The following is a 72,089-nucleotide window of genomic DNA, read 5'->3' as shown; positions in this document are numbered from 1 at the left end:
CCAAGAGAACTGGCTGTAGAAACTAAAAGGTCAAAAACTCATATTAACTGAGTGACCTAGAATGTACACAATTCAGACTGAAATGATTTTCTCAAAGAGTGATCTGAATGAAGAAAATTTTGCCAAGAGCAAAAATGAAAGAAAATAGTACATAGCATTCCCAAGGGTCACTGGAAACATTTTTTGAAGCCATAACATGGAACAATATGTCATTATTACTAAGCAGACAATTTTGAGTGAAATACAAGGGGAAAGAGCTGCATTGTTTCTGTTGTTGATATTTTTATGAGGTTTTTTTTTTTTGTACTTTGGTCACTATTTAGAAAGGGTGATCAGTTAGACACAGGCCAAATGTTTAAGGTGGTATTTCTGTGAAACATTTTCATCTTAATAATTATTTCATATTTATTATGATGAAAGGCATTTAACCCTAGAGTATGTACAAAGCTGAGTCGCAAGTCTCAGAAATAGTGTCCTAAAGTGATATATTGGCCTCAGAGGGAATTTGTATGTACTTATACACAAATTCAACATAATTAATGCACCAAATCATACTTTTAAATGCCCAAATAATTTATATTCATAAATTTTTCATTTTGAGCCCCTAGATATTTTTTAATCAAAACCCATACCACTATCCATTCATCTTCCATTCAATCAAATGGAAAAGAGCCATATTTTTTTCAAAAATAGGAAAATTATCTAATTTCCCTTCTACTTCTGATGTCCATAGGATAAGCAAAAGAAAAAAAATCTGAGACACTTGAGTTGGCACTTTAAAAATTTATCCCAGAAACATGAGATGGGATGGCCAGAGGTCATGCAGGTGGTGTCATGGGGACACCCTGCCTGTTTTCTTCTGTAGCTCATACCAGTCACGCCTTGTTGGTGCTAATGACTTCCCAGGTGCCTGGTACCAATTCTTCATTAGTTGCTGTTGTCCTAGAAATCATTAGTGATCTGTGTAGGTCATGGAACCAACTTTCTGGAAAACCATTTAATACTTATTTTAATTTCTGTAAATGTTGTCTGTGGAAAAGAACATTTCCACATTTTGCTTGCCATTGTCCTGAATCTGGCTAGCATATAACACACTTTGGCATCTGTAATGAAATTACATTAATCATCTGTCCTTAACTATCTTCCTGGTAAAAGGAATGGGAAATCTTTGTTCAGACATACAATAACACTATTTTAAAATTGTTCAAATTATATAGAATTCTTTGCAGATTATGGAGAGAGTTCATTACAATTGAAATTCATTTTATTATCAAAATTATTCTTTGTTTTTTGGTATTACATAGTGGTCCTCCTTATAATGGAGTGTTTTACTTCTATTTATAGAATATAGGAATGTTGTATAGGTTGCTGTTTTTTTTTAAAGAGTTATTTTTAACAAAACTTTGATTCAATGATATGTAATTGTATTTCCTGAACAAAATGTAAAGTAAAACATAATTTTTTAAAAAGCTTTCTGTTATTGAGTTGATAGTATTATATTTTAATCAAAAATTTGAATTTAAAAATAATTTTTTCTAAGATTGAGTTTCTCTTAATGCATAAAATATTTTACTGCCCCCAAATGAGCACCATAATTTTAATGTCACAATAAATTAGAAAAAAAATGGAGAAATTCCAGGTTACAAAGCCAGATCAGATACAAATTTTGCCTGATGCCTTTATTATTACCTTACATTTCCTCCTAGCCTATGTGCCTCAACAGGATAGACATGTGACATTTTTCTTTGGAAATTTGACTTATTCTTTTCAATGGTGTCCCTAGTTTAGCACAACATGGAGGTAAAATGTTTTCTGGAAGGATCTCAACTTACCCAGGGATGCATTTCTCTTTTGCTTCTCTGTTTGTTGGCATATGAATGACATAATGACCTTTTTAGAAAATAGATGTTTATTATAAAAATAGCATCTGGTGTCCTCTAATATTTTATTGCATAAAGATAAATTAGTTTAATTTTATATAATATATTTTAACTTCTTCCCAATGGTAATGGCCTTCTTCAATATTTAATAAGGTAAAATTGGCATAGTATTACAATAACAATTGAGAATAATCAAAATATGCCCTAAGCAGTACTTTTTCAATATCAGGGTTTTTTCTCTCTTCACTAAAAAAAAAAAAGGTGTCAACAGAAGTTTGGGGAAGGATTAAATTTGCATATAGACAGTAATATCTTAACAGTAGGATTAGATATTCCTAGTGATACCTGGTCTGAAAACCATATGTTCTACTGTAATAATAGCAGTCACCATTTATTGAGGCTTACCATGTGCTAGACATGTTCTAAGTACTGCACATGTTTTATCTCAACCTAACAGTAACTTGTTATTATCCTCATTTTATAGATGAAGAAATTGAGGTACAGTGTTAATTACATTGCTCAGGGACACGGAACTAGTAAATGGTAGAGCAGGGCTTCAGACCAAGGCAATCTAATTCCAGGATGCATGTACTTCACCACCATATCACTGCTTGTACACAAAATGTGCCCACCAGAATGCTTAATTAGTTCATAAGAGCAGCACTTGGCCTTGAGACTTCTGGTCAATGTGCTGTATGTACATGACAAATAAGGTCTCATATGGAAGTCAAAGTTATTACCCTGCTGCCCGTTCACATCAAATAATAAATCTTAAGACTGTCAAGGTTGTTACATTGCACATGTGGCTCTAAATGTCTATTCCATGTTTGTGTGCATTGTAGAGAATAAATAGGTGAAACAGAAAGAGAAAAAAAATTCTAGACCAAACAATATGGTTAGGAATGCTTGCCTGCTATTACATTGGGTATTCTTATCTCTTATATGACTGATTCTATCTGAAAAAAAAAAATTCTTGGACTTTAGTGTCATTGTGGTTTGCTCACAGGTCTGACCTTTGTCCACAGTAATAGAAATCATGGTAATGAAAACTCACTTTTTATACCTTATCCCCACCCCATGCCACCTCTTCTTTCCTAGAGCTGTCACCCAGGAACTTGAGCCACATTTTATTCACACAGGATTTCGAATGCAGCTCAGTAACTACTTCTTCTCAGAAGAAATTTACTGATGGCTGCTTTGATGTGACTTTTTACTCCTTTTCCTGGCCCCTTCACATCCTAACCCACTGTTTTGGGGTTTTTGGTTTTTTTCACTTTTTTTTTTTTTTTAGGAGATTGAGTCTTCCTCTGTGGCCCAAGCTGGAGTGCAGTGGTGTGATCTCGGCTTACTGCAAACTCCGCCTCCTGGGTTCAAGCGATTCTCCTGCCTCAGCCTCCCAAGCAGCTGGGATTATAGACATGCGCCACCAGACAAAGCTAATTTTTGTAGTTTTAGTAGAGACAGGGTTTCACCATGTTGGTCAGGCTGGTCTTGAACTCCTGACCTCAGGTGATCTGCCCGCCTCGGCCTTCCAGAGTGCTGGGATTAGGCATGAGCCACCGTGCCCGGCCCCATGTTTGTGTTTTAATAAAAGAATCTGGAAGATAAATAGTCTTGAAGAGAGCCAAAGGAAGGAAAATTTAAATCCTATCATTAGATTCAAGCAGTAGAATTCCATGTGGAGGGTTTGGGTTTTGTTATTGTTGTTGTTTTGGTTTTTTGTTTTGTTTTTTTGAGATGGAGTCTTGCTCTGTTGCCCAGACTGGAGTGCAGTGGCGCAATCTTGGCTCACTGCAAGCTCCGCCTCCTGGGTTCACGCCATTCTCCTGCCTCAGCCTCCTGAGTAACTGGGACTACAGGCGTCCATCACCACGCCCGGCTAATTTTGTGTGTGTGTGTGTGTGTATTTTTAGTAGAGACAGGGATTCACCGTGTTAACCAAGATGGTCTTGATCTCCTGACCTCATGATCCACCCGCCTCAGCCTCCCAAAGTGCTGGTATTACAGGCATGAGCCACCGCACCCGGCCGTGTTTTTTTTGGGGGGGGGGGTTTGTTTTGGATAGAGGAGTCCTGTCCTGTGAGCCCCTTACATTGTCACACAGTAAAACTATCTCCTCATATATCCCACACCTGCTTAGATTATAATAATTTCAGTAACACCTTCTAGATGATGATCATGATAAATATGTACTTGTTTCTTTTAATATGATTATTAGTAATAAAGTATAGCTTTGCAACATGGATTTTATTTAACTCCATATTTAGTTTTATTAATGATCTCCAGATTATAAAGTGTTTTATTCTGGGTGTTTTACAGTTTGTTTGTCTTAATTAAGCTTGTACAAAGCCAAAGCCCTGTCCTGACTCTGCTCCCGGTGGACTGGCCTCCCTAATGCCCCATGAGCAAGCCAGGACGCTCCCACCACAGGGTCTTTCACCGAGGCTCCCTCTGTCTGGAATACTCTTCCTGCACATGTCCCCATGGCTCAGTGCTTCTTCTTTTGGTCTTTGCTCAGATATCATTTTCTGGTGAGTTACTTCCTGAACCCGTGGCGAGAAAGTATATTACACATGTGCATATACACACACATACATGCGCATACACACACACACACACATTGACATGTTGGAACCCCTGTACCCCCTCCTTTGTTTTATTTTTTTTCTCTGTAATACTACCTAACAAACTATATAATTTGCAGTTTATTTTTTTGTTTCCCTCCCTTTAGAATGTAAGGTTTGTGAGGACAGAAACTTTGGTCTATTGTGTTCATGAATGTATCCCAGCACCAAAAACACTGCCTGGCATGTAATAGGTACTTAATTTGCTCAATGAACAAATGAATGAATGAATGATGACTTATGAAACATTAAAGTTTCAGCCCTTTGTCAAATAATGAAAGTTTCAGCCCTTTGTCAGATAATGTCGTTAGCTAATTAAATGCTGCTTTAGTTTTCTGTGACACCCTGATTTCTAAAGGTTTAGAAATGGCATTTTTTTGGAACTCAACTTACTCACAAATTCTGCTAGCAGGAGGAAAGGGTATTGTGGCTTTCCATTGTTAAAATGTGGAGGTGGAGTTGGAAAACAATCAAAAGAAATGTTCCTCTCATTTTTTGGACCAAATGAACAAATCTAGCATTTGTTTTTGAGAGAATAAATGCTCTTCAAAAAGAACATAAACTGTTCTCAAAATCTTTGAAGTATGTCACTGATCCTTTAACCAGTAGTTGGAGAAGCAAGTATCCTAGTGACAAACACAGGCTTTGTGGGGTTGAAAGCCGATCATAAGTTTACAAAGACTGATTGGGCCTTTGGCTTGTGACTAATGCCTGGCATTGACACAGAGGAGGCTCTTAATCGGCACAGCCACATATATTTTAAGTAAAAATGCTTGTTCTCAAAGAAATTATTTTTTTTGCCTAGTGCCCTCTTTCGGGTTAAAAGAATGCATTGCTCAGGATATAAATAACATTAATAATTCTGCCAAAGTGACATCATTTTCTGTAATGGTATAGGGAAACAGGTTATTTGGGGAGATGGATTCTCATTATTTGTTTCTTAGAGATTTTTCTTTTAATAATTAATCTGCTAGTTGTAAAAGCACAAGAGATCATATGAATAAGAACAATGTTCCTAATGGCCTTCCAATTACAGGGTCTGTGTTTTGTGGTACTAACATTAAATCTAACACGTTTCTTATTAATACAATAAAAACATCTATTCTCAAGACGTGATCCAGACCCGGCACTCATATTTCATTTCAGGGTATGAAGACCCCCTACAATCCCCCTCCCTCCAAAAACCATCCTGACCTGCTGGCTAATGCCTGAACTTCTCCTCCTAGGCTTGGTTTCCCTAATTGAGTTCTATATTTATTGAGTTGCTACTGCTTCAGTCACATATCAGACATGGGATTAGTGCTCTTATTCTTCCATGTGCCAGGGACTTTCTGCTCTGATCCCTGCTGAAATGAAACCTCTGAGGTCTCATCCATATGTAATACTTTAGTGGCTCTACTTCAGTCCTTTCCAGGCAAAGATATTAGGATATTGAATAGCTGAGGAGAGGGGGAAAGGCTAGTACCTGTGTAAGAAATTGTGCATGATTGGAAGAGACCACAGTTTTCCTAGCTTCACAATTACAGAGGCCCCGCTTTGTCCACTAGTTGTAGGGATAAAAGGATACCATTGCTTGAACACCTGTGGTTCTCTGAGTAGTTGGCATGCTTTCTCCACCCTTCTTAAGACTATGAAGTGTGTGAAAGTACTTCAGGCAGAAAGTGTCTGACTTCCATCTATAACCAAGTGAAACAAAGAATAGCCTTTGCTTCTTCCAGACACCCTCTGGGAACTCCACGCTAGCTCAAGTGCACTCCTTCAGCAAGAGCAGTGAAGCCCTTTTCAAATACAGTCATGTGCAGAACCACCCATATGCAAAGCAGAGGGAATTGGGGTTGCTCCAGAGTGCCTGTTCCTCACCACTCCTCTGTGCCCCGCAGAGGCTCTGGTCCATGATGCTGTGCTCTGGCTGAGGACACTGACCCCAGAGGTACTTTGGTGGTTGTCACAAATGCTGTTCTCCATTCACGAAGATGAACTGTTTCCATTGTTTTTATAAATGTGGACTCCGAAGTCAAATAACTTAGACAATGTGAGTCTCGGCTTTGCCGATAACAAGGAACATGAATGCTATGAGGTGAATGTTTGTGTCCCCTCAGAATTCATATGTTGAAGCCTAATCTCTGAAGTGATGGCATTAGGAGGTGGTGTCTTTGAAAGTTGATTGAGTCATGAGGTTAAGCCCTATTGGATGGGATTAGTGCCTTTAAGAAGAGGCCCCAGTAAGCTGTTTAGCCCTATTCTACTGTGGGTGGACACAGCAAGACAAGACATAGAAGTTATCTATGAACCAAAAAGCAGGTCCTCATCAGACATGGAATCTACCAGCACCTTGGCCTTGGATTTCCCAGCCTCCAGAATTGTGAGAAGTAAATTTCTGTTATGTTACCCTGTTTATGGTACTTTGTTATAATAGCCTGCATAGACTAAGAGAATGGAGAAGTAACTTAACTGCTATAACCCACACTTTACTCATCTATAGAACATTGGATATTAGAGAGCTGTAAAAAAGTTAACATACGAGAAGTACCTAGTACAGAGTGAGTCCTCTGTAAAGAGTAGTTGCCATTTTAAAATTAAATAAAACTCAATCCCAAATGGTACAGAATTCTTCCATTTTAGGGGAAAAATGTAAAATCAATAGATTTAAAGAGGGCTGCAAAATACTTGACAATCTCTTAATCATTTAATCACTTTTTCACCCACTCTTAACCCCTGTTATAATTAGTAGTTCTGTACCAAATCATATATATCATTGCTGTGCCCCTTTTTGCTATAGACAAAACGTTTTTCATGTGTGGTGATGCAAATGTGGACTTTAGGGATACTACTGTAATAATGAGCCAGAAGTTAATGAACAGGAAACTGAACAAGAATGGGGCAGACAACTTGGCACCAGAGATGGCTGCGGGGCAGGAAGTATAAGCTAAGCATGTCCAAAAAAGGGGAAGTGATTCGGAAGACCATAAGGGTGAGCTGGACAAGGGGCTGCTTCTGGACCCACTGAGAACAGACGAGACTGCATGCCAAAGGCAAACAAGTCCCTCTCCTCACACCACACAAATAGAGTTTGTGATGAAGTGCCCATTTTCCTTCCAAGTGCACAAGTAGTCTGTGTGCAATTTACCTAAGCCCTTGGATATGTCTATTTTGTTTATTCCTGATTCAAATGCATTCGTTCTATTACCTAGAAAATCACACATTCCTTCAAGGCAGGGACAATGTCATTTGCTTTATATCCCTTTTAATATCCTTGACTTCAATCTGTGTGCAAGGTAACAATCAGCAGGAAAATGGAAGCCACTTTAGGAATTTTGAACAAGGAAATATACTGGAAAAGCTGGAACTGCAACAGGGAGAAAGAGGGGTGTCGGAGGAACATAAAGGAAGAAGAGGTGATCCTCAGATCCGAAGCAGTTAGCCCTTCTGGGCTGGAGCCCATTAGCTTGTTTCTGAAGGTCCAAGTGGGTTGGTTGGACTTGAGTTTCACTGTGAGTTCACTCAAGAGCTGCTGTCTCAAAAACGGAAAAAAAAAAAAAAAAAAAACCCAGTAAAGAAAGTGCTGGCCTTTCCTGGGCTGCTGGAGCCTAAAATCACATCAACACATCAACCCTACTGTTCCTATAGCGATTGCCATCAACTGCCTCATTTTAAGATTCAGAACCAAGAATCTTTTGTCTTTATCCTGCTTTCTTATTGCTCACCAGTACCTCCAATTAGCAGAACCCTATGGAAAGACAACTAGTAAGTGTATGGGAAATTTAGGGTGCAAACTCCTGGCTCCAGTAGTATAAGGTATAGAGGAACAGGTGTGAGCTAAAAGACAACAGGTGAATTAATCAGCACACGTGTGATAGTCGAGAGAGCCCTGAGTTTAAAATTAGAAGACCTGAAATCAAGCCCATGTCTAACTCACAGTAATGATGTGATCTTGTACAAGTTACATAACCTCTCTGAGCCTAAATATCTCATTTGTAAAAAGAGAATAATAATAATAATATCTTACAGAGTTTGGGGACGACTAAATGGTATAATACATATGAAAACCTTTTAGAAATGGTAAAAATGTCTGTGAATTTTAGTTACTTTATACAGTCCTGTTGGCAGTTATCAAATTTACTGCTTAGGAGACAGTCATAAGAGTTTTAAAATAATCTACAAAAGATTTCTGCCAGTATCACAATGTACTGCCTGCACTTAGACTTCCTTTATGACATAGGAAAACATGACTAAATTAGGGGAGATGTGAGATCAGCATTGCTTGTCAATTTAGCAGATTTAAAAATGTTTTTTAGCAATTCTCTTCTGATGGGTCATATCCAAAGATAAGCAGCTGAGCCCTCTTAGCAGCAGGAAGGAAGGGCAGCTAGCCTTGGGTTACACAAATGAACTTATTAAGGCGATTTATAAAGCCATCTAGTTAATCAGAAAGGAGGGGAGTGAAAAGAGCCTTTCTTAGCCAAGCCATGATCACCCACTGGACAATTAGAAGCACAGTTTTCATTATACCGTTGTAGTCCTCAGTTGGGGTCAGGCCTATGAGCTAGGATACAGCTGGTGGGGTGGATGCAGTAAGGCTGTTAATTAATCACAAGGGGGTGGAAAGCAAGGATGAGGCATTCACACCTTTTGATTTTCCATTGCCCCCGTTCCACTGCATTGACCCCCGTTTTCTAGGTTGACCTCTGTTAGATTTCTATGAATTGTTGCATGTTAGGTCTTCATTCACAAGTTATCAGTGGAGTAACTTGTAAATGGATTTTAGGAAACCATTGATTTGGGCCTTCATTAGATAAAGATTGGGTTTAATGTCTTTTAAATATTTTACAATAAAATGCTAGCTCAACCAGAGTAAGAGATTTGCTGGATTTAGCTATTCATTTGTGCTTTTAACACTTCAGCTGTTTTATGCCAGTTAAAATAACAGCTAATTTTTTCCTAATGCGTTCTCTGTGTCAGCCACCATTCTAAGCACTTTCCACTGACTCACTTAAACTTCATAATAACCCTATGAGATAGGAGCCTTGATCCCCATTTTTACAGATGAGGAAATTGAGGCATACAGACCTTAAGTAACTTGCATAAGGTCAGTTAGTAAGTGAGGAGCTGGGCTTTGAATCAAGGTCAGACTGGTTCCAGTGTGTATTCTTGACCATGAGGAAGCATTGCCTCTCAAAAATTTAAACTGCTGTCTTTACTTGTTTGATGATTTTTTACTCAACTCTATATAACGTATTTAACAACGCAAACTTTTGTGGATAAAACATACTCCTGAATTAGCAAGCAAGTCTCTAAAACTTCAATTACATCCATGTTTTCAGGTTGTCCTTTCTGACTTTGATATTCAGTATTCTAACACTGGGAATTAAAACATCTAAACCGTTTTTTTCACAGGTAAAGAAATGTACTACATAAAAGGACCAGAATAAGCATCTAGTGCCAACAGAAACTTGGACATATTATTTTACCAATTAGGAAACAGTCCCAAAGGGACCAGAGCTACTTAGTAGCCATGCAAGGTCTAGACAGCATCTGGCCCTGGATGTATTTCTTACACCCGGAGTCCTGAAGTCACATAGCACTTTTAAATTAGTTGGTACCATTTTAAAAAACAGTTGATTTCATTTAAAAATTTGAATTTCTGGCTAAAAGAAAAATGAGGTGATCTGCAAAACTGGGTGTGTATTTCCCTGACCACTATCAGCTACAGCTGAGTAGCAGCCCCCTGCACTGTTTAAGCAGGGCCCCAGTGCCCCTTCCTCCACTGCACAGCTGTATTCTTTAGCTTTAACTGTTTGGCCCCCTTAGGCATTTGAGTTTGAGACCACTAATTGGGAACAAAGATTTTCTGAGTTCTGTCATGTTGTCTTTGTGTAACACCACAGTGTTCTTTCAGAAAATTGTGGCCTTTTAGGTTTCAGATCCTTTTTTAAAATGTTTTAGTTTAAGATTTTAGTTAGGTTGCAACTCCTCTTATGAAGTAATAAAATTGTGTCTCTTCCTCAATACTTTCTTTTCTCTTCTCTCTCTGTTGCTCTGTCTCTCTTTCTCTGTCTCTTCCTCTCCTGTTCTCTCTTACTTAGAGAATTTGTGGTGACATATTAGTTTCCGGCACGTTCAAAAGAAACATTGATCACTGTCTTCATTTAAATGCATTAAGTAGATACATACATAGCAAATATACTTAAAAACCAGTCAGTGATAACTATTGTTAGCCAGTCCTGACTCATGCTTACCTGTCAAGAAAGACACATTTGAGAAAGAACAAACTCTTTAAAATCAACTTGTCTTTTTCTTTGTTGTTATGCCAATCATTACACTGTATTAATCTCTGGTTTTCTAATTATATAGCATCAGGCATATGACCTCTAAGCATTTGCTTGTTCGCTGGCTATTTTTAATTCAAAAATAAATTGCATAATGAAACTAATTCTATTTCCCATTGAGATAATGCATTTTGAATTACTCAGAAGGGAGTCCAATTAAGTAGTATTTACCCAAAGTAAATGCAGGAGATAATAAAATATTTCCATGGCATGTTTAATTCAGAACATTCATGCTATGTAAATTAATTTGGTGTTGGATTGGGGTTATATGGAGGAAGGAGTTGCCCAGAAATGCAGCCCTTTTCTTTTGATCTTGTATATTTTATCTGCCAACAACTGAATGACTAGATTCTGGACTCACCGGTTTTCACATTGGAAATGTGACTAATCCCAGGTGGTTTTGTTCATGCTCTCTGAAAGATTTCCCTCTGAAAGTGCCCAGATGTGAGCACTGTAACTCCAGCTTTGTAATGCTGTTTATCTGGCAGCAGAAACCCTATTTGCAGAAGTTAACTATCTTTTTTACATTTGCCATGGTCCAGCAGTGTTGCAGAGCTTTGAGGCTACAGTAGCGAGTTGATGACAATCAGCAGATTCTAAAGCCTTTTCAGAACCCTGAAAGAATAGATAATGATAGTATACAATGCTGAAATGACAAAAGAAATAATGGATAGTCAAATGTTGATGCAATTTAGCTTCTAAAAAACGATTACAGTTCATTTTCTTTGATTATCTTTTTCAAGTTTTAACTTTAATTCTTTATTGTTTAAGTACTGTAAAATGGCATTCAGAAAAACATTACCACATGAAATCTGTCAGAAATGTTTAGACAGTTGTAATCACAAAGAGTAGAAATGCGTGCTTTGTACTGTACTGTTGACCCAGCTCTGTCCTTCTCTGAGAGTTGCTGATTCAACTTTTTAAGGATCTAAATGATTCCTTTTTAAATGTTTGAGGAAAATGGTGTTTAGCTTTTGTGTCAGATAGGAATGGTGTTCCCATCTGAATGAGTTAAACCAAGTACAGTTAGTAGTATGTTTGCCCAGAACAAAGAAGTCTGGTGGTCAGCAATGGGAAAATATGGACCCAAGACATCATTTTAAGGGCAGATGATCCTTTTAGCTTTCTGCTTCTCCCTCCTTAGTTTGTGTTCCTAGTCCTTATTCTTTCAATTTGACTACTGGTAATGCCCACATAGTATGCAAGAAGATTAGGAAGGGCAAAAAGGATGCACGTCTCATGACATTATTATTTTTCTAACTGACAAATTTATTGGATTTAGCTAACATCGAATGTTGACCTTTGTTGGCTTTGAGATGTAGCCTTTGAAATTTATGAGATTAATGTATAAGCCTAGTTATTATTTAACTTACCAAGTTAATAATTAGTAACACCATAGGCTTACTCCAAAAGTAACGAATAAATCTATTTCTCTTCATGGGCTTCTTTTTTGAAAAGAAGGAGACTCACAGTACCATTTTTTGTTATATTACAGTTGTTCTCAAACCTTAATGTGCATCAGAATCACCTGAAGGATTCATTGCAATGCATATTCTCGTCCCCAACCCCAAGGTTCCTATTCAGTGGGCTTGGGGTAGGTCCAAAGAATTTGCCTTTTTAGCAAGTTTTCGGTTGATGCTGATGCTGAGAGTCTGGAGACCTCATGTTCAGAACCCAGTGGGTTAGAAGAATTGTCTATTACAAGTCAAGATTCCTGCTAATGAGAAATCTAGATAAGGCTTTAAATAAAGCCTGAATTTCTGTGACTTAGGTATTGATGGCATTTAATTCAACAACCATTTCTTGAGTGCCTACCCTTTGTCCAACACGATGACTACACATAGTCTTGAAAAGAGAAAGATGAGTCAAAGATTCTGCCCTTAAAAAGCTTTAAACAGATGTTGGTCAAAATTTACAAAATTTTAGCTAGATGGGAGGAACAAGTTCAAGAGATCTGTTGTACAACATGGTGACTATAATAACAATATAGTTTCCTTGAAAAATACTAAGAGAATACATTTTAAGTATTTTCACCACACAGTGACAGCTATGTGAGATAATACATGTTAATTTGCTTGATTTAGCCATTCCACAATGAATATATATTTCAAAACATGTTGTACATGATAAATATATACAATTTTGTGTCAGTTTAAGGAAAAGGCTTACAAACATGCTTCAAGTACCTAAATGACTACACTTAAAGGCCGGAGAATTTATCTATATGTTTTCTATTTATACTGTTGGTAGTGTATAAAGGATTTTTAATGGAATACCAAATTTCTTTGATCATACTATTTCAACTCTTCCAATGGTTATTTTGCATTTCTATTTGCAACAGACAATTGTATCCTGTGATCGCTCCAAGTCCTAGATAACTTTTGTTTCAGGGAAGTTTTAGCCATATTCATTTCATGTGCTATTCCAATCAGGCTGATCTTCAACCCTCTACCCCGCCCCTCAGAAAAATAAAAATATAGAAAATACGTTGCAAGTAATAAAAGAGACCCAATGTCTAAATCATAACCGTTAGCCAAAGAAATGAATAATATCTCCTCCAAAGAAGGAAAATTATACCTGCTTCAAAAATAAAAATCACAAGCAAATTCAATAGTGATGATCTATATGGTTAGTTACCTGTTTTCTTTTTGGTGGAAGAAAACACTTTCCCTACTGGAAAGACTAATGGAGAACGCTCCCTGGCTCCTGCTAATTGTTAATGTATTCTAGGAAGCATTTAAATAGTGGAAATAGAAGTGGGACAGGTTCTTGTGTAATTTAAACTGTCTACCAACCTGAGAAAGGATTTGTGTCTCCAATAAAATATGCTGTTAAATAAAGATAGGGATATGCAATAATATATGAATTGATGAGAAGTGAGCTAAAAAATAAGTTTCTTATTAAATCTAAACTATTTGGCATATAAAGATGCATGTACATTAGTTTACTTACAGTTCTTAAAATACTATACTGATGTACATTTTCCATATACTTTTGAGTAGCCTTGCCAATATATGCAGTTGTTAAAAAAATTTTATTTTTATGGACTTAGGGGTACAAATGCAGTTGTGTTACATGGATATATTGCATAGTGGTAAAGTCTGGGCTTTTAATGTTACCCATCACCCCAATATTGAACATTGTACATTGTACCCAATAGGTAATTTTTCGTCCCTCATCCCCCTCCCACTCTCCCACCTCGTGGAGTCTTCAATGTCTGTTATTCCACTTTGTATATTCCTGTGTATCCATTGTTTAGCTCCTACTTGAAAGTAAGAACATGTGGCGTTTGACTTACTATTTTCTGAGTCATTTCACTAATGATAATGGCCTCTAGTTCAATCTATCCTGCTGCAAAAGGCATGATTTTATTCTTTTTTATGACTGAGTAGTATCCCATGGTATGTGTATATGTATGTGTGCATGTATATACACTACATTTTTTTAATCCAATCCATTGATGGACACTTAGGTTGATGTCATAACTTTGCTATTGTGAATAGTGCTGTGGTAAACATAGGAGTACAGGTGTCTTTTTGATAAAATGATCTTTTTCCTTTGAGTAGATATCTAGTAATGGGATTACAGGATCAATCCCACTACAGGTAGTGCTGTTTTTAGTTCCTTGCAAAATCTCCATACTGTTTTCCACAGAGGCTGTACTAATTTACATTCCCACGAACAGTGTATAAGCATTTCTTTTTTTCCACATCCTCACCAACATCTGTTGTTTTTTTACTTTTTAATAATAGCCATTCTGGCTGGGTGTTAGATGGTATGTCATTGTGGTTTTCATTTTAATTTTTGTGATTAGTGATGTTGAGCATTATTTTGTGTTTGTTGGCCACTCGTATGTCTTCTTTTGCAAAATGTCTATTCGTGTTCTTTCCCCACTTTTTAATGGGGTTATTTGTTTTTTCTTGATGAGTTGTTTGAGTTCCTCATAGATTCTGAATCAGTTTTTCCTTTGTTGGATGCATTGTTTACATATATTTTCTCCCATTTTGTAGGTTATCTGTTTACTCTGTTGATTATTTCTTTTGCTGTGCAGAAGCTTTTTAGTTTAATTAAGTCCCATATGTCTATTTTTGTTTTTGTTGTATTTCCTTTTGAGGACTTAGTCATAAATTCTTTGACTAGACCAATGTTCAGAAGAGTTTTTCTTAGCATTTTTATAGTTCTTCTAGCATTTTTGTAGCTTCTTCTAGCATTTGTATAGTTTCAGGTCTTACATTTAAGTCTTTAAACCATCTTGAGTTAATTTTTGTATATGGTAAAAAATAGGGGTCCAGTTTGATTCTTCTGCATATGGCTTTTCAATTTTCTGGCACTGTTTATTGAATAGAGTGTCCTTTCCCCAGTGTATATTTTTGTTGACTGTCAAAGATCAAGGGAGTGTACTTAGAAAAGCTTGAATGAACAAACCTCTTATATGTGTTTTATAAAAATTACCCGTTTAGGATTTCTTAAGACTTAAAAACTCAATGTACTGGAACCTCCCTATGTAAGATGTGCCTAAACATAATAAAAATATCATATCTGATTCTATAGACACTAAAGTGGAGTGGAAAAAGCGTGGACTATGGAGTAATGAGACCTGGCTTTGAATTATGGTTCCTCCATCTATGGCCATATGACCCTGAGTGCACCTGATCTTATCTGAATTATGGTTCTTCCACTTAATAGATGGGTCTGCAAAATGGGAGGAGGAATGCTTACTTCAGAGGATTTGGGAGGATTAAATAAAGTAAGGTACAGAAAATACTTAGAGGAATGGCTGATACGTGTTAATCATTCAATAAATACTTCCTTTTCCACATCAAATCTTTCTTTTTTTTCTTTTCTCCTTCTATTCCTTTTCTTCCATCTCCTTACCATTTGCCTCTTTCTTCTTCTCCTTCTGTTCTTCCTTGTTCTCCTTTTTATTTTTGTTTTATTTGTTTATTTCAGTGAGTATTGTTCTATATCAAGGAATCATTTCACTGAATCTCTATCATCATTTTCATTTATTGAGGATAAATTTGATTTCTGAAATGTTCATTCACAATGAACACCATGCTAGTGGATAAGGCTTATAAATATTGCTCTAAACAGTGGATTGCAAGCTGTTGCTACTGGCTACACCTGTCCCTCTGCCTGTTTTGAGCCATAAATTATTTTTATGTTTGTAAATGATTGAAAAAGAAAAAAAAAGAATAACATTTCATGATGTGAAAATTACATGAAATTCAAATTTCTGTGACCATAAATGAAGTTTTACTGGAACACAGCCATATACATTTGTGTAATCCTATGGCTGCCTTCATGTGGTAATGACAAAGCAGTTTCAACAGAAACTGTAAGGCTTACAAAGCCTACTGTAAGCCATACATATGCTGTATGACCCTTTCCAGAAACTATTTGCTGACTATTGTTCTGAAGGAATGAAACATATGTGCATTTTAATTTGTTTTTGAAGCTAGCTCTGAAAGGGGAGTTTCAAGCTGGAAGCTTTAGTAGCAGGGCTAGACTCCATATTGAGCTTCCTAAGGTGGCTATGTGGACGAGACCTTTCAAAGAGATAGATGGTGGAGTTTCTGATATAATTGTGTACACACACAGACAAAAATCCATCTCTCTGCTCTTCCCATCATGCCATTAACTCCTGACAAAATATAGTGAATGATAACTTTGTCCAAAGGAGTTGTGTGTTCCCAGCTTCCCAGTGTTTTTAGACAATTCTGTCTCTGAAGCAATCAAGGCACCGGTCTGGAGAGACCGGTCCAGTAAGGTTTCACTGAAACAAGCCCCATGAACAGTTTGGACCTGAATCCTTCCCCCTCCCCTAGTTTGTACATTATCCTTGGGAAATCCATTGTCTCATCTGAGCAAACTGGGAATTCTATTGTTTCTCTTTGGGACTAAGACTGACCAGATCAAATATCCATTTTGAAAACTATTGTAAAGCTTTTTTTCCAAACAGATTGAAACCAATCACATATTCCCTGATAGTACCCCCTGATAGAGTCAGTGCCTGTGTTTGTGAATAAATGCATATTGTTCTTCAATTAAATACAAACAGCTATTCCTGTGAGGATTAGTGGTATAGTATTTTGTGCTAAAGGAATGGAACTGAGTGAATAGGAAAGCATAGAAGGTCTTTTTTGTGTTGTTTTTGCAGGCATGTGGAAGACATGACACAATCTGGTATTCAGTGACTGAGACTGAGGGAGGAGACTGAGGAATAAAGCCATTGGGTGGACTTAGAGCTCAGATGGTTGAGGTAGACAAGCCAGTGGATTTAATAAGTTAGAGAACACTGTCCATCAATTGCATTTGGTGTTCCTGACTTTTCGTGATAGCATCTAATTCCTCTCCTCTCTCAAAGTCTCACCTGTCTGTTGTTCACATTGCTGCTTCAGTCATTCAAGGAGTAGATGAATGAGCCCTTCTACACACAACTCCGATTAGTCATTCATTTGCTGGAGTGCTAATTATGTGCCAGGAGCTGTGCTAAGTGCGTGCAGCACAAAGCAGAACAAGAAGTGTGTCCTGCGCTCCCCAGCGAGGTGCTTACAGGCTCCCAGTGGAGACAGACTTGTAAACCAGTGTAGTGAAATAGGGTGGGCTTCTAATGTATGTCTGTGTGAGTGAAAATCACTTCCTGGGGGCAGACAAGTAAACTAACAGTTGCAGTTCAGTATAAGCTATGAGTTGGGCACAAAGAAAGAACATCTGTCTCAGAGCAGGGAGTCTCAAAAAGTTTCCAGGGAGAAGATAGAGACTTAAAGAATGAGAAGGGGAAGGATGTGAGCCAGGCAGGAGAAACAATATTTAGGAAAGCCTAAAGACCTGGAAATAAATGGCATACTCTAGCAACTGTAGGTGGGTTGGGATAGCTAGAACCACAGGTGCAGGTGGGAGGGGATCACGTAGAAGTGAGCAAGTGTCAAATCATAAGGGACCTTAATGTGCTAAGTGGGAAGTCTGAACTTTAACTTGGGAACCTCAGGGCCCTGAGCAGAGGAGTCATGTGATTAAGGTTTTGTAAAGATGCTCTGGAAGCTGTGTGGAGAATTGACTGGAGGATATTGACACTGAAGGCAGGAAACCTTGTTAGAGCTATTTAGGGTATCTAAGTCTGGCCTGCAACACCTAAATAAAGAAAGTAAATTTAGAGATTGAGAACAGAGAATCACCTGAACTGGGTGACTTCCTAAGGTGGTCAGGGAGAATGAGAAGGAGAGAGGAGTGTGGATGACATAGGTTTCAGCTTGGAGTCCAAGCACCTGAGAGTAGTTCAAACATCAGATGTTTATAGTAGGAACAACAAAGACAAAGTAGGATAGAATTTTCGGACAAGAGACGTTTAAGAAATGTGATGGAATTTGGAAATGAGAGGCTAGGCATAGTGGCTCACACCTGTAATCCTAGCACTTTGGGAGGCTGAGGCGGGTGGATCACCTGAGGTCAGGAGTTTGAGACCAGCCTGGCCAACATTGTGAAACCCCGTCTCTACTAAAAAATAGAAAATATTAGCCAGGTGTGGTGGTGTGTGCCTGTAATCCCAGCTACTCAGGAGGCCAAGGCAAGATAATCACTTGAGCCAAAATCAGACCACTGCACTCCAGCCTGGGCGACAGAGTGAGACTCCATCTCAAAACAAAACAAAAACAAAACAAAACCAAAAAAACCCAAGAATTTGGAAATTACAGGATGAATGGAGTAAGATAAGTGTAAGAGGGGCTGGAAAAGGGACATTCAAGAGCTAAAACGTGAAGGAAGATTATGGAACCAAAGGGAGTGGAACACCAAAAGGAAGGTAGCAAGGGGTCAACAGTGCCACACACTGCAGAAAAGCCAAGTGAGACCACGATAGACAATGTCATTCTTTGTTCCAGGAGCCTCAGACTTAGACATTCAGGACCCTCCTGGAAGTGATCCAGCCTTTTCCAAACCCATCTCCTTTTACTCTCGGCATCTGTCGAATTGAACTGTTCTGTTTCCCACATGTGTCCCACATTCGCATCTCCTGCTCCTTTTCCTTTCCTGGAACAAGTGCTTCAAAGTCCACATCAGATGGCATCACCTTCAATTGTGACTAATCTGACATTCATCTTTCCCTTTCCTTGACAATCATAGCAATTTTTCTGTACATCTCTGTGACACAAATCACTTTCTACCAAATATTATGATCGCTCATGTAATTGTACTCTTTCTGCTCAGTTGCAAAGCACACAAATCATATTTGCAGAATACTTTGAAATTCAACTGTTAGGTCATACTAAAGACATGTATATGATAGTCTTTCACTAACAATCTGAAGAATTCTAAAACCAACTTCCCACCACCAAAATTTAGCTCTTAGAAATTTAATGATTTGTTATATGAAATCAATATAGCTGACTTTCTCACAACATTCTTATATTGTTTGTTCATTTTCATAGACAGTTTTAACTTTGATTACAAAAGGTCAGTAAGAGAGTAGACAACAGAGAGGCATTTTTAAACACTGGTTTTTAAAGTAGGCTGCACATTAGAATCATCTGGGGAGTTTTAGAAATCCTGGTGCCCAGGTGCCACCCCCAGAACTTCTGATTTAGTTGATGGGGCCTGTGGCCTAGGCAGTGGGAGTCTTCAGATCTCCCCAGGTGGCTCTAGTGTGCAGTAGAGTTTGACAACTACTGTTTTTCAAGTTCACTTGCATTTGAAGGTCACATCTTTTACTAGTGATGACCACTTGTTTCTACATTGAAATGTGTGTGTAATTATAAATTTTTTTTTAACTCTCATGTATTCTCTCTTTTTCTCCCTGTGCCCCAATTCATGAGAGAACAATCCGCAAAGGATGACTGACAGAGCTCTTATCTCTGCCAGGAGAGAAATACCAATTTATTTTATAAATGGGTTGCTTTGGCCAGTTGCCAGAAAATAACAAAACCTTGAACATATAAAAATGTCTAGCTTGATAGAAAATACATTTGATTTTACACTAAAATTTTGAAGTACATTAACATTGTTCCAAGTACCAAAAAATATATATATATTAACTTTATTCTTAGCAAGTTCCAGGTAAGCAAAAATTTCTTTTTAAAAAATAGGTAGGTAAGTGCTACTGTCCCAGTGTTATATGTTTCTAGTAATCATGTCTCCAGGAAAAAAAAATGTATATGGATTTCGTTCTTTAAAGATAAATGAAATAGAAAGAGAGATAGGCACTGAGATATCCATCAGCTCATCCCAGACATTAGTAAAGTGCTCCAACTTGTGTTTTATAGGAGAAATCCTAACAGTGGTTTCCTGCTTATGTTCTCTGTTGGAAATCTTAATTTTAGTCCTTTCATTAGAAATGTTATAATATCTTTTGTTCTTTATACTGTACTTTGTTATACTACTAAGTTTGTTTACTCTTTATAAAGAGATGGGTACATCCAGAAGAACTAAATAAGTGAGCATACATGGCTGCTTGCTATTTAAGCTATTTCCATATTTATGTAACTATTATGTCAAACAGGACTCACAGAGGGCAATGACATAGGAACTTTAATTTTTCCCACTGTTGCCCCTACACTTCTGTTCTGTGGGGCAGTTCTGCTCCTGGAAGAAATCTCAGACACTTAATTCACTCAATTATGTTTGATCAAAACTCTTCCAAACACTTGAATTCCTGAAACACTCCGAGTTTGGTTATTATTACATCCAGTTTCCCCATCTGTGTTCACAGCCAAGGCTTTGCCCCTTGCCCAGCTCAAGCCTGCTGCGTGGTCAGAGAAGCTCCAAGCTTGGCAGCCATCTCATGCTGATAGCTCTGAGTTCCCTAGAGACCCTCCTTTCCCCACGCCTCACCTCCCAACTGCCACTGGGGCTTTACCCTGCCTTTCTGGTGGGTCCAAGTGTATTACCCCTCCCTTAGCCCTTGGGCAGCCAGCTAGACCCCTCTGCCATCCTTTCAAATTTTTGCCAAGATCCAATTCACATATTTCCTATGCCATGAAACCTTTTTGATATCTCAAGATAGCTTCCTTTTCTCTGAACTCTCATAGCACATCATGCCTTTCCTGTACCATTTATCCCTTTATTCCTTGTATTTTCAGTGATTTATGGCACAGCCTCCTGTGTTATCTCCCCTACTATACTTGGAACTTTTTGATAATGCTCATCATTCTTTTTTTATTGTACAGTGTTGGGATTAAAAAAGAATATACTAAAATAAAAGTAAAGGCATTTATAAAATATGTAGTTAGGTTATTATCGTATTTAAAGTTCACGTTATATATGTAAACAAGTATATAATTGAAGACAGGAAATTACTCAGGTATTGAATTTTGCTCATTTCATCAGGTTAAGAGGAAAAGGTAGATTTATATTTTTATAATTTTGTATATATTTAAAAACGGAAACAAATGCAGTCATTCAAAAGCAATTTATCTAAAATAAAGTTGTTATATGAAGTAATTATCATATTTATTGTGTTATATCAAAGAACAGGCAGCAGATTATTTCCTTTACAAAAGGAACTCATATCTAAAAACTGTTGGGACTTCAGAACAGGTTTCTTATTATTTAATTTTTAAATATATTGAATACCTTCCTGTTTTAAGAGCTTTTAGCATAATAGGTCATTGCCTCCGTGTCTACCTTCCCTATCTTCATGCAGAAGATAATTCATTTTTTTTGACTTGGTATTAGTGAGTGTACAGACCCAGACTAAAACCCAGCTTATTAAATATTTAAGAAATCATATTAAGGTGGCATTTGTGTCTTCTTTATAACAGCTGCGCTGTGTTGCCAGATCCTTTATTTCATTATGTAAAATACAATAACATTGTTATTTCCCTCAGTCCAGTTAAAAATGGACAAGGATCAAACTATTTTCAGTAGCACCAAAGAAACTAAATATGAGAGTTCTAGGTTAATCTCATCATGATTTTTGAGACAGTTCAATGAAAAACATTCACTTCAGATATACTCAGGGTTTCATCTTTCATTGTTGTCCAGTGGGAGGTCTCCATTCCAACACTTACCATTCTGTGAGTTCAGTCATTGTTTTTAAAGGCAGTTGTAGCACAATTGAATAGCATGGGCTGACTGCTGGATATGCTTAGGGTGATTGTTCTTTGCCATCCCAGTAATTCTGTATTTACTCATCAAAACTGCATTGGCAATCCTCCTTGGTAGAGAGGGAGTAAGAGAGGCTTTTACCTCACATTTAAAGCTCTGGCCTCTTCCTGTTTATTGCAGATTGCAGCTTGTTCTGGTGAAAGGAGCCAGAATTGCTAGAGCTTCTAAGTTCATTCGCCCATTGGGAAGAATAATGTTATTTTGAGCTGTCAAACAAAATAACTGTGAAGGTACTGATGTTGAGATCAGGCCAGCTCTTAACCTACAAGATTCTGTTGGCATGCTTTCATTTTGGGCTTTCATTGTATTCACTATTAAATGGTTTGGATACAAAAATTACCTGGAGAGACCTAAGACTTGTTTTTGATGGTGAATGTTGGACCGGGCTGCTGAAGCGGAGTGTGCAGCTGAACATGTGGGACACCAGTGTCCATTCTGCATTGATGCTCAGACTCCTCTTTAAAACACTCTGCCCACATTTATTTAGCTGTTAAATTATAAATAATACTCTCCTCCTTTAAGCAGCATAAAGATGGTGTTGCAGGCTGGGCATGGTGGCTCATGCCTGTAATCTCAGCACTTTAGGCGGCTGAGATGGGAGGATCACTTGCTCAGGAGTTTGGGACTGGCCTGGGCAACATAGTGAGCCTTCTACCAAAAATTGGAAACAAAAATATTAGTTGGCTGTGGTGGCACATGGCTGTAGTGCCAGCTACTTGAGAGGCTAAGGTGAGAGGATTCTTTGAGCCCAGGGGTGGGGTGGGTTGGGAGGGCAGGGGGAATGGGGGAAGGAGGGAGGTCAAAGCTACAGTGAGATATTATCGCACCACTGCACTCCAGCCTGGGTGACAGAGCGAGATCCTGTCTCAAAACAAACAAACAAACAAATGGGGTTGCGTACGTCACACTGTAGGTGAGGGCATAAATCTCCCCAATTCCCAAACTTCCAGACAGAAAATATATATTTTTCTATATTTATGTATATATTTTGTATTTTGAGAATATCAATGTTTAAAGGCACATAAAACAAACTACAACAATTATGAAACACAAAACAGGGTTCTGTTAGATTTGTGAGTATGTAAAAATGTCAAATATTTTCATCAACAGGAAATAAAGACAAAGGAAATAAAATTGATAAAACTATTACTAATGTCAAGGAAAAATGTGCCGTTATCACATTCATGTAATCAGAGACTTTCCAGTGATTTTAGTCATGTTATACTTAGGCCAGGAAACCCACTCAGATTAACACCAAATAGCGCATCTCTTACCATATAGTCTTTATCTGGGTGTGTTTTCTCTGTTGCATGGTATAATGGAAAGATGCCTTCTAAGCAGACAACCTTCTTTCAGTGGCTTGGCCTCTTACTTTCTATATGGGCCTTGGCAATTCACTGCCACTCTTCAAGCCTCAGTTTTTTCATCTGTAAAATGGGAGTCCAAGTTCATTATTCCTTTTCTGGAAGATGAGTTTTAGAATTCAGGGTTATTGGCGTCACTTCCAAGATGGCCGAATAGGAACAGATCTGGTCTACAGCTCCCAGCGAGATCGACGCAGAAGATGGGTGATTTCTGCATTCTGCATTTCCAGCTGAGGTACCTGGTTCATCTCATTGGGACTGGTTGGACAGTGGATGCAGCCCATGGAAGGCCAGCCAAAGCAGAGTGGGACGTCGCCTCACCCAGGAAGTGCAAGGGCTTGGGGGATTTCCCTTTCCTAGCCAAGGGAAGCCGTGAGTGATTGTACCTGGAGGAATGGTACACTCCTGCCCAAACACTGTGCTTTTCCCATGGTCTTCACAACCAGCAGACTAGGAAATTACCTCCTGGTGTGGCAGATTCCACGCACATGGAGCCTTGCTCACTGCTAGCGCAGCACTCTAAGATCAACGTGGGATGGTGGAGCTTGGTTGGGGGAGGGTCATCCGCCATTGCTGAGGCTTGAGTAGGCTGCTCTATGCTCACCATGTAAACATAGTGGCAGGGAAGTTCAAACTGGGTGGAGCCCACTGAAGCTCAGCAAGGCTTACTGCCTCTCTAGATACCACATCTGGGGCACGGCATATCTGAGCAAAAGGGAGCAGACGGCTTCTGCAGACTTAAACATCCCAGCCTGACAGCTCTGAAGAGAGCAATGGTTCTCCCAGCATGGCGTTCAAGATCTGATAATGGACAGACTGCCTCCTCAAGTGGGTCCCTGACCCCTGTGTAGCCTGTCTGGGAGATACCTCCCAGTAGAGGCCGACAGACACCTCATACAAGTGGGTGCCCCTCTGGGATGAAGCTTCCAGAGGAAGGATCAGGCAGTAATACTTGCTGTTCTGCAGCCTCCACTGGTGATACCCAGGCAAACAGGGTCTGGAGTGGACCTCCAGCAAACTGCAGCTGAGGGGCCTGTTAGAGGGAAAACTAGCAAACAGGAAAGAATAGCATCAACATCAACCAAAAGGACATCCACACCAAAACCCCATCTGTAGGTCACCAACATCAAAGACCAAAGGTAGATAAAACCACAAAGATGGGGAGAAACCAGAGTAGAAAGGCTGAAGATTCCAAAAACCAGAATGCCTCTTCTCCTCCAAAGGAACACAACTCCTCACCAGCAAGGGAACAAAACTGGACAAAGAATGAATTTGACAAGTTGACAGAAGTAGACTTCAGAAGGTCAGTAATAACAAACTCCTCTGAGCTAAAGAAACATGTTCTAACCCATTGCAAAGAAGCTAAAAACCTTAAAAAAAAGCTTAGATGAATGGCTAACTAGAATAACCAGTGTAGAGAAGAGCTTAAATGACCTGATGTAGCTGAAAACCACAGTACAAGAACTTTGAGAAGCATACACAAGCTTCAGTAGCTGATTTGATCAAGCAGAAGAATGAATATCAGTGATTGAAGATCAAATTAATGAAAGTGAGAAGACAAGATTAAAAGCCTCCAAGAAATATGGGATTATGTGAAAAGACCAAATCTACATTTGATTGGTATACCTGAAAGTGACAGGGAGAATGGAACCAAGTTAGAAAATACTCTTCAGGATATTATCCAGGAAAACTTCCCCAACCTAGCAAGGCAGGCCAACATTCAAATTCAGGAAATACAGAGAACACCACAAAGATACACCTCAAGAAGAGCAACCCCAACATACATAATCATGAGATTCACCAAGGTTGAAATGAAGGAAAAAATGTTAAGGACACCCAGAGAGAAAGGTCAGGTTACCCACAAAGGGAAGCCCATCAGACAAACAGTGGATCTCTCTCCAGAAACCCTACAAGCCAAAAGAAAGTGGAGCCAATATTCAACATTCTTAAAGAAAGAATTTTCAACCCAGAATTTCATATCCAGCCAAACTAAGCTTCATAAGTGAAGGAGAAATACAATCCTTTACAGACAGGCAAAGGCTGAGGGATTTTTTCACCACCAGGCCTGCCTTTCAATAGCTCCTGAAGGAAGCAGTAAACATGGAAAGGAACAACCAGTACCAGCCACTGCAAAAACATACCAAATTTTAAAGACCATCAACGCTATGAAGAAACTGCGTCAATTAACAGATGAAATAATCAGCTAGCACCATAATGACAGGGTCAAATTCACACATAACAATATTAACCTTAAATGTAAATTGGCTAAATGCCCAAATTAAAAGACACAGACCGGCAAATTAGATAAAGAGTCAAGACCCATTGTTGTGCTGTATTCAGGAGACCGCATCTCATGTGCAGTGACACACATAGGCTCAAAATAAAGGGATGGAGGAAGACCTACCAAGCAAATGGAAAGCAAAAAACAGCAGGGGTTACAATCTTAGTCTCTGATAAAACAGACTTTAAACCAACAAAGATCAAAAGAGACAAAGAAGGCCATTACATAATGGTAAAGGGATCAATGCAACAAGAAGAGCTAACTGTCCTAAATATATATGTACCCAATACAGGAGCACCCAGATTCATGAAGCAAGTTCTTAGAGACCTACAAAGAGACTTAGACTCCCACACAATAATAATGGGAGACTTTAACACCCCAATGTCAATATAAGACAGATCAATGAGACAGAAAATTATCAAGGATATTTAGGACTTGAACTCAGCTCTGGACCAAGCAGACCTAATAGACATCTATAGAACTCTCCACCCCAAATCAACAGAATATACATTCTTTCCACCACCACATCACATTTATTCTAAAATTTACCACATAATTGGAAGTAAAACACTCCTCACTAAATGCAAAAGAACAGAAATCATAACAGTCTATCAGACCACACTGCAATCAAATTAGAACTCAAGATTGAGAAACTCACTCAAAACCACACAGCTTCATGGAAACTGATCAACCTGCTCCTGAATGATGACTGGGTAAATAACAAAATTAAGGCAGAAATAGAGATGTTCTTTGAAACCAATGAGAACAAAGACACAACATACCAGAATCTCTGGGACACAGCTAAAGCAGTGTTTAGAGGGAAATTTATAGCACTAAATGTCCACAGGACAAAGTGGGAAAGATCGGAAATTGACACCATAACATCACAGTTAAAAGAACTAGAGAAGCAACAGCAAACAAATTCAAAAGCTAGCAGAAAACAAAAAATAACTAGGATCAGAGCAGAACTGAAGGTGATAGAGACATGAAAAACCCTTCAAAAAATCAGTGAATCCAGGAGCTGTTTTTTTGGAAAGATTAACAAAACAGACCACTAGCCAGATTAATAAAGAAGAAAAGAGAGAAGAATCAAATAGATGCAATGTAAAATGATAAAGGGGATATCACCACCAATCCCACAGAAATACACACTACCATCAGAGAATATGATAAACACCTCTATGCAAATAAACTAGAAAACCTGGAAGAAATGGATAAATTCCTGGAGAAATGCACCCTTTCAAGACTAAACCAGGAAGAAGTTAAATCTCTCAATAGACCAATAACAGATTCTGAAATTGAGGCAATAATTAATAGCCTACCAACCAAAAAAAGTCCAGGACAAGACAGATTCCCAGCTGAATTCTACCAGAGGTACAAAGAGGAGCTGGTACCATTCCTTCCGACGCTATTCTGATCAATAGAAAAAGAGGGAATCCTCCCTAACTCATTTTATAAGGCCAGCATCATCCTAATACCAAAGCCTGGCAGAGACACGGCAAAAAAGAATTTTGGGCCAATATCCCTGATGAACATTGATGCGAAAATCCCTGAATAAAATACTGGCAAACCGAATCCAGCAGCGCATCAAAAAGCTTATCCACCACAATCAAGTTGGGTTCATCCCTGGAATGCAGGACTGGTTCAACATATGCAAAACAATAAATGTAATTCATCACATAAACAGAACCAATGACAAAAACCACGTGTTTATCTCAATAGATGCAGAAAAGGCCTTCAACAATATTCAACAGCCTTTCATGCTAAAAATTTTCAATAAATGAGATATTGATGGAACATATCTCAAATTAATAAGAGCTATTTATGAAAAACCCACAGCTAATATCATACTGAATGGGCAAAAACTGGAAGCATTCCCTTTCAAAACCACCACAAGACAAGGATGCCCTCTCTTGCCACTCCTATTGAAAATAGTATTGGGGCCGGGCGCAGTGGCTCAAGCCTGTAATCCCAGCACTTTGGGAGGCCGAGACGGGCGGATCACGAGGTCAGGAGATCAAGACCATCCTGGCTAGCACAGTGAAACCCCGTCTTTACTAAAAATACAAAAAATTAGCCGGGCGAGGTGGTGGGCGCCTGTAGTCCCAGCTATTCGGGAGGCTGAGGCAGGAGAATGGCGCGAACCCGGGAGGCGGAGCTTGCAGTGAGCTGAGATCTGGCCACTGCACTCCAGCCTGGGTGACGGAGCGAGACTCTGTCTCAGAAAAAAAAAAAAAAAAGAAAATAGTATTGGAGGTTCTGGCCAGGACAATCAAGCAAGAGAAAGAAATAAAGGGTATTCAATTAGGAAAAGAGGAAGTCAAATTGTCCCTGTTTGCAGATGACATGATTGTATATTTACAAAACCCCATCATCTGAGCCCAAAATCTCCTTATGCTGATAAGCAACTTCAGCGAAGTCTCAGGATACAAAAATCAATGTGCGAAAATCACAAGCATTCCTATACACCAATAACAGACAAACAGAGAGCCAAATCTTGAGTAAACTCCCATTCACAATTGCTACAAAGAGAATAAAATACCTAGGAATCCAACTTACAAAGGAGGTGAAGGACCTCTTCAAGGAGAACTACAAACCACTGCTCAATGAAATAAATGAGGATACAAACAAATGGAAGAACATTCCATGCTCATGGATAGGAAGAATCAATGTTGTGAAAATGGCCATACTGCCCAAAGTAATTTGTAGATTCAATGCTACTCCTATCAAACTACCACTGGCTTTCTTCACAGAATTGGAAAAAACTACTTTAAATTTTATATGGAATGAACAAAGAGCCCACATAGCCAAGACAATCCTAAACAAAAAGAACAAAGGTGGAGGCATCATGCTACCTGACTTCAAACTACACTACAAGGCTACAGTAACCGAAACAGCATGGTACTGGTGTCAAAACAGATATATAGACCAATGGAACAGAACAGAGGCCTCAGAAATAACACCACACATCTACAACCATCTAATCTTTGACAAACCTGACAAAAACAAAAAATGGGGAAAGGATTCCCTATTTAATAAACAGTGCTGGGAAAACTGGCTAGCCATATGTAGAAGTTGAAACTGGATCCCTTTCTTACACCTTAGACAAAAATTAACTGAAGATGGATTAAAGACTTAAATATAATACCTAAAACCATAAAAACCCCAGAAGGGAGCCTAGGCAATACCATTTAGGACATAGGCATGGGCAAATACTTCATAACTAAAACACCAAAAGCAATGGCAACAAAAGCCAGAATAGACAAATGGGATCTAATTAAATTAAAGAGCTTCTGCACAGCAAAATGAACTATCGTCAGAGTGAACAGGCAACCTACAGAACAGGAGATAATTTTTGCAATCTATCCATCTGACAAAGGGCTAGTATCCAGAATCTACAAAGATCTTAAACAAATTTACAAGAAAAAAAAACACATAAAAAGTGGGCAAACGATATGAATGGACACTTTTCAAAAGAAGACATTTATGCAGCCAACAGATACATGAAAAAATGCTCATCATCACTGGTCATCAGAGAAATGCAAATCAAAACCACAATGAGATACCATCTCACACCAGTTAAAAGGGTGATCATTAAAAAGTCAGGAAACAACAGATGCTGGAACGGATGTGGAGAAATAGGAATGCTTTTACACTGTTGGTGGGAGTGTAAATTAGTTCAACCATTGTGGAAGACAGTGTGGTGATTCCTCAATGATCTAGAACTAGAAATACCATTTGACCCAGCCATCCCATTACTGGGTATATACCCAAAGGATTATAAATCATGCTACTATAAAGACATATGCACACGTATGTTTACTGCAGCACTATTCACAATAGCAAAGACTTGGAACCAACTTAAATGCCCATCAATAATAGACTGGATAAAGAAAATGTGACACATATATACCATGGAATACTATGCAACCATAAAAAAGGATGAGTTCATGTCCTTTGCAGGGACATGGGTGAAGCTAGAAACCATCATTCTCAGCAATATATCACAAGGACAAAAAACCAAACACCACATGTTCTCACTCATAAGTGGGAGTTGAACAATGAGAACACATGGACACAGGAAGGGGAACATCACACAACAGGGCCTGTTGGCAGGTAGGGGACTGGGAGAGGAATAGCATGAGGAGAAATACTTATATGACGAGTTGATGGGTGCAGCAAACCAACATGGCACATATATACCTATGTAACAAACCTGCACATTGTGCACATGTACCCTAGAACTTAAAGTATAATAATAAAAAAAAGAAAAACATAGAATTCAGGATTATTTTTAGTATTTTGACTTTAGAAAGATAACATGATATATAAATATATATATAATCAAAATGATATATAAAACATATATATTACATTTCTAAAATCAAAATTCTAAAAATAGGGTGCTATGTATATAAATATATAAAAATATGTATAAATATATATAAATGTTGTATAACACCCCCAGTGGGGTCTAGAACAGTACCCTATGATCAAACATATTAGTAACTCTTCAGTAAAACATACAAACATTTACACTTAGTGGGGTAAATAAAGAGCGTCAACTGGTCAGGTTTGTCGCCAAAACTTGCATTTTTCAGAGCTTTTGGAAAAATGATGGTGAGCCTGCACTAACCCCTACTTTAGGAGTGTGTGTGTTCAGCAAAGAGTAGTTGCTGCCCCAATAGTAGCTGTCGTTTTTACTTAAATTAATGGCGGATAATGTGGGTCTCATCTTTTACAAAAATTGGAATGTGAATAAAGAAATTCTACTCAATATACAACTTTGATTCCTACTGGACTTTATACAAGACCATGTGATACTTTAAAAATGGTGGTGACATTCACTCTTCAAGAAAATAATACTCACAGGAGGGGATAAATGCTTTCTTGAGTAATTTTAGATCCAGATATGTTACTCTGTTCTGAGATGATTGATAAGATCAGAATTATAGATTTAGAATAGGAAATGAGATTTCCATTACATACAGTTAAAATTAGTACCAAGACATTTTTAGCTTTTTCCCTTTTTGCTCATAAGTCTTACTTGAGGGGATAAAATCAATCACTTCATTTGTTCAGCTAGTGTGGCTGAACTCTCTGAAGTGATTTATGTTTATGCTAAATTTTGCTTGCTAGTTTATGCTCCATGTGACCTCAGCCCAACAGTTTTCAGCATGTGTTATGCCAGGATCAGTGTGAGTTGTCTTCCAAGAAGTTTTAACAGTAATAAAATACCAGAGTTTGTAAATTACTTAATCAAAAAGTAAATGGGTAAGAATTTCAAGTTACCCTGTGGTAATCTCACTGTCACTTTGTTAGGTTCTTTTATGTATTTATTTATTTATTTATTTATTTATTTATTTATTTATTTATTTATTTATTTATTTATTTTTGACATGGAGTCTCACTGTTGTCACCCAGGCTGGAGTGCAATGGCACAATCTTGGCTCACTGCAACCTCTGCCTCCCAGGTTCAAGCAGTTCTCCTACCTCGGCCTCCCAAGTAGTTGGGATTACAGGTTTGTGCCACCACGCCTGGCTAATTTTGTATTTTTAGTAGAGATGGGATTTCACCATGTTGGCCAGGCTGGTCTCAAACTCCTGATCTCAAGTGATCTGCCCGTGTCAGCCTCCCAAAGTGCTGGGATTACAGACATGAGCCACTGTGCCTGGCCACTTTGTTAGGTTCTAATATACTTTCCTAAATGGAAGAGAAAGTGTGGGCACAGTGTAGGAGTGTGTTTTGAACGAATATCATCCATCGTGTCCTAGAAGAAGACTATTTTTTCCTTTTAAGAGCCTCTTTTCTAGCATATTTGCCTGTTACTGAAAGTATGGAGATGTAAATCTTCAAGTATATGTCTTATGTTACATTTGGAAACAGTAATTTTTAAAAGTCCACTTCTTGCTGGCAGCTGTTTGATCTTTATTGTGGTAAAATATACATAACATGAAATTTATCACTTTAACCATTTTTAAGTATAGCTCTCATTTTTATTTATTTTTAATTTTTCTTTGTGTGGGGGGTTTTCTAATGAAAAGCAGAAAACCTGCTAGACAAATTCCAAAAGAGCTGGAACACTTAAGTGTATAGTTCTGTAGTATTAAGTATATTTGCCTTGTGCCAGCATCACCACCGTCTATCTACAGAACTTTTTCTCTTCCCCAGCTGAAACTCTAGACCCATTTATAGTGACTATGAACTGTCCATTCTTTCTCCCAGCCCCTGGCAAGCACCATTCTTTCTGTCTCTAGCATTTGACTATTCTAGGTAACTCATATAAATAGAATCATACAGTATTTGTCCCTCTCTGACTGGCTTATTTCACTTGACGTAATGTCCTCAGTGTCAGAATTTTCTTCCTTTTTAAGGCTGAATAACTTTCCATTGTATGTGGAAACCATATACCACAGTTTGCTTATCCATTCATTCTTTGATGGATACTTGGATTGTTTCTACCTTGCATCTCTTGTGAATAATGCCGTTGCTATGGACGTTAAGTGTAGACCACTTCTTGATCTTGAATTAGTATAGTTGTTTGTGTGCTCAGAGGTGCTCATCTTAAAGAAAAAGTCTGTTACTATGTTAACCTGGCTATTTAAAGTCTCAGTAGCAGAAATTCAGCATAAGTAGCCCTTTTAAATTTCAGATTTAACTGTGAAACCCTCTCCCTATCTGTGAATTATTAAGTGAATTAATTATTATTAAGCCTGTACATGAAGGGAACCTTGAAGGGGAATGCTTGGTCTTTTCTTTCTCTTAAGGACCATGCAAAGGCATCACCAGGTAGTTTTCTTATGACAAACGCTAAAGCCCAGTTCCAACTCAGAATCCAGGATGTACTGGAAACAATGATTGGCTTTCCTATTGAATTATTTTTGAGTCTCAAACTATTGCTTTTATCATGTTGCCTTTTCCAATTTGATGGTCCTTCAAGTAACCAGCCAAATGACTCCTTACAAAATAGGAAAAAGAGTGATTTATGAAATAGGGAAAGCTGTTATTTTCCAAGCTCATGATAGGTTGTGAAGATAATGGAAGCTGTATCTGCCGAAACATTTTGAACTCTAATGAACACAAAGGAAAGAACCAATGTTTCTTTGCACTGTAAAAGTAGATAAGCCTGTAAGTACAGTATGGTTACTGTCTAAGGAAGCTTTGCTAAGATTTCCAGCACTTCCAAAACCTTTTATGTGGCTAGAAAATTTCATTTACTCCTTGCTATTCCTAAAAGTGATACAAGCTGGGTCCCATAGCTACAGGGTGAAATAGGGTCTGTATCATATTTTTAGTTTTGAAAGAAATTCTAACTTGCTTTGAACCCCATTTCTTTTGTTGGCATGTAGGCATTTGATTATTTACCTGACTGATTAATGGAGTTTATTATTCAAGCATATAACTCATTACAGTTTTATCTAGCTTTGTATTCATTACCTTTTCAGTGTGTTCCTCCAGTTTTATAGAATTGTGTCATATGTGAGTGTGTAATCTGTAGGGGGCATGTCCCTACCTTCTTATGACACCGGGACCCCTTCCCCATCACCCATCCTTTCCCTGCCAGTAAGACCCTTCCTTCTTCATGACTTGGATGAAAGGTGACCCGAGACAGACAGACCCCTGGTCTCATAAAGTTTACATCTAGAGGGAGAAGAGACAGTCACCAAACAAACTCACTGTATTTGTACAATCACAAAGTGAAATCAGAGCTATGAAGAAGAGCTATGAAGATGTTTTAAAAGGAGGTTTTATGCCCTAGAAGATAAAACATACTCTAAAGCAGTGCCTTGGCAAGTATTATTGAAACCGGAGACAAAAGGGAAAAATCAGCAGTGCCGATCCTGTCTTTATTTAAACTTTCGTTATCTTGTTCAAATGGCTATTTTGCGTTACTGTTGGGTTTCTTTCTCTCTTTTTTCTTTCAAATACAGCACTAAGACATGATTTGAGTTTTGGGTGCCTCCCTGGCCTTTGCATCTGAGGTAAATGCCTCACTTGCTCCCTGTAGTCCCAGTCCAAAGCCATACTTCCCAGGCTCAAGTCCTGGTTCTGCTACTTATCAGTTGTATGACTGTGGACAACCTGCATATATTGTGCCTCAGTTTCCTTTTCTGTAAAGCGAGGATAATAATAGTACTTGATAAGATTGTTATGAGGAATAAAAGAAGTTAATATTTGTAAAGCAGGAGAGCAGCGCCCAGCACAAAGTGCTGTGCGTGTAAGAAGAGTAATGAAGATGCCTCTATACAGTTTCAGGTATTGAACCATTCATAGGAGCTGGATTTCACATGACTGAATTTACCCGGCTGCCATCAGCATTTCTTCCCTCAACATTTTACTAAATTTACACTAACACTGTCGAACAATCCTATAGAGAATGTGGTGATATGTTTTAAAAGCAAAAGACTTGCTCGTTGCATGTCCTCTTCTCCACCCTCCCTCATTTCTTCACTCTGAAATAGCCAAGAGATGGTGGGGAATTGTGGACACCATCACCCACATCTTTTAGGCACTTTCAGAAGCATGGAATACTTTGTGGGCTTGTGTTTCTCTTGCACAGAGGCTATGCCAACCATCTCTGCACAGTTGAGGCGTCCGCTTATGTGCTGCCAAGGCAGGCATAGCCTTTAGATTCTGACTCTCACTTACTCTTTTACTAAGGAATTTCTGATGTAGCCCTTTCACAGCACTGCACACGACTGAGCAGACCCAGCCATTGACAGGATCCCCAGTCTTGGAACATCCAGTGCTGCTTTTCCTGTCTGCAGGGAAACTCACAGCTTTCTGTTAGCATCTATTTCTAGTGTGATTTTAAGTTCTGTTTGTGGTGATTCTACAAAATCGAATACACTTCCTTTTTATTCATGTAAAAGCACTTTTTTGAAGAGAATATATTTTTATCTCTTATGGCAAGAATGTTGTGTTTACACTTTAAAAGTGCAGAGTAAACAGGAAACATTGCTCTTTAAAAGTGAAGAAATGCTGTGTAAATCAATTTTACTTATTCGAGATATTAATGAGAAAATGGCTAAATATAAGCTTCAATGTTTAAAAATCCTGATGTGTACTCATTTATTCCATAAGACTGGAGGCAGCTGTGTGAAATAGCAGGAATTTAATTATCTGTATAGATTTCTAGTTAAACAGGTAATATTTTTGTTAAAGTAGATCCGATGTATGAATATAATAACTGCCCTAGGGAAAATAATGTTATACCATGGAAGAATTGAGCTGTATCTGAAAATGAAAAAAATGGTTTTTTTGTCTTATTTTACCCTCGAGCTTTTAATTAAAAATTTGTAGAAAGAGGGTCACTTGACTGGAATTAGAATTTTCTTTTGATGAGTCTTTCTTATATTCTGTCTGGGATTATATGTAAATGTATCTTTCCTTTCTAAAGAACCTGAACATGCTAAAATTTAAATGCAGTGTTCCAATTCAAATAAAGCATAAGGAATAAAACCATTTGCCTTTAAAATATGTGTGAAATTTTAAGTGGGCTTTTTTGGGGGTTTTTGTTTTTTCCTATGTTACTTTTCAAAGTGGAGTACCTTTCTTTATACAGATACATGTAATCAAACATCATTATTTATATTTACATTCTCTTTGGAAACCATGGGATTCTTAGGGCCCAAAGCCAAGTGCCCAAGAACCCTGACTGAAAGTGTGCGGTTGCCTATTGAGGGAGCAATTGTTATGTTATAAAGCCACAGTGTGCCTTTTTGCTATAGCTGGCAACAGCAAAATCAAAGGATTCTTGGGAGAAAATTCTCTATAGTTCTATCACACATCTTGCAGGCAGAGGCACTGGTTGCCTTTTGTTCCAGAGCTGCTTTTTTAAATAACATCTGTATAATAAGTAGCCTTAAGTGGCAGAGAAAGTGTCTCCTTCTAGAGCATGAAGGGATGCTTACTGCTTATTATAAAAGATTCTGGTTCCCTAAGCTCAGAGTTTTCTCTCATGTAATGCAGTCTACTGTGTGTGTGGGTGTCACATGGCCCTCTTTATAACACCGTGTTGGAATAATTGGAGTCTTAGGAACCAGTTCCAGAAATTACTGATACTCTGGCTACTGCTATTGCTATATGGAATAAAGTCTTTGTCTTTGACCTAGTAGATTTCTGTCCTCTGCTCTATAAAACTGTAATAGGCTAACATGTTAGTTAAGTGGGGCAAAATCTTAGACTCTTTATGCTTACTGACAGGAATGTCCTTTAAAAGACACATAAAGATGATGGCCCTTTCTTTTTCCTTTGTCCTCAATCCTTAGTGGATGTGGTGGGCTTAGGGATAACATAGCCTAAAGTGTGACATATAGATCAGATGGCCAGAGACCCATTCATTTGTGGCCTGCGTCAGATGACAGGAGACCCAGTTCTAAATATAGAAGCTGGTATGAGTCATAGGGAATGATTGATATTTCTCAGAAGGTAAGAGATTGTCTCTTTCTGACAATTGTGGGCACCTAGAGACAGAAAAGACACTGGATCTTATTTGAACTATATCTCTTTGAGCTCAGATTCCCCCCCAAAAAAACATCATTTAAATTTACTTAGAGAACACGCATGCGTGTGCAGTGTAGTAAACCTCATGTGCAGTGACCCATTACCTTTGGAGACAGAGCAGATGACCATAAGCCTCATCCGGGTAAGAGCAGCTCAATTTAGCCATCATACCCAGCCCAGGACCTCAAAGCCTACATTATTCTGATGGGTAGGATAGCAGCATTTCTTCATATCTGCCTTCCTAGTATAGATACAACTTTAGGGAATGGTTCTGCTAGACTAGACAGAAATTTGACTCAAAATAGTTGAGGCCATGCCAACCTGAATAGGAGTGCCAGCACATGGCTTCTGTGTTATCTGTTACCTCACTGCTTTGAGAAGCATAAAGCCTCATCCAAAACAATGAGGTGAGGGAAAGCTTACAAAGAATACTGTGGAATGGCACTTTTCATATATGAGAAAATATTTGAAAATACATACATTAATACTATGAAAAAGAAAAATTTATGAAAAACAATGAAAATCACTTCATAGGTAGGGAGAAGGAATATTTCAAATGATTTACACAGTTCAGAGCTATTCAAATTGCTGAATATTTGTAGCACTTTCATGACCACTGACTTTCTAATTCACCAGTTTTCTTCTTCAGCTTTCATTTAGCTAAACATCAATGGTATATTTTATTGTAAAAGGTATAGCAATTAAGGAGGGCATGATTAAAAGACAATGCTGTCATCAGGATACAAATGTACCAGTTAATTCTTAAAGACACTCTGTGCAGTTTTTTGTGAATTCTGGAAGCATCTGTGAAACTTTGTATTAACAAGCCATTACATGTTAATAATACCTATCTCAGAAAACTCCTGTAAAGATAAAGTAAGCTAATGTCTGCAAATTTCTTGGCACAGACAGCCTGGCAGACAGTAAGTGCTTAATATATGGTGACTATTATAATTGGAAGGGAGCAGTTAAAAACATGAGTGTTCTGCACTTTAGGAGTTTCCAGAAGGAAGCCAAATTTTCCTGTGTAATTTGGAAAGCATAAAATAGAGGTCAGGTGTGAAACTGATTCCTAGGAGGTGATGGAGACAGACATGGAGGACTCTACCTGGGTCAGATCAGGATAGACCCCAACAAAGCTGTGCTGTGAAATCATCTATGTCTCACAGAGGGACATTGGGATCCATCTACAAGGTGAACCACCATCACCATGAAGTCAAGGGTAGGGACACCAGTATAGCCTTCCCCCAGGGTCAAGGATATTCCATTAGCTTGTATCCCAAAGCTCCAGGGTTTATGCAGGATCCAGGAGAACTGCAAAGCACCAGGGCCCTACAAACGATAAAGGCAGGGACAGCTGGGGATGTGCCCTGGGTATTGTCACACAGCTTTACTTTCTAAATGTGGTTCTGTCTCCCGAAGCCCTGTATGAGCCATGGCTGCTGCACACTCAGCTCTTAACATCTTTCAGAAGGTGGGGCTCTGTGAGCTGCTGGAGGTTCCACAGGTGCCACCACTGCCCCCGGAAGCACTTGATGGGGCTTCATATCCAGATCTCTCGGCTCCTTTTACACAAATGTAAGGACAGTATTCATTTTCTGTCCAGTTGGAGACCTCTATTATTCATCTGCTGTTGGAGGAAAGAGGAGTTATTGAGATTGTTGTATTTTCCTTAAACCTTAAAAAGAGAGTAACTTTTTCTTTCCCTCAAAACTCATAGAATTAGAAATCTAGAAACTCAACAAGATCAATTAATAAGACTGGATACAGGCTCTCATTCCTGGTTAGGAGAGGACAACCCAGAGAAAGAGAGTTACTATGTGTTTGTTACAGGAACAGAGAAATTGTCTTAGTTTTTAGTCTTAACTACCAAGAGGCCCACAGGAAGCAATGTGTTGCCATTAGAAGACTAATAAAGATAGATGTTGTATAAATGAGTGATGCCAGTTAAGATAAATATTGTATCAACTGGTATGGAGCATGAAGATGTTTCTGAAATTCCAGTTTGTTGGACCATTTTTAGAGTGCTTATTTTAAGGAAAGGTAGAAGAATAATCTGTGTTGTCGGTGAGACCCAGTGACCTTAAGGTCCTTGTGATTTCCCCATAGTCCCAGTTGTGCAGTATCTTTTTTGATTAAGCCAAGAAAACATGAAACTCAGCTTATAAAGAATATAAGCATAATTAAAAATAATATAATGCAGCATTAAATATATCTTCCTAGATAAATGAAAAGAGGGCTTTACACAGGAAGTAGAAAAGAAGATGCAGGCCAGGCACGGAGGCTAATGCCTGTAGTCCCAGCGCTTTGGGAGGTCAAAGCAGACAGATCATTTGAGGTCAGGAATTCAAGACCAGTGTGGCCAACATGATGAAACCCCATCTCTACTAAAAATACAAAAATTAGCTGCGTGTGGTGGCACGCACCTGTAATACCAGCTACTTGCGTGGCTGAGGCAGGAGAATCGCTTGAACTGGGGAGACAGAGGTTGCAGTGAGCCAAGACTGCACCACTGCACTCCAGCCAGAGTGAGACTCTGTCTCAAAAAATAAAAAAGAAACAAAGATGCTAAGCCATATTATATTTTCATATACATAGTATTACACATAGTAGTAATATTATGGTATGTTTTAAAAACAGCAGGCAATGCAATATGGAAAGACTGAATGCAGGAAGAGTTGAATGTATAATAGGGTAAATGAAGTTCAAGAACTCTTCAGATTGCTGGACTGGTATGAGGCCTGGCCCAGGTCACTTTCAGCTGTCTAACATGTGTTCCTTGCTGGTGGCACCCACCCAACATGAAAATGAGCTTTCTGATTAAGTCATCCCATAAGCCTGTGAGCCAGGCTCTGTGGAGTGGGTCAGATGAATGACTTCTAGCTTCCTAAGTGGTTTCTATGTGACAGTTGTGCTCATGGTAGGGGTAAGGGTTTCAGAGAAGCACCCCATGATTTGAGGCAATTATACAGCCTGGCTCGTGACTGAGCCACACCAGCACCTGCCAGATGGCGCTGGCAGGAAGCAGGCAGGCGCTGTTTCAGCACCTCCTGATGCGGAAGCTCGGAGTTAGGGCCATACACTGCAATTGGCTCTTATGGCCCCTTTGCACCTGTTAGCGAAGAGGCCCGACTATTTGTGTCATTCATGCACAGAGTATTTCTTTCTTTCTAACCTTTGGAGTTAGTGTTATTCTCATCCCACACTTGGAGAGAAAAAACATCAGTTCTCATTTCTGCACAAAAAGAAAAAACAATAGGCAAGGAAAGTAATGAAATTATTTTCTGTGAAGGTGCTTCATGCACGCAGTAAAATAAAGCAGACAGATAAGATAATATGATTTGGTTATTCCTCCTGGAATCTAGAGCCTGAGATGAAATTGGGGGTTTTCTGCCACAGGGCATCCACGTGGTTTCTGTGGGGGCCATAGAGACGAAACACTCACTCTAACCAAGCAGCTTGGTAGATGAGGGTTGTGTTAGTGGTCTCCATGAGTTCATGATGTTCACCTTCCTTCCTATGCATTCCCCTAAGTCAAGCTGGTAGCCAAGCTTGAAGAGACATGGAAGATGTCTGGGAAATGCTTCTCCATGTGGTAGGTTCTGTACTTCTGCCTAGAATGAAGGAATTCGCACCAAGGGAGTCTGTAGTTATGCTTCTAATGAGGCAAAGGAGAATTAAAAGATAAGCCAAGAGGCTTCGTGGTGAAAGTACATGAGCCAGTGGAGGAAGAAAAGGGGAAAATCTAGCCAACAAAGCAGAAGACTTTTTAAACTGAGAGTTGAAATGAGCCAGGAAAAGCAGCTCAGCCCCTTGTTTTCTAAAGGAGATGGAGGAGGACCAAATGCAGAGACCTGAGAAGAAATGACCCCAGAAAAGAGTGAAACTGCACATCTACAAGTCATGCCTTATATAAAGTGTGTCCTATAGATCTTCAGGAAATACATGTGGAAGAAAAAGGATGCTCAAGGCTTACAGTAATAAGGACTTGTCTGTTGTTCCCATGCTGTAGAAAGATTATGGACTTTGAATCCACAGGACTAGGTTCAAATTCTAGTTTGAATTCTTGCTGGGTGGTCTTGGATGAGTTATATGACCTTTCTAAATCTGTGTCCTCCTTCTATAAAGGAGACAAGTGAGAGATCCAAAACAAGGGTAGGCACAAAAGTTCTCAGGGAATGTCTCTTTTTTTCCTGTTTCCTATTTCAGCCTTGGAAAAAATAGACACATCAAACACACACACACACACACACACACACACACACACACACACACACACCACACATCCCATATCACTGTAGCTGAGGAGTCCTTCTGTAGGGGAGGTGGTGGGAGCATCAAGGGGTCAATTATGGGTGATGCACTCTTGGAGCATGAATCCAGGGTATGAGATTTTGCAAACCCAATCTAATACTGCCAACCACTTGTGTTAGCCTAGAGTTCCCCAAAAGCTGAGCTGGAGACTACTTATACACAAGCCTTAGTCTCTGGCTCAGCATTTGGGGGCTTGTGCATAAGTAGCTTGTTTGGAAATGTGATCCTCAGGAACAGAAATGCAGAAAGGGGGAGTGGAAGACAGACAGGGGAGGAGCCAGCACAACCCTGCGTCGTTGCATTGGCTGTTTGATCCCAGTGGACTGGTGAAAGGGTTTATGAAGTGTTTCAGAACTGTCTGCCAGGGGATGAAATGGAGTGCTTTTATCCATTGACTCCAGATCTTCATTTGTCTAGAGTGGCCCTCACAACACTAACTCCCCTGCACTGCTGGGTTATGCTTGAGTGCAGAGTGGATTTCTAGAAATACTAACCAAAGATTAGAGATGCCTAAGGCAGGAAGCAAGAGATCCCCATAAGGGTCAAGGTGAGGCCACTGTCCTAGAGCACCTGTGCCAAGCTGCTCAAAGCCTCCAGGAAAACAGTTCTCTACAGCTGTGGCTGAAATAAGAGAAGCAACTGAGAGGATTTTGAAGTGGTACACACAAGGGGTCCAATACAACAACTCTAATGGATATGCCCTGTCTTTTTGCCTGGAAAGAAGGTGCTAAAATAAAGAATTCCTTGGAGTGTCTTTGGCCTTTCAAATCTATGATTCATGGAGATAAAACCAAAATTTGCTAAAACTCTGTTGATTAATAAAATATAGACACAGCAATAACATTTGCTAATTTTATTCTCTAAATGATACCTGTCAGCTGTAGACAATGTGTGGAGCAAAATAGAGTTATACTGTCTAGTTACAGGACAACAGACCTAACTTAGGTGGTGGTGATATATGCTGAAAACAGAGAGAGCAGTGCTTGGGCTTTAGGAAAATCTAGTGGAAAGTCGAGTTTATTGATCCTTAGGAGCACAACCTTTACCTGGGTCTTAAGTGGATTTTGTAACGATTAGGAAATCTTATTAAAGAAGAAACTTTGAAAGAGGTGCTGGGTGCTTTCAGAACAAAGGAGAGGACATAGGGAATATTTCCAAGTCAGCTTGGACCCAGACAAAATTATAAAGTGGATTAAGTTTGTTTTCAGTCCCTTTCTGTCCACCAGTTGTTATGTCCCCATATTCACTTCCCCTCCATCACTGTCCCCCTTTAGGAACCTAGTACCTAGTACCATACTGGACTGCTCAGATGCCTCTGTGCAATCAGCCAGTTGATTTTTATTGATACTTCCAGTGTACCTAGAACCTTGCCAGGAATTGAATGTGAGAACACCCCATATCATAAAACTTCCCCAAATGGCCTATCCTCTGTTCTCAAGTCCTGCCCATGATGGTAGATAATTTAAAAGGTTAATTTATATACATTGTGCCGGACACCTGTTTATGCACCACTCCAGAGCATCGGCCTCCCCATCTCTTGTTCCAGCTTTGTGTGGGCCCCAGCCAATTTCACACCAGTACCCCCTCATCTCCCACCCAGTGCTGCCATGTTGACATTACTACAGACTCCACTAATGCCCACGCTCTGGAATGCACACCCAGAGATGCAAGGGGGTGAATCCTAGACCAAGCACATCCTGAGAGTAAGTTCTTCTCCCTTTCCCCACTCCATCGCAGGGCTGGTTCTGAGCTGCCATTTATCCACCTTCTTGGGAGTGTGGTCTGTGGATTGAACAATAAGTCACACTCGCCAGCTCAGTACTCCTCCATATCGGCTCTCCCTCCTTTCCAGCATCTCTCCCCTTGTACCTCATTCCTCCCTAAGATTATAGTCCCTGATAAAATGACACCCCATTCATTTTTCTCAATAAATATTCATTAGGTATTTACTGTGGGCCAGGCACTGACTCTGGCACTGTGGGTACAGAGATGAACTTTTATATTCAATGACTTGTCTGATATTAGATGTTTTCTCAGAAGCCATATTGTTTAATGCCCTTTCTTGGATGTCAAGAAATCCTAGTCATGTGATAGAGGGCGTGGCTTGCCTGAATGGGTTAAGGATTAGAATGCTTTGAGAAACAGAATAGGAAGCAAAACTAGACAAAACCACTCAGGACCAGGTTCTGAAAGCAGAGATATCAGGCACTCTTTCCTCATGGGTCTGAGCCACCAGACAATTAAGAAAACTTGAAAACTTTTCAAAAAGTTTTTTAAAAAATTCAAATGTTATTTTAAGTTCTGCAGTACATGTGCAGGATGTGCAGGTTTTTTACTTAGGTAAATGTGTGTCATGGTGGTTTGCTTCACCTATCAACCCATCACCTAGGTATTAAGCCCTGTATGCATTAGCTATTCATTTTGATGCTCTTCCTCCCTTCACCCCCGACAGGCCCCAATGTGTGTTGTTTACCTCCTTTTGTCCATGTGTTCTTATTGTTCAGCTCCCACTTACAAGTGAGAACATGTGGTGTTTGGTTTTCTGTTCCTGCATTAGTTTACTGAGGATAATGGCTTCCAGCTCCATCCATGTCCCTGCAAAGGACATGAACTCATTCCTTTTTATGGCTGCATAGTATTCCATGGTGTATATGTACCACATTTTCTTTATCCAGTCTGTCACAGATGGACATTTGGGTTGATTCCATCTCCTTCCTATTGTGAATAGAGCTGCAACGAACATACACATGCATGCATCTTTATAATAGAATGATTTCTATTTCTTCAGGTATATACCCAATAATGGGATTGCTGGGATTTCTGGTTTTAGGTCTTTGAGGAACCATCACACTGTCTTGCACAATGGTTGAACTAATTTACATTTCCATCAATAGTGTCGGAGTGTTCCTATTTCTCTACAGCCTCACCAGCATCTGTTGTTACTTGACTTTGATTTTTAAAAAGGCTTATTAACCAATTATTCAACAATTCATTTAGCAAATTCATATGAATTTAAGTGGTACTTCAAAAAGCTCACAGTTTATGGAGTAAAAGAATTAACACTCATTATAGGAAGTGATGAGTACGCTTATAAAAGTACACATGAGTTCTTTAGGAGAGGGTTAACAAAGACATTTTCCTCTAGAGAAACTCTATCCAATAGAACTTTCTGTGATGATGGAAATGTTCCATTCTGTGTTGTCCCAACACCGTAGCCACTAGCCAGCCCCATGTGGCTGTTGGGCACTCAAATTGTGGACGGTGTGACTGAGGAACTGGATTTTTAATATTCATTAATCTTAATTTGAATGTAAGTAGCCACATTTGACTAGTGGCTGCTGTTTTTGACAGTGCGGTTCTAATGGTTGACATTTTAGTGGAGTCTCCAGGAATAAGTACGTGTTATCCAGGCCACAGGGAGGATAGGAACCAAGTAGAAAGTGGAGAAAGCAGACTGGGTTGAGAGAACAACAGTGAACATGGACATCGGAGTGCTTGTTTGTTGGGCTTGTGAACAACAATAGAGAAGGCTGGAAATGTACACAGAGGCTGTGTCATGATAGGCCTTGTGATTTTAACAGTCACCATTACTAAGGGTTCACTAAGCTCCTGCCACATCGCTATGCTCATTCCGTACTTATCTCAACAGCCCTGGAGGTAGGTAAATTAGCCCCATTTTACAGGTGAGGAAACTAAGGAACACAGAGCTTGCTGAACATGACCGGTGCAACACAGCTTGTAGGTGACAGCACCAGGATTTAAACTAGGCTCTGACTCAACAGCCTATCCTCTTTTTACTTTTATCACTTTCCCCCACGTGGGTCTGTCACATGGGAAATTTGGGCTTCATGTCGTTATAGGCAAAACTGTTCAGAGTTAGGGTTTTTCCCTAGACAAGAATGTATGGTGTAAAAACAAGGGGGAAAAGGAGTTGAGAGGACTGGTCAGAAAAATGAAGGGTGGCCCATGGGACCTAAGCTGGAAGGAGAAGGAAGTGAAGAGTAGGAATAATGTGAAGCTGAAGGACCAAGGGCAGGAGGAATAATTAAGAGAAAGCACCACACACAAGGCTGTTGTGATCAGAGGGAATTATTGCCATTTTAGCGGGCTTTCAGCCAAAGGACAACCTGGGGCGTGTTTCAACCCTGAAGCTGAGGGTGTTAATTGCTGAAGGAAACTGGCAGAATTCCCCTCACAGCACACAGACAACCGCCTCCTTCAACAGGCAGAGACCCAGACTCCTTCTCTGTGTGAGGAAATGGACTTCTCAGAAACTGAGTCTGAGCTTGTTTTCTTTTATAAATGTCTACTTTGGTGGCTTACTTTTGCTTAGGAAGATAGAAATCAGTAGCATAGACTTTGAAAAGTGTTCATAATCCTCAGCACACCAGGCGAAGTGGAGATAAGGAGGAGGCGGTGTGGCACATGAAGAAGAGAAGGGTCTGAACGCTCTCATCTGAGATGCTTGATGAAACTGATCCTCTCTGCGTGACTTAGGTTTAGTAGCTCACATACCTTCGATGAGCTGGAAGTGAATGTGAAGTTAAAAGCAATTTTGATTTGAAATCAAGGTTATGTAGAAGTGAGTCTTAATATATCATAAAAATCATTTCAAGAAATCCTGAAAATTGTCACAAACTCTTATTAAGGAAATTGATTTGCAGATGGTGATAGAAATAATTTTTTCACGAAAATGATAAATGTAGCTTATTTTCATTGACATTATTTATTTTCATTAGAATAGGTTACTGTCTACACTTCTCTTAAAACCACTCTTTCAATAATACATTTAGATTCATATGCTAATATGTCTGCCATTTCTGTCAGTATCGCTTTATATTCTGTGTTTAGAAACAGGTATATTGAATTTATACTGGGACTAGAGTATTATATTTGAAAGCACTTACTGAGGACAAAGGCTATGAGTGTATCCTCTGAAAGGTGTCTTGATTTGGAAAGCACAGGATGTTCCAGTTAACTTATAGTTTTGTTAAAGTATAATTTATATACCACAAAACCTACCCATCTTAAGTGTAGTTTGGTGAGTTTTAGTGGATTTTTAACAGCAAACTTCACCCCAATCTAGTTGCAGAACACAGCCGTTGACTGACAAAGTTCCCTCCTGCCTGTTTATAGTCAGTCTCCTCTCCTACCCCAGGCCCCAGCAGCCAGTAATCTGTTCTCTGATTGTAGTTTTGCCTCTTTCTTTTCTCTTTTCTTTCTTTTTTCCTTCCTTCCTTCTTTCCCCTTCCTTCCTTCCCTCCTTCCTTCCTTCCTTCCTTCCTTCCTTCCTTCCTTCCTTCCTTCCTTCCTTCCTTCCTTCCTTCCTTTCTTCCTTTCTTTCTCTCTCTCTCTTTCTTTCTTTTCCTTCCTTTCTTCCTTTTTTTCTTTTTCTTTTTTTTCTTTTGACAGAGTCTTGCTTTGTCGCCCAGGCTGGAGTTCAGTGGTGTGATCACAGCTCACTGCACCCTCTACCTCCCGGGTTCAAGTGATTCTTGTGCTTTAGCCACCAGAGCAACTGGGATTACAGGCGTGCACTACCACGCCTGGCTATATTTTTAGTAGAGACTGGGTTTTGCCATGTTAGCCAGGCTGGTCTCAAAGTCCTGATCTCAAGTGATCCGCCCGCCTTGGCCTCCTGAGGTGCTGTGATTACAGGTGTGAACCACCATGCTGGCTATTTCTAAATAGCCAGTAATGGCTAGTATTGCATTTCTAAAGATTTTGTATAAGTAGGATCATAGATGGTCTTTTGTGTTTGGCTCCTTTTACTTAGCATAGTTTTGAGATTTCATCCATGGCACATGTTGTTGCATATATCAGCAGTTCATTCTTTGTTATTGCTGAATACTTTTCCATTATATGAATATACCACATTTTGCTTATTCTTTCACTAGTTGATGGGCATTGGGTCTGTTTTCAATTTTTCATTATTATAAATAATGCTGCTATGTACATTTGCATACAAGTCTTTGTGTTATTATATGTTTTTATTACTCTTAGGTAAAAGAGTAGAATTGCTGGATTGTATGGTAAGTGAGGGTTTAACTTTTAAGAAATTGCCAGGTTGGGCATGGTGGCTCATGCCTTTAATCCAAGCACTTGGGAGGTCCAGATGGGTGGATTTCTTAAGCTCAGGAATTCGAGGCCAGTCTGGGTAATATAGTGAAACCTGGTCTCTACAAGTAATAAAAAAAACTAGGTGAGTATGGTAGAATATATGCCTGTGGTCCCAGCTACTTGGGAGGCTGAGGTGGGAGGATGGTTTGAGCCCAGGAGGCAGAGATTGCAGTTAGCCGAGATCACGCTATCGCACTCCAGCCTGGGCAACAGAGCTAGCCCCTGTCTCAAAAAATGCACAAAAAGCCAAATTGTTTTTTCCACAGCAATATGTGAGGATTCCAGTTTCTCCACAGCCTCACCAACACTGGACATCATCAGTCTATTTGAATATAGCCATTCAAGTGGGTATGTAGTAGTATCGCATTGTGGTTTTAATTTGTATTTCCTTAATGATACATGATATTGAGCATCTTTTCATGTGTTTGTTAGATATTTGTATATCTTCTTTGGAGAAATCTCTAGTGGAAGTTTTACCCATCTTTTTATTGAGTTGTTTTGTCCTCTTAGTTTTGAGTTGTAAGAGTTTTTCTACATGATATAGATACAAGTCCTTTATTAGATATATGATTTGTAAATAGTCTGTGGTTTGTCTTTGCATTTTCTTATTGGTTTCTTTTGAAGAGCAAATGTTTTTAATTTTGATGGTGTTAAGTTTATCAGTTTTTTTCTTTTGATGTCATAGCTAAAAAATTTACCTAACCAAGGTAACGAGATATTCTCTTGTGTTTTATGCCAAGGATGGAAAAACTATTAACTTTTATTCTTTAGAACAATGACTAACAATCGCCTGGATGCCACAGCCAGGGATTTGGCAGTCTCTGGTAGCTTTGTGGTTTCGTGGTTAGGGTAGTGATAGGAGCAAGAGGCTGAGTATATTGTTGTGATTGTAAATAATTGTAACTTGGCCCCAACAGCCTTCTGTCATCCCTGCTACTGAGCACAGTACTCAGAAAAATTCCCCCCTACCTATTTGCCATCAGTCTCCTCTCTGACCACTCCCAGCCTCAGGCATCCATCGATCTGTACATAATTGATTTTCAGGTGATTGAGTAAAATTTAATTGAATCCTCTAAAATTCCCTGCACTTTTCACTCTGCATGAGAAGATGGCACCCTTGATAGTCCTTTTGAAAGAAAAGTTCTTTTACTCACTTACCCAGCTTAGCACTTTGAAACTCATCTGATATTAGGATAAAAACTAAACTCAATAACAGCATTTATGTCTCCTTACAATGGCCACCAACTTTACGTTTCTGCCTCACCACCCTCACTTAGTATCCTTCACCCCCTTCTGGGCACTTGCCAGAAACACACTATACCCTTGGACTTTACTCACGGCTTCCCTCTTCTCTCCCTGGAGTATTGCTGTTACTCTTCCAAGGCAAGGTAGTGTTCATGTTTCACCTCCCAGAGTCTTTCCTCTTCCGTCTTGAGCACAATCGGATACATCTTACTTTCTGCTCCCACAGGACCTAGATCCAGCTCCTGGTGGAGCACTTACCACATTGTTTTGCATTTAATTATATTCTCATACAGCTCACTGCCTGCTCCCAAGCTGAGCTTAGAGCACTTCAGGGGTGTGAATTATGTTGAATTCATATTTGAATCCCCCTAGCATCTAAAACTTAATGGGTAGCCAACAAATGCTGTTAATAAAATGTTTGAAGCCAGCCCTACAAAGAACTCTAAGTGCTCTTAGACGCTGAGATAATGCTGCAGCTTTAAAGCTTCTAAGTAAAAATGACAACTTTTCCCTTTCAGTTCTGTCATTTTAGAAATGTCCTGGTCTGAAAGTCTGCTCAGACATTCCTGCCTTTGCACAGCAGCCTGCGCTTTCTTCTCAATTTTGTAGGCTTGCCTTCCACTTAAAATGTTCAGCATCCAATGTAGCTTCCCCATCTTGAGCAACATTTTCGCAGAAATGTATAAAGAACAGCTCATCTCCATCCATACCCTTGCTCTCAGTTCAAACCAAAGTACATCTTTCAAACATGACTATTTTTCCTGCATCTTGCTTGATGGCTTGTCTGATGGCTTAGTCCAATTTACAGAATCTGTACAGAAGAACTAGGTGTCTTGACTTAGTTAAATAGACAGAGAAGACACTGAGATTTATCTACCTCTTATTCTTATAACCAACTTTGATAAAAAACAGAAGTTAAAACCAAGCTCCTGCTGAGTATTAACAGGCCCTCTACAGCTATTTCTGGAAGGGTATTTCTTTAACTTATATTTTAGGTTTGAGAATACATGTGAATAGAATAGAATACATTTAGATCTTCCAAAAAATAAAAACTGTTTTCTCTGCAAGGCTTGTGAGAGGAGTTGGAGAGCAACAATTAGTGTTTTATACTCTAGCAAGGGCCTACAATAGTCTTATTTAAAATTCTCAAAGGAGACAGAAACCTAAATTTGGAAAGTCTTCCTCAGACAGACTAACTGGACATTTTTAAGAAGCTGCTCAGTGAGGTGCGTTCAACTTTGACAGGCAAGAAGCCACCCAGCTTTGCCTGCTTAATCCTCAGCCAGCTGACCACGCAGGAGTAGGACCTTTTCTTCTGCCCATTCCTGAGCAACACCCACACCCGATACCTCACAAAAATTATATGCAGTTATTCTTTCCAGCTCTAATGATATGTGTAGGTTCTATCTCCCACATCCCTTAGTCTCAAATCTTATTCTTAGTGGTCTCCCTGGTAGTCTTTCTGCTGCCACCTCCCTGAATTTCCTTCTTTACCCAATCCTTTCATTTGTAAACTCTGTTGGATGCTCTGCAGGCTTTTGTTTTCTGTTTTCTGGTTTTTAATTTTGTTTTTAAACAGTCTTGCCCTGTCACCCAGGCTGGAGTGTAGTGATGTGATCATAGCTCACTTCTGCCAGACTTTTGAATCACCTTCTCCCCAGAATGCTGCCTCTCATATTATCCAACTTGGCCCCACTGGACACAGGTGCAGCAAGTGATGCCACCCAGAACCCACTGCTCAACTTCAGCTGAGAGTCCTGAGCCGACTCCTCTCTGAGAGGGGACTGGGCAAATTGCATGGCCTGCTCACCTCATTCTTCCCTTGGTTGAGACAGCACCATGTGGCTGGTCCTCACTTCCCCATTCCTGCTTGTGCCTAGACCCAACAACCAGCAGCCCCAAAGGATCTAATTTTTAGCTGTCTTCCCATTTCTGGTCTTGGTTTTTCCCTCTGTGCTGGCATCTCAGTGACCATCATTATTGGTGGCTGGTTTATTTGACTCCATTTCTGTTAGAGTAGATTTGGCTCTCATAATTCAGTGTTAAGTCTAGGAAGGCAGACCTTAGAGACCTTCAAAGCATAAACCCTTACAGGGAATCTTCTAGTAAAGCCTTTCTTGAAATCTTTGTGATTCCTTTAATATATTTAAAGATACTAATTTTTGTAAGTATTTTTAGCCCAGTTTATTTGTGGACTACCACAATTTTGGAATAAAAATGATAAGAATAAGCATAACATAACTTGGAAATGTATTACTTCCATGACATTTCTTCTTTCTTTGCTTTTTCTTTGTCCTCCTTATCTCACTTTTTTCTTACTCCCCATATTTCTTTCCAGAGGGTATAAATATTTATCTTTAGAAAATAAATGCTCAGTTTACTGACACAAAATTGTCCATGAAAATTATATTGAAAAGACACAGAGAGGCAGTCATTCTAGGTTTAACATTCTTATCAAGCAACTTTGATAAAAACCAGAGACTCTTCTGTCCTGACTCTTCTAGGAGGCTAGATACTTTGGCCAAAAATACTTCTACCTGAGGACATTTCAAACTGCTCTTTGGTTTTATTTTTTTCTTTTTCTTTTTAAAAAAACTTCAAAATATTTTTTAATTTTAATTTTTGTGGCTACATAGTAGGTGTATATATTTATGGGGTATATGAGATGTTTTGATAGAGGCGTGCAATGCGTAATAATCACATCATGTAAAATGGGTTATCCATCCCCTCAAGCATTTATCCTTTGTGTTATAGACAATTCAATTATACTCTTTTAGTTATTTTAAGATGTACAATTAAATTATTGACTATAATCACCCTGTTGTGCTATCAAATACTAGGTCTTATTCATTCTTTCTAATTTTTTTGTACCTAATAACCATCCCCACTTCCACCCCAACCACCCTCCCACTACCCTTCGCAGTCTCGGGTGACCATTCTTCTGCTCTCTACCTCCATGAGTTCAGATGTTTTGAATTTTAGATCCCACAAATAAATGAAAATGTGTGATGTTTGTGTTTCCATGCCTGGCTTATTTTGTTGTGATAAGTGACAGGATCTCTCTCTTTTTTTTCTTTTTTGAAACAAGATCTGGCTCTGTTGCCCAGACTGGAGTGCCATGGCACGACCTTGGCTCACTGCAACTTTTGCCTCCCAGGCTCAAGCCGTCTTCCTACCTCAGCCTCCTGAATAGCTGGGATTATAGGCACTTGCCACCATGCCCAGCTTATTTTTTGTTTTTTGTTTTTTTTTGTTTTGTTTTGTTTTGTTTTGTTTTGTTTTTGTGGAGACGGAGTTTTGCCTTGTTTTCCAGGCTGGTTTTGAACTCCGAAGCTCAAGCGATCCACCTGCCTCGGCCTCCCAAAGTGCTGGGATTAGAGGCATGAGCCATTGAGCCTGTCCTCATTCTCTTTTATGGCTAAATAGTACTCCATTATATTTAAGTACTACATTTTCTTTATCCATTTATGGGTTGATGAACATGTAGATGGCTTCCAGATTTTGGCTGTTGTAAATAGTGCTGCAACAAACTTGGGAGTATAGATATCTCTTTAATATACTACTTTCCCTTCTTTGGGATATATACCGAGCCGTAGAACTGTGGATTGTATGGTCGCTCTATTTCTACCTAAACTGCTCTTTGAATTGATATTTCTTTCAAATCATCACAATGGAATATATTCTTTCTATGAGTCCATTTAAGTGGTGGTGAAAAGAGAGTGTGGTTTTATAGAAAAAGTGGTTCCTGAGAAGTCACAGACAGCAGAATTGAACAGAGACAGTAGAATATTCCAAAGCTCTTAAATTGTTGGGTTGATTAAATCTCACAGTACAGAGAATGTTGTTTCTAACACTCATGCTTTTGTGTACTTACCTTTCACAGAGGACATGGTCTCCTGAGGCGTTAATATTTAACTTCCAAGAAACTGATTTATATTCTAAATGCTTGGGAGAGGGATGCTCTTTGGGGTAAACCTGATAAATTTTCTTGCAAACAAATGGCCACTCGATTATTTTTAATAAAGGCAGATATTCACATAGCCTGTATAAAGAAAATTAAATGCACCAGGAGTTAAATATTTCATGCATTACTCTGCTGTTTTGCTGGTAAGTTCTTTATAATATAACATGCATATCAGTAAGTGACTGAAATTTGTTCTTTATATGGAACAGCCTCTGGCTGGAATGAAGAATTTTCAGCTATTTGGTTTGTGAAAATATACCTTCCCCTGCACTGAAAGCAAGTGGAAAATACAATTCTTCATGTTATGTCCATCTCTATTTCTCATTTTCCTGGTTCTGTTATGATTGCAGAGAGCCTGGATACCTTGGCAGAATATATTTTGAAATGTGACTGGGAAGATTATAGTAATCTGTGACATGTTGGGAGTGATGCCCTTTGAGTTTGGTAGATCTGGGCCTTTTGCCTCCCCAACCCACATGCTCAGGCCCTTGTTTGCGGGAAGCACAAGTTATAGAAAAGAATGATTCATAGATGCATCTGGGAGGAAGACAGAGGAGGTAGCTTCAACCAGCTAGCACCCACACAGCCCATCACCATCATCATCATCATCATCCTGCTCCCTGACTAATCGCTGAGATGAAACAATAAGATGGCCATCCTCTAGGATGTCACTCTGAAACTCTTTCCAGAAAAAGCACTTCAGATTGATTGTGAATAGTCCATGCTCCCTGTGGCAGAAATACTAGTGCTCACTAAATATTCCACCCACACCCCAGCATTTCCCAGACTCTCTGGTGACTGGAGTCATTGACTACATCTGGTCAATGGATTGTGAGCAAAAGATGTGTGTATCACTTCTAGTTGGAGGATGGTAAGAGCAAGAGAGCATGGACTTTGGAATACATTTGTTAAGATGGCAGCATCACAAAATGGTGGCACCTCTGTCAGCCTCGAGCAGAGGTGCCTGCACACCCATACCGGACAACAGAACAGGAGAAGTATCAACTGTATTATGTTAAGCACTGAGACTTCTAGGTTAATTTCTTACTGGAGTAGAATGTGAATAGTACCCCATGGACTTCTACCATGAGGTTAATTCTCTCTCCTGCTCTCTCTTCTCACTGCACTACTACCCTTCACACTCATTAGGAAAGGAGTACCCATTGAGATTTTGACCTGTGCACTGCATCCCTACCCTGACTGGTTCATACCATTCTGCAAGCATAGCAGGGTTTATCTTTGAAATGTGATACAATATTTTTCAAAAGTGACTAGCCTGCCTGGCATTTCAAAATGCTATTTTTTACTATTAAATGGCTGCCATTTTGCCATGTGTTGTTTTCTTGACAAGTGGATAAGGTATAGCATGTTTAGAATATTAATATCCTGAAAGTAGGAGGGGTAGACTAACAATATTGGACTCTCTCATCCTGTTCTCTACCTTAATCTTTGCTACTCTACATTAGAAATAAATTAATATAATGCCTAAGACAATAAATTAGACATAATTTACAATTATGCCTTTTTTTGCTGAAGTTTTTAATAAACTGTTTCCAATCCTTACGTCTTTTCAGTGGTATTTGTAGAAATCTCAGTTTACAGGAAGATAAATACAGCTAGAGCTTGTTTCAGTGAGTCTACAAATGTTTCTGAATATGTTGCTCTGAAGACCCATATTCAGAATTAAATTTTCATTTCTCAGACCTCACTTTTAGAGCAGTTTCCTACTTTCCATTTTTGTTTTTAAATGGAGCTTTGTTTCTATTTTCTAATCTGAAGGGAATCAGCTGAGAAGTGGACCTTATGAGGAAGGAAGAGGCCTGTCCCTGTGGTTTGGCCTGCCCCTCTCTCCTCCCTGCTTTCCCCAGATTGCCTGTCTTGCGGGAGAGTGAGAAGAATAGAAGCTGGGGCTGAGCTCAGTCAGAGTTCTAGTGTGATCCACGGCAATGGGAAAGTAGGAGGGGTAGACTAACAATATTGGACTCTCTCATCCTGTTCTCTACCTTAATCTTTGCTATTCTACATTAGAAATAAATTAATATAATGCCTAAGACAATAAATTAGACATAATTTACAATTATGCTAAAATAATGGTCAGTGTTAACCACCTTCTATTTATTCTGACTACAATTTTGTGTGAGAAATGTAAGTTAAGTATGTGCCCTTTGGCTGCACCAACATATATATGGAGAAGTATCGAGAAAAAACAAAAAGGATAGATTAGTTTTGAAGAGAAGTCTACATCACCACACTATTTACTAATTTAGGTTCAGCCATGACCTTGTAAGGAGACCTGCACATTTGGATCATCAGTCCTCCTAAATGTGCCTGTTGGTATGTTTCTGGTTGCAAGAAACAGCCAATCTCAGTTTATCTTAATTCATTATTGCAGATATCTATGGCTATAATAAACCATTCCTAAATTTTGTGACTTAAAGCAATAACAGTTTATTATTTCTCATAATCCTCAGGGTTGGCAGGATGGTTCTTCTGTTGCATGTAGTTTAAAAAGTCACTGGCTCAGCTGTTTTTAGCTGGGAGCTCAGCTGGGGCCAGAGTTCAGGATGGTCTCTCATCTCCCAGGGTCTCTTTCCACTGGCTTCTTATCATCAGTAGTATGGCTCGTACTTCCCAGAGGGAACATTACAAGAAGATAAGCTGCAGTGTGCAAATGGTCATCACACCTCTGTTCACATATTGCTTGCTAAAAATCCCACTGGCCAAACCATGTGACATGGCCAAGTCCACAGCCATTGTGAGAAGTGACTATGCAAGGGCATGGATACTGGGAAAGGTGCTTCCTGGGGCCACCAATGCAACAATGTACCTACCATATTAATGAAAGTTTGTTGTAGAATACACAAGACTGGAAAAAGACAGGAAGATGTCTCAACCTCAGTCACTAGTGTAGCAAACTTCACAGATAATTGGAACATTTTGGGGGGTACCAAGAGATTTAGAGGCCTGGTGATTGTAGTGCAGGAGTAGAAGGTGCTTGTTATCACCTATCCAGTGTTCTGGTGATATTATGACCACTCAGCTCTTCTCTGTCTCTGTTTCTATTGATCCTCTGCCGCCCACTGGCTTCATTCTGCACTCAATGCCTCATATCTTTTGCTTACTCATGCTTGCTCCTACTGCCTTGCCTCTATTTGACCTTTGGCTTTTGTTGCTGCTCCAAACCACTGACTCACTCTCTCTCTCTGTCTCACATTCACTCTCTCTATGAGAAAAGAATTTGTTACGACTTAGTTGGTCACTCTTCAGTGCCTCACAAGCAGCCAAGTCAACTCACAGGCTCTACATGGCTCCCTGCCTTTGTTCAGACAAAGGCTGAACACCCACCCTAATTCTTTTTAACTTGGTCAGAGTGATGAGGTCAGTGCAGAAGAAAGACTGTGAGCATGGCAGGCATTCAGAGTGGAGCAGTCCCTTCCCCACTCTGTTTAGCGAATTGTGATTGGATTGGAAGGTGGGATGAAGAAGGAAATTCCCTTTCCTTTGCAAAGAACTAGTTCCTTCCTCTTTTTCCCCATCTTTTCTTTTCCAATCAGCTCTCTCATCCCAGAAGCCAATCCTGACAACTGTCATCAGATAGCTGGCCGGACAAGCCTGGAAAGTGTGGCACAGGTGTTATCCTCGGTCAGGGTTGCTCTTAGTCTAACACACATGAGCTTTTCATTAACCATGCTTTATCGTTTGTCTTAGATCTCTCAATTACATCATTGCCTCATATTGTTCTATTTTCTTTCTTGTTACTGCTGTGCTAAGTAAAAGAGATGTGAAAAATCCTGTATTCAGATGATCATGTGTGTTGCAAATAACTAGATTTCATTCAAAAAGACCTTGGTATTTTTGATAATCTAATGTCAGTGTCCCAAAAGCTTTTTAATAATTTTCTAAATCTAAAATGTCCTTAAATTATTACTCTCTCTCTCTATATATATATATGTGTGTGTGTGTGTGTATATATGTGTGTGTGTGTGTGTGTGTATATATATATATATATATATATATATTTTTTTTTTTTTTTTTTGAGATGGAGTCTCGCTCTTTCGCCCAGGCTGAAGTGCAGTGGCACTATCTCGGCTCACTGCAATCTTTGCCTCCTGGGTTCCTGCCATTCTCCTGCCTCAGCCTCCCGAGTACCTGGGACTACAGGCACCCACCACCACACCCAGCTAATTTTTTTTTTTTTTTAGTAGAGATGGGGTTTCACCATGTTAGCCAGGATGGTCTCAATCTCCTGACCTTGTGATCCTCTCGCCTTGGCCTCCCAAAGTGCTGGGATTACAAGCGTGAGTCACCGTGCCCGGCCTGCTAAATATATTTTTATGTTTCTTTATGCCTGAACTCTCTCTGGAAGGATTCACAAAACTTGGTAATAATGACTGCTTCCTCCGGGAGAAAGGGGATTGCTGGTTGCTTACTTTGCATTCTATGGTCTTTTGTACTTTATGAATATTGTACCGTGTGCACACAATGCCTACTTTTAAAATTAGCTTTTTAAAATACATTTTGTCTACATTGTCTTAAATTGTTCTTCCTTTAGGAGTCGAGGGCCCACATGTGGTAGAAGTCCATGGGGTCCTATTCACATGGAATCTGGTGTGAAGAAGCTCCTAAAGTTGTGCCATGGGCAATATTGTGAAGATCTTCCATAGATATTCAGAAACCGTTAGAGGTTTGCTTTTTTTAACATGGGTAACTAAACTTGGTAATTCTGTTTGCTTATTGACTAATTACAAATTAAGAGGACATAGGAGGGAGGGAAACGCTAGGGACCTCTAGGGGTGTGGCAGTGTGAGATGGCTAAAAGCTCCAGAACCTTCCAGAACTGGAGCTCTGGATCTGGTACTTCACATATCACGTGACACTTAATCAGGTGACACCATCCTACACTTGAATTCCTTATCAGTAAGTTGAGAAATGTAATAGAAATTGCCTTCTGGGATTGTTGGGAAGATAAGTTAATGCCTGGAGGAGACTCATCGCTGTGCCTGGCACATGGAAAAGGGTCAGTGAATGGTAGCCATCATGACTGGATTATTTTCTTGTCTGTTAAATAGGTAGAAATACCTGTTTTTCTGTTTTCTGGGGTTTTTATGAATATCAAATAAGATCATTGGTTATAGTGCTCTGAGGAGTAGAGATTTTGAGCTATTATCAGGGTGTTGTTCCATTACCTGTTATTTGGGTAAAAACCACCTGTTCTTTGTTCACCATTCCTTAGGTACTATTCCAGGTTCTAGTTACTACATTCCTGGTAGAGGCTCTACTGTGGAAGATTCCTTTGAACCTAGAGGAAATTAGAAACATGATCCTTAAAGCTTAGCACAGTGTGTCTTGTTTGATCGTTATCATCTCTATAGTCCTGTTATCCCAGAATACCTTTTTCTGAGGTGCACTCATGATTGTGTAGTGGTGTAGACGTAACTGTGGCTCTGTTGATGTGTTGATTATTAGTCGTCATTGTCTATTTCTCGCTAACCTTTCCTCCACAGTCTCAGACTCAAAATCTGTGATTGAAAAGCACAGCATGGGCTAGAGATGTGCATTTGTGTGCTTCTTCCTTATGGTGAATATTTAAAATATAAAAAGTGACCATCCCCAAGTTGACTGCTGAAAAATGTCTTTCACAGTCAAGATGGTGTCATACCCACTTAGTTGTCCGGTCAATGAGGCAAGCCACTGATGAGGCATCAGAGCAATAATTAGTGTGTCAAAAGGCATCTAGTCACATAAGCATATTGGTTTATCTGCTTGGAGAGTGTAGATCATGTTATGTGTTCAAACAGCATGGAACCCACCCATGCTGGGATGCTGAAAAGCCCAAATACAGCAGAATGAAATGGCGAGTAATGCATGGTCTTTGAATTCTGGTAGAGAGCTGATTTTTTAAATTAAAAGAATTTCGTCCTTCATTTGAGAGAAAAAGAAAGGTTTTATTTTCTTTCTAAAGACAAGACTTCTTAAGTAAGCAACAGAAGAGCTGTTTCTCTCAGGCTTGATGTGAATCCTTTGTCAAAACTGTCGGGTTTTCTTTTGAAATACATAGTAAGTAATGCAGGGGAATATTTGCTCTGTGGTTTAATATGAATTTGAGGCAAAAGAAATAAGGGAACCTTGAATTGCGTTTCTTTTCTAATGATCAGAAGTTTACTAAAGAAGGGATTTTTCCCACTTCTGTTTCACAGGTTCTATAGGTAACATACGAAAAGTTGCTTTGAATGGAATTAAATGAGATATGAAAAGGCTTTGCTGTTTATCATTACTCTCAGTCCTTTTAGCAATATATGTGATTTTAAGTATCAGGGTGATCTGTTTTTAGAAGACGAACCTACCGTTTATCTCATTCAATCGTGCTTTAAAATGTCTATGGCAAATATTTTTTGTATATTGTAAGCTATATTGCACTAACGTATTCCTTAGCCTTGATTAAAAATCATGCTGCTATTTCAAATTGGGATTTTATTCAATGTAGTATAATTACATTAACAATTTAGTTTTAGTTCATGATTCTCACTTAATGAAGAGTGACCATCATTTTCCAAGGTAAAGTACAAGGCAGATGGGCTCCTACTGAGTCAAGGCATTGACGTCAATATCGAGAGTGCAAAGTGGTGGTTTTTCTTGGTGCAGTGTGCAGAGTACATTACTCTCATTAAGAGAAAGCTACGTCTTCTGTAGCTCTATTTGATTTTCAGTTTCATTGAGTGCTAGGGACTTAATGATGTCCTTAGGCATTTGGATTTTCACCTATAAGGCCATACGTCACAGGAGTGGGTGATTTTCCATGGGCAGGAGCCAGAGGATGAGCTGGACCATTGCTTCGTCCTCCTGTAGCAGAACCTACACTAGAGACAATTTGTGGCTAATGGTACAGTCTAACTTAAAACTTCTGAGGAGAACCCTCATCTTCAGTTATCGTAGTTCATGACCTCCCAGCAGTATGAGGATTTATTTACTCATGTCTCTTTAAGTAAGTGCTTTCAATTTTTCTTTAAAATGCAATTTTTTTCTTTATAAAACACTGTGATTTGATATGTAATAGTTTACTCCATGTATACTCTGAAAAAGCATAGAGGTTGATTGATACTTTCTTTTATATGAATTTTTCTAATGATTTTCTCTATATTGGAGGGTGAATAGTTAATGCATCCAGGCAAAATACATGAAGAACTTACAACAGAAATTGTATGTAGCTGTTTAAGATCTTACAGGTGTTACAATTTATTAGTACATCTATTGGAAAGTATATTAGTTCTCCCCCTTTCTGGAGAATTTGGCACTTAAGTCCAATAATCTCCATTAGCATGACACAGAAATCAGACAAATAAACCATTTTCGTTTTCAGAGTCTGGCTCTTTTGCTTTATCTTAATATTTATAATATGTAAGATCCGCATGTTTTCGTGCCATTTGTGACATTTATTTTTAACTTCCCTAAAGCTTATGTGAATTGAAAATTAGTGTTTCAAAGAGGCCGGGCGCGGTGGCTCAAGCCTGTAATCCCAGCACTTTGGGAGGCCGAGACGGGCGGATCACGAGGTCAGGAGTTCGAGACCATCCTGGCTAACACGGTGAAACCCCGTTTCTACTAAAAAATACAAAAAGCTAGCCGGGCGAGGTGGGTGGCGCCTGTAGTCCCAGCTACTCGGGAGGCTGAGGCAGGAGAATGGCATAAACCCGGCAGGCTTGCAGTGAGCTGAGATCCGGCCACTGCACTCCAGCCCGGGCGACAGAGCGAGACTCCGTCTCAAAAAAAAAAAAAAGAAAAAAAAGAAAAAAACAGAAAATTAGTGTTTCAACCGAAAACTCATGAGAGACCTAATTAAATTTGACTAAATGATCTACATGTGCTTTGCACCCGCAGAAAGATAGTCTGGTTTGTATTTGTTCAGAAATGATTGAGTGAGCTTCTGTACCTGCGTCTCAATGCTTAACAGACATGAATGTTTGAATATTATAATATGGAAAGACATTTCCTGGCTCTTAAATGAAGCCAAATAATATGGATGTTTTATTCACAAAATAATATTTATGTAAGTATAATGTTTATGTTTAGCATCTTCTTTTTTTCTTTTTTTTTTTTTTTTGAGATGAGGTCTTGCTCTGTCACCCAGGCTGGAGCATAGTGGCACAATCTTGGTTCACTGCAGCCAAGCAATTTTCCCACCTCAACCTCCCAAGTAGCTGGGATTACAGGCACCCACCATCACGCCTGGCTGATTTTTGCCTTTTTAGTAGAGGCAGGGTTTCACCATGTTAGCCAGGCTGTTCTCAAACTCCTGACCTCAGGTGATCCAACCGCCTCAGCCTCCCAAAGTGCTTGGATTACAGGCGTGACCACAACCGGCCTGGCATATTCTTTTAAAATTTGTTTTGCAAGAAGTGTCCTACTACAATTTTAATCATGTTCACATCAGAACTTGATTGCTAACAAAATATATTAGGATCATTTCATTTTCCTTTTGACATTTAAGCACTATTCCACACACAGACATGATCATACAACTAATTTGATCATATTAACAAAGATTGGTTTTTAAACCAAGCAGTATAAATATAAATACAGCCTTGGATAGATCATAGTCAGACTCCAAATGCAACCTCAGCTTCAAAGATTGTAAAGTCTTCTTTTCTTTCCCGTTTTCTCCTTTCATTTCTTTTTTTTTATCCAAATATTTATTTACTACCTACCATGTGCCAGGCACTGTGAAGGGCTATGAGGATGCAGTGGGGGATAGGACAGATGCCATCCCTGCCCTGAGGAGAATTGCAGTTTATTGGAAAAGATGGACATCATAAAATATACAATTATACAAATGAAAATTACACAAATAATTCAATACTTCAACTTGTGGGAGGTACACCAGTTTATAATAATATCATCCCTCCCACCTTCTTGAGAGAGTCATTGGTCACCCCACCTCTCTTCATTAACGGGAGGACATGATTAAACCTATCATTTCAGGTAGGAGTTTGCTGTGGGATGGATATCAATCTTCTGTTAATATGTTTGTGCTCATGCTCTCCATTTTGCAATGGACACTTCCAATATGCAAGGCAGGCTGTATTAGGTGGTGGGAGAGGGCTACAAAAATCCTTGCCTGGAGGAATAGAGAGCATGTATACAATATGTGTACACAGTCTCTTTATTAATATATATCTGCCTATGTATGTGATGTTTAAAGCAAGGAATTTCAGGGAATCAGGGTTGGTGGTGAAATAACTTCTGGTTCGGGTGATCAGCTAATGTTTCCTGGAGGTGACCTTTTAACTGATCTATAAGAAATAAATTGGACTTTGATAAGAAAATATAGTGGATAAAGGTATTCCAGGCAAATGAAATAGAATAATCAAAGACAAGAAGGCAGGAAAATTTGGGGCATATCGAAGGACTGACACAAGAAAGAAAAACAGAAATGAGTCATCAAACCAAAAAATGGTTATATGGAAATAAAAGGAAGTCAGGTTTGTAGGATAAATTAAGCCCAGATTACTGAGGTTTTTAAGTACTTGTTTAAAGATACATTAGACTTTATTTGAGGGATCACATATGGCTACTCCCAATATTTAGCCAGAGAAGGCCTTGTAGAAAAAAATTAATCAGCACTGTGAAGGAGGGTGACTACAGTGAGGAAGGGCCCGAACGCAGAGCCCAGCTAGGTTCGTTGCTGTAATCTAGGTGGAAGATGGGGAAGACTTGAATGGTCAGTGCTCATCTGGTAAATTAGTGTTTTGGCTTTGAATCAAATTTACAACAATCCCCTGAACTTTCCCAGAGATAATCTGTAGAATGGAGAAGCCATTAGGCCTCACCTCTAAAGTCACAAAGTGATTGCTTTCTAACCAGCTTAAAAGCCAAGTTTTCCTGATCTGTTGGGAAAGACATGATAGCCTCTGAACACTCATAATACAAATATCATTTAAAATGGAAAAATCATAAGGATGGTAGACAGATTATGCTTCACATCACTACTGATATCTCTGAACTGATTTTAGCTGGTTTATGAATAAATGATTATTCCAGTCTTGAGAGTTAAATATTTAAAAATTAACTTTCGTTTAGAGTTCATGTATAATATAGGGCTAGTTCTCTGTGCTGCAGACTTCCGCTCTTCATTTCCTTCTTTTTAATACATTATAATTATTATTCCTACTCTATCCTTTTTCAGTTTCCCGCATGAAAATTACTTAAACGTTGCACACAACGTTTCACAAAATCTTTTGTGAAAGAAGAAAAGGAAATTCAGTGTGTGGGTCTCAGCAGGAGTTAAGCTAATGCAGCTTAAAATAATGCCGAAAAGGAAGCGCTTATCTGCGGGCAGACTGCCCCTGATTCTCTTCCTGTGCCAGATGATTAGTGCACTGGAAGTACCTCTTGATCGTAAGTATTCACATTTTAAAGCTGTTACGCCCAGGAGTCAAAGCCTCCCAGCATTTATCATCACTCTGAACTGCGTGAATGGAGAAGGTGTCTGTGTGATACTGAAAAGCTAATCAAAATTAATTTGGCTTTTACCTTCAGCACCTGGTGTTTATAAAGATTCAGACTGTAGAAGTGGCCATTGAAATGGTCAGACTCACAATTCCCTCCCTGTCATTCTCCTTCTTCCCCCTCAGGTACCTTTTGTCTGCCCTGCTGGGGATGGCCTGAGAAGGATTGAGTTGTGCAAGCTGCCTAATCTTCCCAACAGGTGGCTCTTTAGAGAAGCAGTCCTGCAAGAAAACTATATGAGTCACTTTAAAATGATTATGGAGACCTCCCCACTCATCCCCTTACCCTTTACCCTTGCCTGTCATATGCTGAGGGTGTTCTGCAAAGATGAGGGAAGACTCCTTCTGCCAACTCCATGCCCCTCGGAATCCCTAAACCACCCCATAATTAATTTCCCTTGATTCAGACAAGGCACATCTCACTTTCCAATTTTGAATCTTAAATATAAGTCTAGAACTAGGAAAAGTATATTATCTAGAGCCTAACAAATATCTTATTTGGTTTAAACAATGTGGTCAAATGCCAAGATGCAACTGCTGAAAATACAAGTAATTGGCAAAAACACTAAAGTGGAGCAAACAGCAGCTACTGTATTAGCCCTCCATTTTCCTCGTAGTAGGATATGTACTGTGCTCTCCCTGCTCTGGGTGGCCTGTTTGTGAAAAATAAAGATAATGCTAGGTTCCACCTGGTCACTCTTCCTGCAATGGAAAGCAAAAATTCAAATCTGTACTTCAGAATTGATTTCTCCTTTATCCCTCATCTGCATGAGCTCTTTGAAGCCATTAGCTTCCTGAATAGAGTATCTGTTTGGCAAGCTTTCCAAGGTGCAAGGAAGATAGCACTTTCCTGGGGCTATTCAATTGTTGGGATGTCATTTTTATTTATTTATTATTATTATTGCCGTAGAGATTGCAACCGCCAATGGGAAGACATTAGGAAGAGATGTGGTTTGTCCCACACTTTGTTGACTTTTTGCTGTGCTTCTATAAAGTACAATAAAATGCAATGCTTTTCTTATTTTTTTAAAAAAAATTCATCCAATGACCTTAATTTCAATTTTCAAAAAAATATACAACTGCTTAAGCCCACTGGAGTGGGAATGCCTAAGTAAGCATTTGCCCTGACAGATACACAGGAGAGAAAGAAAAGCATTTGAGAGAAATGCTTTTGCTCTCTCTCATATTAAATATATTCCCCCTTAATCTGACTGTTCAGTCTATCAGTCAGAGGGAAACAGTCACCTACGGCTAACTCAATTATCACTGCTAATGGAGAAGAGGCATAACCATGATGAAAAGAAAGTCACAGAAAAACCCAGGTGCTCCTGTATTAACCTTTGCAAGTAGTAACGACAGGCAGCACTATGAAATTATTTGAATTGCATGCTAATGTAATTTCTTCCCTGCCCCTATTTCTTACATCCTTTCTCTACTACATGAACACCTCCCTGGTGTGGGCACCAGCAACCCCTGAGTGATTGAGAAATTCTGAAGCAGAAATCTGCTAACAGTCTAAAAAGATCAATTAATAACTTTGGAGATTAACCATAGAAATATAAAAATCTAAAATTAGTGTTGGACTTGGCTTGCATGGAGCATTGTCACTGTAGCAGTGTCCCATTGTTAGGTATTATTACCATATGCATAGTGATGTCTGAGATGATATGACCAGACACTACACAGTATGTGACAACTCAAATTAATTGTAGATTTCAGCTATTTTTCAAATTGAACATAATTACTTGTCCAGCACAACATGTATGGAATGGAATTCACCATTCCTATTCCTGGAAGAACTCTTTTTGCCTACAGCATTGCTTTTGTTCTTCCATATGTTTATGTGGGAAAGCTGCTGCAAGATTAAAGGAAACCGTTAATGCATATTTCTTCCTCTTGCAACTTCACAACTTCAACCTTCACTATACGGGTTTTCTTAGATCAAATCAAATAGACAAGATGCCCCTTTATCTTCAGAGTTCTAACGTTCTTATTATTAACATCTGATTTTCTTTAATCCTCTTTGCCCACTTACCTGCTGATATTGATGGGGAAAAAGCAAAACTTCTTGAAGACTGTAAGTGTCCTTCTATAAATTACTAGGCAGTGTGAAAATTTGACCATGTCTTTGCTTTTTGAATTAATACTGTGATTTAAATGCACAATTTCATGTTTTGTGACCTTTGTCTTTCTAAGCATGTGTGTTTACTGTAGCTAAGCATTGTATTTCAATACCAAGAAGCAGTTGTAATGTATTTTCTGCATGAATTCTGAAAACTTGGCTGTTACTCTTTCTTTTACCAGTATGCTGCTCTACTAACTTCCACGCTTTATTCACATCTGATGTAACTCAATGAGAAAATTCTCAAAATTTAAAGAGAATGCTGATCTGTTGTAAAGGCTAATTAATGCTTTCTGGAACAAAGATAGGTCTTTTCGTGTCTTTTAGAAGGTGGGTGCAGGCAAAAGCTTTACACAAGACAGCAGCTATATGCCCTTTTATGCTTCTTGAGCCTTCGTGACTATGTAGACTGGTATTTCCAGGTGCCATCAGTAGACTAACCCAGCGAATTTGAATCTTGTCTTGAAGTGGACAATAGATAAGCAGCTCCCACCTACATGGTTTTTGAGTGGCTTGCTCTATGCAAAACTTTCCACTGCCTTTGACAGTTAGGTGGCATTTATCACCTAGTTTAAAAATAGTCAATTTTCAGGCATTTGATAATTTCCTTTGATGTCAAATTAACCAGAAAAATTACGTAAAATCACTTCTTTTCTTGCTACTGGAAAACATTTGTTAATTAGTAGGTGACCCAAGCCCTGTTTAAGGAGGTATATCCAGACAGTAAACTCCTGGCAGTTAGGAGTGGCGTCTGAGCCAGCTCTGCTGCGGACCTGTGCATAGAAGCTCTGCTTTTGAAGCCACCAGATTTGCACTTGTGTCACTCCCAGAAAAGCACAAGGAATTGAACGGAGTCACTCCTGAGAATCCCCTCCCCTACTCCCTATGGCCACTATTCCTTGAACGTGGAATTCCAGACTTCCTTCCATTATTCCAAACGCTATATACTCCCAGAGACTGAAGGATCATTCAAAGGTGAATCTGTTCCAAATAAAAATGATTATGATAATAATTTTAAAATAGCTGATGTTATTGAACCATTATAGCATTGGTATATACTAAATATTTTATAGAAATTATTTTCTTAATCCTGCCAGCTATCCTAGGTGGTAGATACTACTTTTAAACTTTATTTTCCCTCTTAGGAAACTAGGGCTTACAGAAGTTAAGAAATTTGCTTGAAGTCTCACAGCTAGTAAGAAACAAACAGACTAGTGCTCAACCATCAGACCACACTGCTAGTCTGTGTTAGAAACTGACTAGGCTAGAAAAATGAGGGTTCTATATGCATGACAGAGGTGGGAAGGGCAGCTGGAAAGGCAAGGAGGGGGACAGCATATTCCAAAGGGAAGGGAAACTGACACTGCCCAGTACCCTGCGTGTAATAGTACACAATAAATGGTAACAGTAATGAGGCTAGCTTTTGATTTGTACTTTAGCTGTTTAAATCTCTGCTTTGTGCCTTCCTAGTCAAGCCATTTTGCTGCGCTGAATAAGAAAAGAAGAGGTTGTAATAAATTATTCTTTAGTCCCTTCCTGTCATAACACTAGTTGTGATCTCACAAGAAGAAGGACATGGTGATCTTAGAACGACTTGAAGAGCATTGGTGGTCCCGATACAGCCTTCTTCAGATTAGATTGTTCTGGGTCAGAACAGGTTCCCCACAGGATTTGATAATAAAAGAAAAGATAACACTTTGAAGAGCAAATAGAAACACTGTCTCCTAGGACAGAGAACTTCCTCAGTTCCCTTTATCTTCTAAATAAGACTCTTTTATCTTTGTTCCTAATTCACTTACCTCCTGGCTGTGATAAGAGATGTCACATCTCCAATTTAACAGTCTGTTTAATATTAACTTCTCAAATGTATTTATTCCCAACATATATTGATTTATATGAGCACACACTAATGACCTAAGTCTGTTACTCTTTGGAAAGATGCAAATTTACCTCACAACTTAAATTCCTCTGAAAAACATCATTTGAACCAAAGGAATCAAAAGAATTTCTCATTGTTACATCAGAAAAGAAACTGTCTTAATATTAGGCTTGTATTGATAATTATTTTCCCAAACTTTTAGTGTGGGAAAATGGACTTTGCAAGTGCACATAGTTACCAAAAGAAAGTTATGCCTTGACTTCGCAGTTTTAGCAGAACTTTAGCAGAAAAATCTACTGAAGTATGTGCTGCTACACTAGAAATTACTAAAAACACTTGAAGCATATTTAGTCTAAGGTAAGTGATTTTGATACAGGAAAAAATGGCTACTATTATGATTTTAAATGATTTATTTTTTTTACATTTTTTTTTTCCTACAATTAAGTGGTACAACCTCCAACCATCACCCAACAGTCTCCAAAAGATTACATTATTGACCCTCGGGAGAATATTGTAATCCAGTGTGAGGCCAAAGGGAAACCGCCCCCAAGGTGAGTATGTGTTCTGCTTTGTTATAGTACTGAGAATAAATCAGGAAATCTCTCTGAATAGAGAAGTATGTTTGGGAATTTCCATCAAACAAGGCAGACTATGTAGAGCACTTCCTTTTTTAGTTGGATATTTCTCACTGTGACTCACTAGATTGCCCTTTGGTTCATCTATCCCAGCCCATTTCAGCCCTTCAAAGATACTGAAGGTAATTTCTTGGGTCCCACATATCCTTAAAGTCTCACTTGTAGGTGTATTGTTTTGTCTCTCTGCTTAATTAGAGCCCATTTTTTCTTCTTGAAAACCCAGATTATTGCATTTCCATGCCCATACTTTTCTGCAAAATGCTTATAAAGTGGGGAGTTATGGAAAGAGCCTTTTGATTCAGGTTTTGATACTAATGGCCATAAGGCACAGGCAAATCCCTTTTCTCTGGGCTTTAATTTCCTCATCTATAAAGAGGTTGAATTTGATGACTTCCAAGATCTCTGCTGTCTCTATAACAGTTTATAAAATAGTCTTAAATGATTTTCCAAACTTGGCAGAGTTCAGTCATGAGAATTCATGCCATTTGGATCCTACATAGCATTTTAGATCACTGCAAAGCATTTTAGAGTTGGGAGAGATATTAGAGATAACCCAGTCCAACCATACATTTTATAGATGGGAAACTGATGCCTGGTAATGCCAAGTAACTTATTCAAGGCCTCACAGTGGATGATCTGTAACTTGTCCAGTCATATATGGGAGTTTTGGAGAGTTGGGTTATTGCTATTAAAATGTAATATGGATTTTTAAGTAATAAAGAAGTGAAAGTTTCTGGTTATTTCATTTCCAAGTTTGTCTATTACAGACCTTTTTAAATTATCACAAACTGGCCCCTGAAAAAAAAATTAACTGGGACTGAATATGTACTATGTCAAAACTTTCAGCAAAGGTTTGCCTCAAAATAATATATTTGGCTGTGTTAATGGAAAACCTCTCTCACAGAAGGCCTGATGTGGTATCCCTTGGTGAGGTTTCCTCTCAGTTCCACAGTTAATGCCTTCTGTAACTCACTGTAAAACAGGATTTCTCCTCTTCAGCACTATTGATATATGGAGTGGGATAATATTTTGTTTAGGGGATGCAAGTGTCCTGTGCATTGTAGGATATTTGGCAGCATCCCTGGCCCCTGCCCACAAGATGCCAGTAGCATCCACACCACTACTTCCTGCCCTGGTTGTGACAATGACTGCTATAAAGATAAGCAGTGGGAAGGGAAATCCGAGTGACCCTAGAAAACACTGTGACGTGTAGAGATTCGTACCTTTGTATGAGCATGGCCATCACTAATGTGTGACTAGTTGTAAAGTATTTAATTACATGAGCTCTGTGACTTTTATGTAAGTCAATCTTTTATAAAAATAAAATGGAGAAAGAGGAATCTCAGTTGACAATTGGGCATACCTCCCAAGGGATTCTCAAAATCATCTCTAGAATTAAAAATTCCCAACATGTGTTTTATGTAGAGTTACTGTTTTTAATAAGCAACATTTAAGACACTCTGGAACTTACATCTCTTAACCTGCTCCCAGCCTACACTTCACAATTTGGTAACTTGAAATTTGTCTGATCAATTTTCATCATATATAAATAGTACTTGCAGAGGTCTTGTCACATTTCAGCCCCAAGCAAATTTTTATAGACAGGTTATCAACTCTGTGAACAATGGAGTTTACAGTGAAAATGCTAATAAAGCTCTAAGAGAGTGTACCTGGGAGACCTGCTCCTTCTATTTTCTTAGAAAAATGACAGGCAATTTGTGTGCATGATTTCTTTATTGAGTCAAATGTGGGCTAGTTCTACAGAAGACAGGTACCTTAAAAAGTATAGCCTGCCCTTTTTTTCCAGGTCATGATTCAATGAAACATTTTAGATATGAGGGCTTATTGCTCTCTTACTGAATATTAAAATCTAGTAATTATTTCTAGAAACCCATAAGACTGCTACAGATTTAAAGTAATCCCATTTTTCTGGACCATTAATACACTTAACCCTTTGTGTGTTGGGCAGCTTTTCCTGGACCCGTAATGGGACTCATTTTGACATCGATAAAGACCCTCTGGTCACCATGAAGCCTGGCATAGGAACGCTCATAATTAACATCATGAGTGAAGGGAAAGCTGAGACCTACGAAGGAGTCTATCAGTGTACAGCAAGGAATGAACGTGGAGCTGCAATTTCTAATAACATTGTCGTCCGCCCATCCCGTAAGTGGAAACTTGTCAACCAATATGACCCTTTTTAAAGTGTTGCTCCAAGACTCAGCTTCTGTGACATCGTCCAGATACTATTCAAGAAAGCAGTGGAATTGCTTCCAATATTCTGACTTTGTTTTGCATGAAAATTGTCGCTGCTTTCCACTTTACCCTGAGAAGCTCCTTAGCCTAATGCTTTACCAATCCAATGTATCTTTTATACAAGTCCTGTGTAAGACACCGGGGTTTGAAAAATAAAATAAAATAAAGATGTTTCTTCCCCGAGTTCATCTAATTATTTATTTCTCATGTATCTCCTGTAAAAGTGAAATTCCTACAGCCAAATGGAAATAAATTCAGTATGATATGGGTGACCAAGGTCTAAATGCTATTTCTTTAATCATTTCTGTTTCAAAATTTTACTGGAAGTGGAGTGTCCTCACTACCTTGATATTATTAAGGCTCTTTTTGCAATGGTTGGTACCAAAATCCTCTCAAAAACCTTAAGAGCATGTATTTAAATAACAGTCACATTTTTCAGTTCTGGTTCTTTAAAAAGAAATTATTACATGTATAAAACATGTTCATTGTAGAAAAACTAATTATAAATAAACAAAAAAGAAATTTAAAAACTGTTCATGAATCCTTCCATTCAAGGAAATAACTACTGCTCAAATATTCTTTCTATTTTTTCCTAGGCAGGTATGTATATATGTGTTTAAAACCAGCTCATTTTCTGAAAATACTATCTTACAACCTTTTCTGACTTTTTGACATATCACATATATTCCCATAGTGATTTTATAAATAAGTGTACTTATATAATACTCTATAGTATTCAAAGATGTAGATGTATAATTCTTTATTTAACAAATCTTTTTACATTTAAGTGTTTTCCATTCTTTTGTGAAGAACATGCTTGTGTCAAAACTGTTTGTCTTCCTGATGATATATTTAGTATAAATTCTCAGCTGTGGAATCACTGACTGAGAATTTATACTATCAGTGGCAATGTATCAGAATTGACTGTTTTTTAAATTTTTACTTTTTTTCTTTTAACATTGTATTTAAAAAGTTTCTCATTAATTTAGCATACATAAATTACAAATTATTTCTCCAAAAGTTCAATTTGCCTTTATTTGTAGTGCTTTCTTTTTGTACTTTTCAATGCAGAAATAACTGAGAAGTTTTTTTTTATTTAAAAGGATCACCATTGTGGACCAAAGAAAAGCTTGAACCAATCACACTTCAAAGTGGTCAATCTTTAGTACTTCCCTGCAGACCCCCAATTGGATTACCACCACCTATAATATTTTGGATGGATAACTGTAAGTTTTGATAATATGAACTTTCTTTCTTTAAAGGTCTTAGGATTGTTTACAGTCATAATACAGTATTACCTCTTGTGATTCGTAAAATGTTTTAGAGATGCTCAGGAAAGTAACTGCTCCTCAAAATAAAATAACATGTCATCTCATTCACTCACTCAGTTTTACTGAACATTTACCATGTACCTTGCTTATATTCTTTGCAGTGGGAGGGGATGGGAGTGGGGAAGGAGGCAGATGATAAATGCAATAAGTACATTTAGAAAATCTGTGTTTGTTAGCAATAAGTTCTATGAAAAAAAAAAAAAAAGCAGAGTTTTGAGCAGAGACTTAATGAAATGAGAGCAAGCCATACACCTAAATATCTGAGTAGAAAGGGAACACTAGTGCTAGCCCCTAAGGAAGGAGCATCCCTGCCATGTGTAAAAAGAAAAGCAAGGAGGCCAAGGTGGCCAGACTGAAGGAGCCGAGGGGGAAGGTGATGGACAAGGTAAGAAAGGTCACAGGGACTCAATGGAAAGGACTTTGGCTTTAGCTTGGAATGCAGTAGTGAAATCTTGAAGGAGTGACTTTATCTGAAATAAGTAGTAACTATCCCTTCAGTTGATGTGTAGAGAATATAGTGGACGAAAGAGAGAGTAGAGAGACTGTTGGGGCCACTGCTGTAATCTAGATGAAATTTGTTGGTGACTTGGACTTAAGAGGTAGCAGTAGAAAGGGTAAGAAATGGCAAGATTCTGCATACATTTTGAGGGTCAGTCCTCCAGGATTTACTGGGGCAGAGGTTGGAGCATGAGAGAGAGGAATCAAGGATAACTGCCTTTGGAGATTGAACAACTCCAAAATGATAAAATGGAATTGCCATTTCCAGAAACCTACGGCGGGGAGGAAATCAGGCTGTTGGAGATATGTTATGTTTCTGTTTGTTTTTTTAATCCTCAAAAATAGCTAATAGTTATCGGGCCTTTACCAAGTGTCAGGCCTTTTACTAAGGGCTTAACATGGGTTATTTCATTAATTTTTACAACAACCGTATGAGGCATGTCCAATTATTTTTTCCACTTTCCAGATGAGGAAACCAAGGCAGAGATAATGAAGCCATTCATTAGGCAATTTCAAACTTGTCTACCCCTGTTTCTGTCCTAAGGGCATGTTTGTTGCTCTGCCTCTTCCACCCTCCAAAATTTCCTGTGCTAATAGGTCAGCATATTACCTTAGAGGGAGCACATTGTTCTGCTTGGAGCCTAAGAAACCAGAGTTTGGGATGTGAGAGGCCTCTAAGATATTTCATGGCAAGACACCAGCAAGAGTCAGAGATACCTGAGTCAAAAGGAAGATTCCAGGCTATGATCAGCAATGTTTGAATTCTTAGTACATAAGTGCTGCCTAGAGGCCTGGGCTAGATGAGAGGATCCGGGGAGCAGGAGAGCAGAATCTGGGAGACTGAGACCAGGAGCCCTCCAGAGGTGAAGAACTCACGGAGAAATCAGCAAAGCAGATGAGAAGAAGCAGTCACTGAAGGAAAAAAGGAACAAAGAGAGTGGTGTCCCCAGGAACAAGGTGAAGAATGTGTGTCAAAAAGATGGACTAACCAGGCAGGGTGGCTCACACTGTAATCCCAGCTAATCGAGAGGCTGGGATGGGAGGATTGCTTCAGCTCAGGAGTTTGGGGCTGCAGGGAGCTACAACCACATCACTGCAGTTCGGCCTCAGCAGCAGAATGAGACACCATCCCTAAAATAAA

At 39.0% G+C, this 72,089-nt stretch overlaps 1 protein-coding gene and 1 non-coding gene across 2 annotated transcripts in view; one reads left to right on the top strand and one right to left on the bottom strand.

Annotated features, from left to right (window-relative positions):
* Positions 1-31,600: 31,600 nt before the first annotated feature.
* LOC111520421 lies at positions 31,601-31,662 on the bottom strand. The gene has a single exon (XR_002724675.1). It is a non-coding gene; the product is annotated as a U7 small nuclear RNA (small nuclear RNA).
* Positions 31,663-61,998: 30,336 nt separating this feature from the next.
* NRCAM (neuronal cell adhesion molecule) overlaps positions 61,999-72,089 on the top strand; it is a 93,364-nt gene continuing 83,273 nt past the window's right edge. The window contains exons 1-4 of the mRNA XM_023183107.1: positions 61,999-62,117; positions 66,674-66,779; positions 68,833-69,029; positions 70,223-70,345. Of these exons, the coding sequence (XP_023038875.1) occupies positions 62,012-62,117; positions 66,674-66,779; positions 68,833-69,029; positions 70,223-70,345 (532 nt within the window). The 5' untranslated portion in view covers positions 61,999-62,011. The remainder of the gene's footprint in view (positions 62,118-66,673; positions 66,780-68,832; positions 69,030-70,222; positions 70,346-72,089) is intronic.

The sequence above is a fragment of the Piliocolobus tephrosceles genome, chromosome 8 (genome assembly GCF_002776525.5).
Source record: "Piliocolobus tephrosceles isolate RC106 chromosome 8, ASM277652v3, whole genome shotgun sequence".
NCBI classification, from domain to species: domain Eukaryota; kingdom Metazoa; phylum Chordata; class Mammalia; order Primates; family Cercopithecidae; genus Piliocolobus; species Piliocolobus tephrosceles.
The sequence above is the reverse complement of the archived record's forward strand: the minus strand, read 5'-3'. Positions and strand labels throughout refer to the sequence as shown.